At 33.5% G+C, this 60,162-nt stretch overlaps 1 protein-coding gene across 4 annotated transcripts; it reads left to right on the forward strand.

Moving 5' to 3' along the window:
• Nucleotides 1-752: 752 nt before the first annotated feature.
• LOC108687314 (solute carrier family 22 member 21-like) lies at nucleotides 753-18,898 on the forward strand. 4 transcript variants are annotated; one of them, XM_018193029.1, is made up of 11 exons: nucleotides 753-815; nucleotides 10,993-11,078; nucleotides 12,316-12,463; nucleotides 12,670-12,889; nucleotides 12,994-13,100; nucleotides 13,801-13,955; nucleotides 14,773-14,962; nucleotides 15,551-15,683; nucleotides 15,908-16,220; nucleotides 17,196-17,380; nucleotides 18,076-18,898. In XM_018193029.1, exons 1-11 carry the CDS (start codon nucleotides 802-804, stop codon nucleotides 18,274-18,276), a joined length of 1,752 nt encoding a protein of 583 aa, XP_018048518.1. In that variant the 5' UTR covers nucleotides 753-801; the 3' UTR covers nucleotides 18,277-18,898. The 4 variants fall into 4 exon arrangements, with proteins under 4 accessions (XP_018048518.1, XP_018048502.1, XP_018048510.1 ...); XM_018193013.1 differs by lacking the exon at nucleotides 753-815 and adding an exon at nucleotides 7,858-8,081; XM_018193021.1 differs by lacking the exon at nucleotides 753-815 and adding an exon at nucleotides 8,478-8,603.
• The last annotated feature ends 41,264 nt before the right edge of the window (nucleotides 18,899-60,162 follow it).

Here is a 60,162-nt window from a genome sequence, read left to right on the forward strand (position 1 = left end):
CGATAATTCATTGATGACAATTTAGTCATGTGACCTTCGCTAAAAAAAAATGAGCAATGAGCATTCATTTACGAGACATGACCATAGTTGTCACCTTTCGATTGTTCCATTAAAGAATCAATGGAATTCCCACTATTTTGCCAGAGATCAAAATTTGTGTTGTTTTCTAATATGTTTATAAAAAAAAGGATTATCTAAAAACCGATTTTTCTAAAAAGATTTTTTTAAAAACCGGAGGAAAATCGACACGTGCATTTAAAAAAAAAGATCACTAAAATTTTGAGCGGTTGGTTGGAGATTTTTCAAAAAACTCAAAAATTTCGAAAACCGGAGAGATGGCAACTATGGACACATGTATGTACCAAAGAGTGCGTAAGGCGGCCTATTTGTGATCAATCTGATGCAGACAGCACGGCTGCATCTTGCATGAGCGGTTTGTTGACCCAGCTTTCAGATAGTAAGGCAGATAAGGGAGATGGCGAGAAAAATGTCCCACTGCTGAAGATGGCTTTGACGCCTCTTTCGTCATCATCGTCATCGTCCATCGCCTACATCATCCGTCTCCTACTTCAGCTCATCCCCTACGGCATAGACTCTTCTGTCGTGTGATTAAGTACGATTGACGAGAAGTTTCCGAGTGTTTGAGCGTCTGTGACACGCGAATGTAGAACAAAGTCGTGACGAGACAATTTTTTTTTCCTTTCTTTTTCGTAGAATTTTTCCTCTCGCAAATTTCTCTGGTTTTCACGCGGATTAGTGAGAGATTGCAATCCAGTGTTTACGTCGCAGTACAGTGCCATCATGGGCTTGGAAAGGTGAGTGAGATCGTTTGTTTTTTGGATCTTTGTGAAGTTTTCATTAAAGAATTTCATCTGATCGCTCGTTTGGACTTTGGATATCATTTCTTTTTTTCAGACATGTATTAAAATAAAGAATTTATAAAATAAAACTACTCTGAAATAAAATTTATTAAATTTTAATACATATTTCTCTGAAACAACAATTAAATAATTTGCTTATACTAACTAAATATTTACTTAATAAAAAATGATGAATTAAAAATTAAATTAATGGTTTATATAAAATAAATATATGTTTACATTTAGTAAATATTTAGAACTATTCAAATAAATATTTATTAAATTTTAGTATTTTTTGAATGTGCAATCTATATATTTGATGAACATGATTGATATCTATTATATCTATAATTACTGTTTATCTAAGATTGCTTTGTTCTTTTATTTTACTTGATAAGTTAATTGCTGTCAGTTCAGACGATAAACATAATATTCGCTTTGATATTCTATCATATCAATATTGTTATTGCAATTAAATATGTGTCAGTTTGTAAAAACGAAGAAGCTTATGTAAAATATATCAGTTTTGTTTTAACATATTTGAAAAATAATTTATGAAAAAAGTGATTCACTGAACTGATCAAATTATATCATTATTATAAATTTCTTTCAAAAATCTGTGATCGAAAATATATAGGATTTCAGATATTTATTTATATGTTGATATTGAAATTTTTGGAGTTTTCATCGATTGCTTTCCTAAAATTAGGTACGAATAACTATTATATGGGACATTTAATCGATTTCATGAATCATTATAGACACATTCAACAGAAGTCAGTACTTATTTTTAGTAAGCACTTTGCATCGATTGAATTATGGATATATTTGGATCTAGAGGAATAGAATCCTATAATAGCAAGAAAAACTTTCAACAGGCTCAAAATAATTATTCTGCTGAACATGGTTATTGTATAACCGAAGTGTTGATGATGTGTAATGTTTTTGTCTATACATGTTAAATTCAATTTAAATATCGTGAATATTTTTAATACATATAATACAATATAGTGTGTATGTGAAAAGTGGAGTGCCAATTTCTAAATTTAACGTATTTAACGGGATTGTAACTTTATGCGAGCATACAAACAAATACGGAACAGTGCATTACTGCATAAAAATATCAAAGAAGGGTATTGAACTGCATGCGTTAAAACGTAAATGAATAAACATATCATTAAATTGACCGGTTGCGCGCCAATTATTATGTTGGCGTTATTTTCCCGGCATAATTTTACAAAGTTAAAAGTATCAAACCAATTTTGTCAAACATGGGAAAAACACTCCTGTTAACGCTCTATAATGCTGTATTATTATGACATAACGAGACGACAATTATAAATTTGAAATTCGCTTCCTCGTATACAAAGCGACTAACAATCTCATTCTTATTAATATAATTCACAAATTCGTCATATGTATATAGACACAATCATCAACGTCTCTCTCGATGTTTATTATTTTTGCTATATTATTTTATAAAATACAAGTTAAATATTCAAATGCGAAGAGCAGCAAGTACACGCCGAACTAAGTTTAGGAATTGAGTTGCACGAGTTAAATGTCTGGGTCAATACTTATATGTATTAATGTATGCAAAATGTATATAGAGTTATACAGAATATCGCGCAAGCGTCAGATATTGGCGTGTGAAACTTTACTGATAAAATTTTCTGAACAGTTTGGACATTGCAAGAAATTTTAAATTTCTGTTTTCTTGAAAATATCTAAAACCATCTAAAAACTATTTTTATTAAGCTTAATAAATAAATAAAAACAGAAGGAAAACAAATAATTATAGATTTATTTTTTATTTAATTTCAAGTTGACTTTAATGAAATAAACCAAGTTTACTTCATTAATTTGCATATTTGAAAAATAATTTTAGATGGATACTGACAATGGAAAATTTATGATGAATGATGATCTTCTGAGACTTTCAATTGTTGAAGAAAAGAATTTCATTACGAAATGTGCAGTTTGATTGTGATAATCATTAATTATAATCCAGCATAATAGAATACGTGATATTTCAGTATTCATTCAACATTTTATTTTGCCTTTTCATCAAACACATTACGTATATTTCTCTTATAGTTTATTGTTACGATACATACATCTATGTCAATTAAGGTTCAGTAACTATCAAATCTTGCATAATGAATACTAATGTTGATTCGTACAAGACTGATTCGCAGAAATCATACTTAAATCTTCGTTTTATTTGATTTTCACCACATTTTTATTATCAATGCACGTATTGCAATTGCTCTTTCACATTCATACAACTCTAGATCAAAAAGATATTCGTAATTGCGAATGAATTCTATTATTCTTTTATACACGAAAAACAAAATACGTTTATGAAAACATTATTTAAGTGAGCAATTTACATAATCTAATTCTTTTGTGTTATTTTAGTTTATGTAATCTAATTTTTTTAAGTTCTATTATCTCAAAAATTCGCTAAATTACTACTAATTTTTACTAATTATTATACTACTAATTTTTTTTGTATAATTAATTAGTCATAGTAACAATTTAATCAATGATATTTAATTAGTATCAGTTTGATACATAATTGTTGAGTTAATCGGCAAAACTTTACTTGTCTAGAATAAGAATGAATAAGAATGTCTAGAATAATGAATTTTTGCTTTAAAAAAAATAAATTGATGCAGTCTAAGTATAAAAAAATTATCTTTTCAGTGAGTCTTATAAAGAAATAGTTTTTTAGCGTTGCTTCTAAATCGTCCTCAAACATCGTCTCTCACATAATAAATGTTTCTTTTCAATTTTTCCTCGTTTGCATGTGATCATAAGCACATGTCACAGTGTAACGATATTTCATAGCAACATTTGTGCAAAGGCACAATATGAGATTAGTCCTTCAGCAAAAAGGTATCTTGTTTGTCATTGAATAATGACACCCATGCGTCGAATTTGATCAATCGATCGCTTTTACCCAATATTACATGTAACTGTTTTCGTTATCTAAAAATAAATCTGTAAATATTAGGAAAAATTTTACAAATAATCATGATGAAGCAATTGAATATGATTCATTTTATCTTGATTTGAGGACAATGTTTCATATGTAAATGACTAATTTGTCACCATAAGTAAAAATTTTCCATTATTCAAAAGATAAGGAAACAATATATAAAAAAAGAAGTGTAATTCTGGCGCAATAGTATAAAAAAGCACATATATGAAACTGAAACAGAAATATAAAAAATTGTTTATAAATAATGGCACGAGTTTTAAGTGCAATCTAGTTTTGAGATATTTTAATCTCAAGTTGGACGAATAAACTTTATACAAATATAGTTAATATAGTTAAATAATATAGTTAATATGTGTAATAGTGATAATGAGTAATAATAAGTGATATGACTATTTGAAAGATATATGAATATATGAAAGAAATAATATCTTTATAATCTTAAATACTAATTAAATGATTGAGATTTTTATCAATATGTAAATGATAACTAAATTAATTATAAGTCATAATTAATTATTGATCATTAATGATAATTTAATTGATAATTATCTAAATTATAATTAAATTATCAATTAATAATAAGATTATGACATACATATCAATACAATCAATATAATCGCGTTGTAATTTGACTTTGTTAAAGCTTATCATTTCAGTATAGTATTAAATCTTACTTCCATATTTTCAATTATTAACATCATATATAACATCATATTAAATGCGGTGATAAATGCGGTGAATGAAAAATGCCTACATTTTTCCCATAATTTATAAAGGTCATGTACTCTCTTAAAATTAATGAAAATTTTACTGATTAAATCGACTGATAATTAGAGAGTATTTCACTTATTTTAAATTCGAACATTCACACTTTGCTCTTCCGCCTTGTATCTTATTGATTGTGATTGTAGAACCAAGATTTTATTTAATATTTTATAAAAATATTAAATAGCTGCAAAATGTAACCTTCAAAGCTTTCTAAATTTTTGATTGCTATTTCTTGGTAAAAGCCCTCATATCTATGGAAATGAAATTTGCATTCAACTAGTATTCATATAGATTCATAGAATTATATATTCCACTTTTTTTGCTTCTAAATTTGTTATTCACATCACTGTTTTCAGCGATCTAATATCATTGATTGGAATAATTTATTACTAACGCTTATTTCTATCAATATAGATTAACTTTAATCTTATAATTGCTTCATCTTTCTCTAGTTCTAAGAATTAGAAAATGATAAAGAATTAGTTGAACTGAGATTAAAGTTAATCTACATTGGTGAAAACAGGCATAACTGATTCTTTCCAGTGAGATCTCATTAATTGCAGTGATACATTTTTAACTATAACTATTTATATATCTTCATTGCTTTTCAATGATAAGATATTGATTTCATTTAAAAGAATGTTTTCATTTTGATATTGCTAAAAATTTAATTCGAATTAAAAATGGAATTTTTGCAAATTTGCACAATATTTTAATAAATTGAAATCTTTTTTACAATTAAAATAATTTGAAATAATTGATATCATTTTAATGATCATAAATTGCTTTTAATCGACTCGAGAATCGACCATATTACTTTAATATTATTTATTTATAATGAAAATGTGCATATAATAGATACATATCAAAGATTGGAAGAATAATTTAAGGAAAAATTGTCTTTCCTCTGAAATCTTTCCTCTGAAATGTGAACGTCTACGATTATATCTCAATAAATGTTACTCTCGTATTATTGAACGTATCTATATATCTGTGTGCGAAATCTCTTGTAAAAATCTCTATCAGATATATATAAAACACCATAATTGGATTGATCAAATTAAAAACAATTTCAAATATACATTGTGATAAATATTATCTAAGTAGGTTAATCTGTTCATCTTGTGTTCAATGCCGTTATTTCTATAGGAATGAATTTAATTTGATTTAACAAATGAGATGTCTCTCTCTCTCTTTCTCTTTCTCCGTAAAAGAAAGTTGCTGATTCAATTCTTTTTAACGGAGCGTAGATGCTAAGAATAGGAAATGCGCATTCTGTACTTATTACATTTACGAATTTTACATACACAACATTATCCAGTTGTTAAAATAATGCTTAAAAGAACAAGTCGGGAATTAGTTACAATATATAAATAAATTCATGAAAAGTCATGACTACAAATTATATTTGTTAATTAGTTTTGATTTCTTTTTACACTTGTTTTCACAATATAACAAAACTGTAGCTCATATAGCATACACGAGAGAAGCAATGCAAGCTGGAATCGGCTAGTTGAAACCAGTTACATATGTATGATATTTCTTCAGAGCCTTTCAATACATAGGGTAACGTTAAAAATATCCTTTCCGCGATTTTTAATATTAATGGATCTTTATTCTCTCTCTCTCCGTTAATTACGCACGAGTATTGAACACGGAAAATATGTATGTATTATACAGCGTATGTATCAAAATACCATTAAAATTGACTGCAGTACGAATTATTGAATACGAAATATATTTCGTGCATCACATAGGAATACACATTAAATTGCTAACACATTGAGTAACAGGATTGCTGATTAAACGTGCGATGGAGTTACGGTTGCTTCCAATATTTATAAAATGTGCATATGTTGATGATATTATAATTTATGTCATTCTATGAATGAAAAAAATACACATACATTGATAACAATTTTGAATATTCATCCAAGCGAATATTCGCCGTTTCTTAATTTAGAAATCTTGAACACCTTCCAGCATGTAAAAGATGCTTTATAAAAAATGAAAATGCTGTACTTGGAGCTGCTGCTAACATTTCTCAGATATAGATCTTGATTTTCTCATACATTAATATTAATATATTTACGATAGACATTAATATTAATGTGCACGCAGACTTTTTTTTTATTACTAGGTGATCTAATACTGTTCGGAAATAAGATTTTTTTTGAACACTGGAATAAGATTAGTCATGTTTTAGTTTTTGAAAAATTTGCAATTTGCAATTTAATTAGTTAAAAATAATTATTTTTATGTATTTTATAACGATGTATAACGTATTAGAAAAGTTTTAATATAATCAAAATTAAGTATGTTGCTATTAAATATGTTATATGACTTTCGGTCTTCAAGAGAATTTTTTAGTGTCGACTAATAAAAGAATCATAATTAAATATAGAGTCTATTACAAAGAAACTATATATAGTCATTGATAATTTAATGAAATAGTTTTTGACTATATTTATTTAAATTTAAAAGTTTGTTAGGTCATTGTATATAAGTCAATATAAAAATTAATAAATTCAAAATAGTGGATTCAACATAGCGGATGTCAAAACTTGAAAAATCCGGATTGTTATAAAACGTTAGATGTCTTTCATAATTTTGAATTTATCAATTTTGACATCAGATTCTTATAAAAAAACCTTTATTATATATTTAAATATATAAATATAATTGAAAACTATTTGGTAAATCGTTAATAATTTAATTCACTTTTTCACAATCCACCTTAAACCATTGAATATTTTATTAAGCCGACATTAACAAATTTTTTTGAGGATTGAAAATAACATGCTTAATTTTTATAGCATAAAACTTTTCATATCGTAGTAATAATATGACAAAATATACAAAAATTGCCCTTTTTTGCAACTTTAAACATAAATTTTTCAAAATTATGACGTGATAGAACACTTGGAAGTTTCATATACAACGTAAAAAATTTACGGAAACTGACTAGTCTCGTTCTATTTTTTTTTTCGAAATGTAATCACACACCTCGAAAATGCTCTCCGAAGAGTTTTCGAACGTAGGGATCGTCCATTCGAATGGACGACATATCCATCAATAATTTTCACGCCCGTTTCTTCATAAGTTTAAGATAAAACGTTATTCCCCCACCGATTGTTTAACCGTTCCCCACTTGCGCAAACATTGTGTAGCTACCATCGCGAAATGCTATTACTTACAAAGAGACAGTAGGTACTTGCTGCTTTTGCGAGTTGGAAGCAGGCAGGTGCACGTAAGGTCCAGCGGTGTCCGGCGGTGATGGCAGCGGCAATTTATTAATTCACTTATCAGCGATCGTCCGTGTGGATGAGCAAAAAAGTGCAGTATGCGGCTCGTGGCTCACACGCGCGAAATCGGATTTTACGACGTTTAAAAGATCGCACGCTCGTATTCGTGACAGACGTCAGGCTTGAGCGCTCTGATTTAAGGTAATAGAATATATGTAGATACTGTCCAAAAGGATATGCGCGTGGAAAACGTTTTCTCGCTCCAAGAGTGTAATAAAAGCAAAAATCGTAAACGTCGCCCTTGTAAATCGTTTCCCGAAATGCGAGTGCACACGATATACGAAGAGAAGAAAAAAAAACAATTATGGAAAGTATATACAGTCATCGATTATCAGCTAGATATACACTAAAGTATATATTTTGCATATGAATATATCGAAATGCTAATACATTGTGATAACTGTACATGTGCGTGTTAGAAAATTGACCTCTAGAAGTACAAGACATGGAATTAAGTATATTATCTGACTTTTGATAATTTTCACGATGATTATTATTATGCTTATCAATACTTTTGATAATGTTCATGATGATTATTGTTATGCTTATTAATGCTTTCACAACAAATAAAATATTTCTAAATACAAATACTTTTAAAAACATAATGAGATTAATGAAGACAAGTCAAGTTGATGGCAGTTCCATTTTTATGGTTTATTACGTGTAAGTTCCATTTTTATCATATGTATATTCGAGTGTGTGTGTGTGTGTGTGTGTGTGTGTGTGTGTGTGTGTCGTTTAAAAAATTAATTTCATAATAAATTTAATTTTTTAAATATTGAAAACTGTTTAATATGTATGCTTCACAATAAAAAAATAAAAAACACTCAAAATTACACAATTTTCATCATAATTCGATAAAAAATTATTGCATAAAAGTGCATGTCATTTTTTATTTATAAAGTAGTTTTTTAATAAAGATTTAAGGTATAACCAATTCCAAATGTTAATTAAAAGGTCACGTATATCACACTATAATAGTATGATAATATGTGTATAGTAATAATGTTTTATTTAGTGTTGGTGATTACGAAATGTGTGTGACGTATCATTTCTAATACCATTCCACAACACACGAATAAATAATTTTTTAACTAATGTTAGATTAATTATATGACTTAAATATTTTATTATTTATTATATTTTAAATAACTTAAATATTTTATTATTTATCTTATATTACTTATATTTAACATGATTTTATGAGAAAGAACATGGCATGTACTTTTATTACTTCATTTTTCACGAATTTTCGTTGAAATCTTATTATAAAATTTTGAGATATTTTGTGTGTGTGTGTGTGTGTGTGTGTAATTATAGTAATAATTTCGATATTACATAATTGTTAATATTATTTGCTAATAAGATGCAATATATATCTTTGTATGAATTACCTCATCATTCGAGTATTCGCATCTCCTAATATTCCATTGTGATATCGTATTTAGAATCTGTGAGAAATCGCGTGACAGCTCGACTATCACGTGGGAGATCCTCCGTTCGCAAATTAAAAGGATATAAAGAGAAAAAGAATCGTAGAACTAATGGCTCATTCTGTAGTTCCATTCGTGCGCTGTGCATTCTAAAGGCAAAGTACGTAAATCTCCTCAACGTCCTCGAGATTAACTTGGACTATTTGGTTCACGGTAACTTCTCGAGTCACCTCGCGCGAGTAATGATCAGAATATCAAAACACTCTCCATTAATTTATTAACATTGTTTAGTTTCTCGTAAACCTCGTTTTCACGGAAACAATGCCTGTCTCGCGTAAATCGCGAGAATGGATAAACTTCACTGAAGACTTTCGCGAGCGGCGTGCGTTTAATGCAACATCAGAATGGTATCGTAAAACCGAATACGTGCTGGTAGTTACTCCCTTTGTGCATTTCACCGCTCAACATGGTTAAAACAGTATCTCGTGACGCAATGGGATAAACTGCACAATTGTTTCAGCTATCTGGCACAATTGGAAGATTACTTTATATAGTTCGGCGTTCCGATTTTCTTTTCGGTTTTTCTCTTTCGAGCGCAGCGGTTTTCCGGTTTCCGGTACCGTTGGGAAATCAATAGCAACGTGCCATAGAAGTTAACCGCGTGCTTGCGAGAGGTCAGCACGCAACCTTCGGGGAAGTACTGGAATTTCTCTTGGTATTTTTCAAACATTTTACAATTATCTGTTTATTAAACACGATATTTCGCATATTTTTGTAAAAAAATGCGGCTTTGCGAAAATATAGTCGAAAACGCGAGTTGTTCCTCTGTGAATTTCCATATTAAAACATACAGTTAAATTATCTGATGACAGAAATCTCTGTAAAATAAAGATTTATTACGTATTCAATATACACACAGTGTATGCAAAAATACTTTTTTTTTATGATAACATTCTCATGCAGGTTCACGTTGTAATCGTACAGGTAATCGTTTGCATATGATTTAACACTATAAATCAAAAAGTCGAGAACGGATCGACGAAACTTCAATACAAAGCGATTATCCAATCCGTGCCTTATCATTCCGTGTTGTACGCGTAATACTTCATATTCCGCACAGCTTTACACTTACTTTTTCGATTCTTCAATAATTATTACGCTCTGATAATCCTGTTTCTAATATGTCATACTTTTTGCATTATTTGCCGCTGGGCCGTTAACTTCCAGCACCTGCAACATCGTCGTTATATGCATGCGTTGTTTATATACCGCCGGGATAACTCTGGTGGAGAAGTCGTTTCCGAGGGCAGTTCTTCTCTCTTTCATTCTCTTCTTTCTTCCCCACCTCTCTCTTTCTCTCTCTCTCTCTCTTTCTCTCTCTCTCTCTTTTTCTCCCGGTACTTTTTATGGGAAAAAGCTTTCTGTAGCCGCCTTCGCGCGGCGAACTGATCTCGTTTCTTTATGTAATGCCCGCCCAAGTCCGACGCGCGCGACTGGCATCATTTTTCATTCGCGATGTTCCCAGGAAACTTGAAACATAAAGCGCCAGGTTGAACTTTCGATCGGCCGCCGCGGCGGCGATTCCCGGCAAGTAGTATAAATTCCGAATATGATTGCAGCTTACGAGACGTAAAAGAGGAAAGCATGCAGCTGTGTTGCTCAAGGAAGGACGAGGCTGACTCGCTGCGGTCGGGTCTGGAAAATGGTACGAACGATACGTTGACGTAATCATAAAATGGAAATGCAACGCGATCTCTACGTCGGAAAAATAATCTTAAACGTAAACTGAGAAAAATTCCATAAAAGTAATAAATGTGCACTACAATAAGACGTGTACGAGAAATACAAAAGTATTAGAAATGTCTTAAATATATCTTTCAATTTATAATAATTAAAAAAAAACAGAAACAAAACGAAAGCGAGTTTAGTTTATATATTTACAATAGTTTGTATATTAGTATAATATTATATTAATTTATACATATGTATATAAAATATCTTGAAAGTTTTATTTTTTTTAACTAATATATTCGACGGTATGTATTTAAGATATTTCTAATTATAAATAGACATAATTGTAGTTGTAGTTGTAGTTTATACGATACTTACAAAATTTTATTTTCAAAATTATTTCTTTCTATATAACTTAATGATAAAATGTATTAATTTATATAGAATTAACATTTTCTCGCGAATTTTGACTAATACAAAAATCTTACTTTTTTATTGTTAAATGTCAAAGGAATTTGCATGAATTAGTAATAAATGTTGCCTGGTTTTATCTTACATAACACAGGCAAATTGTATGAAGTCTTATGCACACAGCCAGTCGTTTGAAGACGATTAAGATGGGCTTATATTTCCAGCCGGATTATTCTTCCAGTTAGCGTTGTTTAAGTATCACTGCTTAACAGTAGTATTAAATTACTAAGTATACATGTATAATGGACGCTAGCTTGTTAAATAGATGTTGGAGATTACGCTGTAATTGTGCGTCGACTCTAGATATCCGATTATTCAATATTACATAACTGATTAGATGCCGTGTAATTATTTATTTATGTTATGTGTAGTAAGGAGAGTACAATGGAAGATATAATTGAAAAATCTGTTTTTCGCGTCTTTTCATCAAGCCTTTTATAATATGTAAATATGTTTTTTAGTTGATTTATTAATACTTTAAAGTTAAATAGTGATCTATATAAGTTAACATAATAATATAACATGATTCTTCTTGTTATGATCCCTTAATCAAGAAGCGCAGATTATGCGATCGAAAATTTTTGCTTATTTGTTTTCAATAAGCCTCGTATGATAAATATATTTTTTTATTAATTGAATATTTCGAAATAATAACATTCAATGACACGTGACTTTTCTTCTTATAATATCTTAATCGAGAAGCACAGATTATACAATCGAGTTTTTATTAATTTTTATAGGAGATACGAAAGATCCATTAGCGGAGAATGATATAGAAAAATTTGGATTTTACCAGATAGTAATGTTCACATTTCTCAGTATACCGTTGATACTATCGGCAGGATTTACGCTTTCTTATGTATTTACTGCAGGCGAGATTAAATACAGGTATGCGTATGTATATCTTTGCTAATTATTTAAACTTTCACGTATGTATGTGCAGTTAAACATAATTCAACATATTTGCAAAACATGTCGGATTTTAATGACTTTAAAACATATAAATTTTAAAGTTTTAAATTTATTAAAATACAATGTTGAATTTTAAATTGTGTGGGAAAATTAAGGAAAGAAAAACAATGGTTTAAATGCAGATGTTTAGTGCCAGAATGCGAGCATTCAGGGAACACGACGTTTGAACCGCCATGGGTCAATGCTTCTGCACCGAAAATTGACGGGGTCATTTCCGGTTGCGCGCGTTACACGGTGCGAGATGATCGCCCGGGAATATGCACGGAAACATCGTTCACCAACGTCACTTGCGATTGCGATTCTTGGATTTATGATCCGGAGGAGCATACGATACTCAACGAGGTAATGTAATGCCCTCAGTAATCAGCGCGTATTTTTCACTCGTCGAAATTTAGACCTGACAGATTAATTTCCTTTTTCCTTTTCCTTCGCTTATTTCGACGCAGTGGGGCTTTACCTGCGACACTAATCGATGGAAACTTACAATGGTGGGCACAATGCAGAATATCGGTCAGTTCGTTGGCTTGATGTTCGCTGGATATATATCTGACAGGTGAGGGATCAGCACAATATCCCCGAGGCTTTAATTAATTAACTACGTACAAAATATTGCGCAACATTCGTCGCGGATGTCGGCGAGGTCGTTTTCATTTTATTTATATCTTCATATTGCCAAAAAAAGAAAAAATATATTATATAATTACATTACATACAAAATACATAATTACATACAAAAACATAATTCTATTCATAAATTTCATTATATTATATGACGGCTAATTTAATTAGCTATTACGTAATAATATTTAAGATTTTATGTATATTAAATTAGCTACTCGTATGACATTGTAACTTGTAAAGGATGACATACATCATAAATTCAAGTTGCACTATTTTTCCTCTAGTTCTAAAAATACATTATTTTTCTACAGTTTTTTCCTTGTGAGTTAGATAATCGCTCATATAGATAATCAGCTGTATTATGAACTTCTTTTGTTATGTATTTCTTTGTATAGTCAGCAATCAATCATGATTGATTGCGAGATTAAATTCTTATAGTTAAAAGGATATATTTAATTTTACGTAATGCGAGGTAGTACAAATAGTCTGTAACAATGTTTCTACAATTCTTTGATTTCACAGATTCTGGATAAGAAAGCATGGTGTATCACGAGGAATTTCGCATTGCGGCATGGCAGAAATGCGCTTTGCTGGGACAATGTGCACATCCACGTTTATTCTTTTATTTTCAGATATGGGAGACGAACCTTTTTGACGGTGGCGACGTCTCTGTCTGGAGTCAGTGGCTTGATACATTCCTTCTCCGTGAATTATTGGATGTTTCTCGCATTCGAATTCCTCGATGCCAGCATGGCAGCTGGAATTTACAGCGCGGGATTTATTTTAGGTGCGTTAATAACGGGACAATAAATATGCTTGGGGAGAGCAAAAAGTATATGCGACACCTGTAAGCGTTATATCGTTCCTGCTCTATTACGAGTGTTCGCGAGCAACGAAGCAAATTCTCGATGCAATGCTCTTTACTCGCGTTTGGAATGCAAATACGCGACACGCATAACGCAGATATTTTCGAGTTATTTATTCTGGATTTATCACGTATTTATTTAGTCGTTTATTAAAATTGTAGCTTTATGCGACGTGCATTTAGATTCCTATGAAAATATATTCAGTGACAAAACATTCTCGGGAAATATAATACTAACAAGCCATATGAAAGATAATGAGTTTTTATTAAAAAATTGTTCGAGGTTATACTTGTGGAAAATGAAAAGACAGAAAAGAAATATTGCACTTTTTTTAATGTACGTGCGGAAATACCTACGTGACTTGAAAATACCTACGTTTTTTCTTTAAAACTAGCGATTAATATATATTTCGATAATATTTATCGTTATTTATGAGATTTTTTTATTAAACCGTCGATTAAATTTATCGATTGATTATATCAAGAAATTTGAAATTTTTTTAATATCTTGTATATCGCAGAATTTTTAAATCACCGACGTACTTGTGTCGATCACACGAATACATTTTTTTACGTCCGCTGTCGTATTAGTTATTATCAATAAATTGCATATTACATAAGAATCCCGTATTGTAAGATATGTATAATTAATTCCACATTTCTCTTCACACAGTGTAATGTCTTTTCAACTTACGCGTTACTACATTCGCTAATAATTTATACACTTGTTCGCTCTCAGGATTGGAGACGGCTGGAAAGAAAAACAGAGTCTTTGGAAGTACTATAATCTGCTGCATGTTCGCCATGGGTGAGATTTTGCTAGGATTGATCGCAAGTTGGCTAAGATCTTGGCGAACGCTTCTTAGGGTAATATACGGGCCGGGACTGTTAGCTGTCTTCCTGCCTCTGCTCATTCCAGAATCGATTAGGTAATTCTTTTTAATTTTATTGTCAACACTCGCGTGAGATTGATAGTCAACTATCGGTGAGACTTTTTCAATCGATTAGCAAAATTTAAAATCGTCGAACATTATATATCTACAATTTACTGAAGTATGTGCGTGATTGATTCTCCTTCATGGATGTCTATTAGGAATTTAATTAAAAATGATAATAATTCATTGTATTAAAATGAATAAAAGATTGAAAGATTTATAGCTAAAATAATTTATTATCTTAATCTATCATCTTATCTGCAACTTTTTATAGTAAACAATTAAAAAAATGGAATTGATTAAGGAATCTTTACGGTAAAATTTTTTACATTGTTTTATCTGCGAAATATATGTACATAATGTCAAGATTAATCAAGATTAATAAAGACTAATGTTTTTTTTAAGAATAAAATATATTGTGTTTCTTCTTAAATATATTTTTAATGCTTCAAATGCTTTAAACAGTACTATAAAAAAACATATTTAAAACATATTAAAAACATCGATTAAGCATTAAGTTTTAAACTGTTTAAAACATTTGAAATATGTTTTTTATCAACCCTGCATAAAGCCATTTTCAAGGTGGCTGCTGACGAAGGATGAACATGAGAAAGTGGGAAAAATATACCGTAAAATGGCCCAGATGAACGGTCTGCCAGTAACGGACGAGGCCATCAATACGTTTAAAGAAATAAATGTAGATAAGGAGGAAACGGTATGTCACCTTATCTTTTTTCTTTTCCTTACAAATACACATGTTTAATTATAGCATTGAAAAAATTTTATCTGCAAGTCTACTATTTTCTAACATATAGCTATCATAATTTTCAGTATAGTCAGTAACTTTTATATTATTCCATAAACATCAATGTAAAAACGATGACATACATATGATCCTAATAGCTTCATGATCATTTCATGATTGATACGATCTTTTAGAAAAGCAAACTGGTGACATCGGACGAAAGGAAACCAATTGTGCAAGTTGTACATAGTTCAGTGATACTCATTCGACTGCTGATTTGCTCGTTCTGCTGGCTCACGAACACGTTTGTTTATTATGGACTATCGTTGAATTCCGTGGCGTTCGCTGGAGATAAGTACATCAATTTCGTGCTCGTCGCGGTGGTCGAGATACCGGCGTATTGCCTTGCTTGGGTGCTGACCGATCACATTGGCCGTAAACCAACGCTCTCTGGCTCATTCCTGCTGAGCGGAGCGTTCTGCCTTGCAATCCAGTTCATACCGGCAGGTAAAGAGATAAAAAAATGGAGGTTCCGCAGACAAGGATGGATCCTTGTTTCGTGGGTCGCGTTATAAAAAGCCGTTGAATCGCGTTTACGTCAGAGAAATTTTTGCGAGAAAAGAATTTCGGAAATATTTTTTGAAACATTAATGTCAACGATGTGCACCTCGCTGTGCCACATATTCCTTTCATCATCAAGCTATTTTAAGTGCTTATCCCATTCATTTTTTAACACAAGAAAATAGACGTAACACGAAAATGAGGAAAAAGTCCTTTCGAAACTATTCGCTATTTCTTTCATGTATACATTCTCGTATTATACCATGAATGAATACATAAATGAATACGTAAATGTTAGACCGGTGTTCCTAGTCAGTTCTTATATTCAAGATCGCTTAAGAATAATCTTGAGATATCAGAAACCAATTACAGAACTGTATCAGCGTTTTAAGATGTTACTTAAGACTGCCTTGAAATAAGAATAGACTATGAATGACTGATCTTAGTGTCACGTTTCAAAGAACCTCGTTGATACTTTTATTATGTTTTTATTCCCCTTTCTTGTTTCTAAGATTATATTATATATATGTTTTATCGTTTAAGAAGAAGAAAAAGCGTGCATTTGAAGCTGTTACTTGAAAAAACTACGAGATCTTTTTCACTGTTTTTTTTTCCCCTCTTCTCCGTGATCCCTGTATTCGCACGTGTCCGTGCTGAAATCACCAAGTTTAATCGCAAGAGCGCGCACGAGCGCACGAGGAGCTATAATCGCGCGAAAATATAAGCTGTAAATGTGTGATACGCCGCGTTGCATATTACGTGTGTAATCCACATCCGAGGGCAAAAAGCGCGTTGAGACGATGCTACGTGCCGTCGTCGTTCGGCTTAGTCGCGACCGTGTTGTTCATGTAATTATGTCGGTTATAATGGCCACTATGCCATGGCATGCGATCCCGGTGATTTATCGTTGCTCTGTTCCAGGATCCTGGAGTTACGGGCCTTTACTTTTATACATGGCTGGAAAGCTGTGTATCACCATGGCGTTCGCTACCGTTTACGTCTTCACGGCGGAATTGTTCCCGACGACGCTTAGACACTCCTTGCTCGGAATTTGCAGTATGACAGGCCGTGTTGGATCAATCTTATCGCCGCAAACGCCTCTTTTAGTGAGTCAATAGACCCATTATGACAATAAACAGATGTTTTCTCAACAAGTATTTCCCGAATTGCTCTTTGATAACACCATGCTATCGCAAACATTTTTCAGATCTGCAAATCTATCAACATTCCTCTGTAATTTCAGATCTGACATTTTAGAAAACTGTCACTCTTTACAGATAATATTTTATTTAAAAATATCATTTATGTATCTTTTCATTTTTAAATGATAAATATGATTTTTATATTATATAAATAGGGTTAATATTTAGTATTTTATATTTCACACGAAAGAGCTATGCAGTTTATTTCCGTGTTTTAATACATTGTTAAACGCCAATGTTTACCGTGGACACTGTAGTTTACTTCAGCAGGGCGAGAAATAATCTGATACAATATCAGATTGCTCCTTGCTCTGATGAAGTGAACGGCAATGTTCACAAGACATTGGCATTTAACGATGTATCAAGATACGGAGAATAACTTACAAACCGCGTAACTTGAAGGAAACTATACTTTAGGAAACTTTAAAAATATTATTAAATATATTTTACTTCCAATACAAAAATATTCTGCAATGATATACTTGGAATTTTTCTTACATAAAGTTTTCAATTACTTTTGACACATTGAAAAATTCATTGTACAAACTACATTTGTCTCAAACGTTTCATTAATTACGTATCTTTTTATTTATGTTCAGGCGCATATAATGCCGTCACTGCCACTCATCCTGTTCGGGTCTATGGGCATGATCGCGGGCGTCCTGTCTCTGATTTTCCCGGAAACTTTAGGGACGAAACTTCCAGATACTGTGTGGGAGGCAGAGAGGATCGGCAAGTCAAACGAGATTCGCGAAATTCCGAATAGCACGCCACGCCAGAGAAGCAGCGCAGAACGCTAAGACGCGTTAAGTCTCTCTCTCTCTCTCTCTCTCTCTCTCTCTCTCTCTCTCTCTCTCTCTCTCTCTCTTTTTCTGTCTCTATACCAAGAGAACAGTGATAGCTTTTAAAAGTTTACTGACAGCAACGGCCCGCCAGATAGAGATAAGGGGGTGGTCTTCAGGAGACTCGACATCTAAAATACGCGGAGCGCACAATTGATGTGGGGAGAGAAACGCAGAGATCTCATCGTACTCGCCGCAACAACGAGCGCAATGCACGCTCGCAGATTTTATCTGTCGGCGATTTGAATAAGCACGGCATATTCCACCCCGTAACTGTTTACCCTCCGCTACCGCCGCCATTGCCGCCGCACCCGTCGTCATTTGTCTTACTCCCTCGCGTTTATCCGCTCGCGCGCGCGCGAAAGAGAAGGATTATAATATCTTCCGGTGAAGTCTCAGTGTTCTCACGGTATCTCGAAATCTTTCGAAATCTCCCCCGACGTGCATGAGCATGCAATTCGCGAGGTGTTAAGTGGAAATAGATCAGATCTCTGCCGCATCTCTGGTTCGTCGCATTCATATGATATATTTGTATATCTTCATCACGCATTACTTTTTGCTTCACGAATTACAATACACGCACTGCATTAATAATTAAAATACCATTCTTAATTTGGGAACAGCTCTGGAGTGTTTTTATACCCCAGCCTTTTCCTTAGGATAAAGAACTGATTAGTATTCCAATAAACTAATTACCTTTATCAATAATTGATGATACTACATTAGTAACTGATATCATCAGTTATTGTAATAATTGTATAATTAAACAATTTATTGGAATTAATCAGTTCTTTTTCTTAAGAGTCATGTTAAATTTAACATTATTTAATGTTCGTAAGTAAATGAGATAGTAGTCTAAATTAATTTTTAAGATGTTGTTTTTTTATTTTGAGAAGATAAATAAGCTTGAATATTAGATTTTCGCTGGGACATAATTAAATGCAAATTTTATCAATTTTTCTACATTAACATTAATGAATAAATATAGACGCCGTGATCTTTAATGAAAAATATTGTAGAGTATTGTGAATACAAATTTAAAATTATTTTAAGAAGTCCCTAGAGTTATCTGCAAAGCTGAGAAGAAATGTTCGATAAACATTCACGAGAACAGGATCAACGCAAGAGTAGTGCTAGGAGAATGTATTCATGAAAAGAAACTTCGAATCTGATAATATCTCGATACATTTAGAATTTTCTATGTATATGAATTCAAGTTATTTAGTTTATCTTTATGGATCCCAATAGACCTGCAGAAACCAAATTTTCTGTGAAATATAGGAAAGGGACATTTTACCGTCATATTCAAATAGTCAGTTGTCTTTATTTAAATAATTTTTTTCATTTTAAAAACTATCTTAATCAAGTATATTTATATTAAATTTAAATTAATTAATTAAATCGTTTATATCATTGATTTAAATAATTAAAAAAAAAATAAAAAATAAAAACTTACAAAAAAAATAAAACTCACATTATCACCTTTTCCTCTAAAAAGTGAAAAAACATTCGACAATATACAATACGTTGTTAATAATATCAATTTTTAATTGGAGTCTAAAAACATTTCAGATGATCATTTACATGAAAAAAATAAAAACTATTTTCGGGTTAAAAATGGATCGCGGCTCATTTCATCCAATTGTAGAAAGATTGCACGTAGAACGAATATAAAGATGTGTGAAGAGAAATGCAAATTTCATCATCCCGTATGTTTTACGCCGAGATTTGCTTCACGTAGAGATGTGCGGACGATTTGCTCGCACGTGGATCGTCATCACACACCTGTCAACATAAAACATTCGCAAAACACCAAATGTCTACCGTGTATTTTATATAGCGTAGTTTGACCATTCAGTATATGACACAAGTTTTATTTTTACTCTGAACTCATGATATTTTTATTCTGTAATTCACTGATGACATGACATAAATTATATATCCATTGCTGATTCGTTGTGGTAATTTAGTTTTAATTATTCTGATGAGGTGAGTGTGTGTATGTGTGTGTGTGTTAAACGTATCTAATGTATGTATTTTAATTATTTTAATATTATTGCGATTTCATATCCGCACATACATATGCAAATAATAGCATATATCAGTGATGTGCAATCCAAATTGATTTTCTGCCGGTATCTCGTAGCCAAAATTATATAATTACACTAAAAAAAAATCTGCCGACTCGTCACCAGAGGTCCAACGTGCTCGCTCAGATTCTCGTGAACACCACAATTCACACGAATTCACTTTAAATAAGACATTGACCCAAATTCACTCCAGGCGTCTAAGAGATAGGCAGGTCCCCATTACATCGCCTTACTGATGAGTCTAGTAATGTGGGACTGGGACGAAATGGCGGTCGATCAAAGTTTCGTCAGGCCTCCTCAGTGGACTTGAATATCATTTGTTCAGATAATCCACAATATTAAACAAAAACTTAATAAATGTTTGTTGGAATTGTTCTAAGTAAATTTACTAAATGTAAATATATATGTATCTGTTTAATATAAAAATCATTAATTTGATTTAACTATTATTTTTTTATTGAGTAAATATTTACATACTATTAGTAAATGCTAACTTAGAAATTTAAAGAAATATGTATTAAGATGTAGTAAACTTTTTTCAATGTACATTTTTTATTTTATGTAAATTATCAAAATAATTGTTACGCGTAACAGTTCCATTTGAGATACATTTAAAAAATCTTTGAGAATTTATATTGGAAAGTGTAGCTTCCATAAACAAATGACATGTTTGTAAAGTATTTAATTTTTATAAACGATCTTTCCCAAATAGCACAGACCTTCAGGGAATGTCCTGAGGACATCTAAAAGACATCCTTTAAACATCTCAAGGATATCCTCAGGATGTATCCCGGATAAAGTATGTTATTAGAGTTATTATTATGTACAGTCGTGTAAAATAAAAACGATTAATAAATAGAGAATAAATAGATACAAGATATTATCTTAATGTCAATAAAGAAATTATAGATACTTACATTTGTAATTTCTTTATTGATATTATGATAAATATAATTATGATATACATATTATACGCTATCAAAATAAATATTATGCGGCCCAAAAAATTTTATTTATCCTTGAAAATAATCCTCAGTTTAAAAAAGATTGCACATCTCTGGCATATGCAATGAGAATGAAATTAAATATTACAAATCAGAGCAAGTTCCTTAATAAATAAAACTTTTGTTTCTTTTTTACTAATAAAAAGAGAATAAGCAGTATCAAAGTATTATACATCAATAAGTATTACGGATTTTAAAAGGATCTTGATATCGCATAATGTGAGCGTGAAAAATGATGTTTTATGCAATAAAATCATTATATGCATAATGATTTTATTGCATAAAATTTATGTAAAATGTTGTTAGAAAAAATGAATATTCACTGAATGAGTTACCGAATCATTTTACTGAATAATGTGATGTATGTATAAATGTCAAAGATACAAATAGATTATTCTTTATGCGAAAATGTAGCATTTTTATTCCCTTATGTAGTTTAAAATAGACCTTACGTTTTGACTATTTTAATCTATAAGAATATACAATTTTAAATCGAATCTACAAATTTTCTTTATATCTGGTAAGTTCAACATTTTTAAATAGACAGATTTTCGGGCTTGACACTATTTTAAATCTTTTTCAAAAAGCATATAATCGAATAAGTAGAGTCCCTTTTTCTTCTCTTTTCTTTTTTACACGTTACATACAAATATAAAATGTTTCGACAAAATTATCTCACGGATTTATTTGATAATTAGATATCTGATATCTAATGATCTATTATATGATAATTTTTCTGTATGTCAAAAATTCATGAAAAATTCATTAAAAAATATGCAATTATCTGTAATTATTGGGTACGTATGTAATAACGCAATTCTCATATTACAAACACATTACGTTCTATCCAAACAACAACAGTGTTAGTGGTTACGTTTGCTTATTCCATCACAATTACTGGAGATCACACCAGATTCGATCAGTTCACTTTGCATTCCACTGGCTTGAGAAATCGGTCATGATTTGCCGACTCACAGAGCCGAGCTCCTCGATTCAACTATAGATCCAGGGATACACATCTCTGTGTCGGATGAATCTTTAGCGCCACGTATCATGCATGTGCACTTATGTACAAACCTTTATCCTAGATTAACTACACCATGCTCAGTTCGGTTCGATCCCGTGCATGTAGATACATGCTTTACCAAGCGCACTTCCTATTTCGCTACGCGAAAAAGGTGTCGTTATACACTATAGAGATGTTATCAAATAACACCTGCAATGGTATAAAAAAAAAAAAGAAAGGAACATATCGATAATTTTTTTGCAGTCGGTGATATTTTACGTAAATCGACAAGAGCATAATCCCTGTCGGTTGACGTTATTAGCAAACTTCCGTTGCAAATTCCTCTTTGCATCTTCATGCATTTTCATCGTTAAGCATTTGCATTTGACCGACATAATCGCGCCGTTCTTAATTTATAAGTGAAAATCGTGTAATTAATGCCTGTTTTGAAGGCAGCAATTGAGAATTTCTTCTTCTGATATGTTTTCTTTCAAGAATAGATATTTTCGAGAGACAGAAAGCATTTTACATTCGTCTTGTTAATTTCATTTTTTTTTGTTTTTTTATAGCAGATAATCTGTGGTAAAGAACAAAAGGTAAGTGCGCGTTAACACGCGCAACCGAAATAGCGCGCAACAATTTTGTGGCTCGCACCTAACGCGATCCACTTTTTTCCGAGAGAGATCTCACAAGTGCGCATTGTTACGTTGTTAATATCAGGTGACCAGCTGGTGGAAAAGCGCAATTTTTGTTCAGTGAGTAGCCGTGTTTAATGGAAACGGCACCAAATTTTTTTTCACCGAACCTTTAACGACAAACAATTGCGCCGTCACCTGTCAAACACATACTACGCATTGCAAGTGTGAATGATTGAATCGATATTACTTAAGAGTTGTATGCATTAACAAAAAAGAATTGCCGCACAATATATTGTTTCATTAACTTTACTAAGATTTTAATGCAACAATATATATCGCATCAATTTTTCTTATATTTAATGTGTACATAAATAAATGTCTAATATAATATCATATTATAAAATATAATTAATATTAAGTTTAATTAAAATAATTAATTCAATTTTGTATAATTTAATATAACAAAAATAATATTCTATTTATTTTTACAATCTGTAAATATTAAGATTATAATGCTAAGATCATAATATTTCAGATACGTGCAATGTATTTTTCAATATTGTATATTTGTATATTTTTTAAAAGATTATAGTCAACATGATTGTAATTCTATATGTAACTTTGTACGTGCACAGCTAATAAAATAGCTTCTGTCTCACTTTTTAATACTCGTATTAATAAATTTACGTAAGTAATATTAATTGATTTAATATATAAATTGTCAAAACATATATAGCTGCTCACATTTTTTACAGGCGCTGATACAAATTTGAGAGAAATGTGTTAAGGTTATCTTTCTCCTTTTAAAAAAAAAATTTAGAAAAATAAATAATATAATGGTACATATATGTATCTTTTGCATAAATGGATTTAATAATTTAACAAAAAACTGATCTCAGAGAAAGCTTTGAATTATTATTCACATTTCAAAACATTACGAGATGTCATGAAAAGATTTGAGCGAGCTATAAACGAAAGAGGATGCTTGATAATGTGAACAGCATGTTGTATTAAATGCTACATAGATAAAACAATATAGCAGTTTTTCTCCGACTGGTAATGCATATAGATGACAGCTGCGCGTTGTCCGAACGACACTTTGATAAAAATGCCTTCGTAGCCGATGCTTCATTCGGAATAGATTGTGAAATACAAACTGGGCCGTAAAAGAATCCCGATCGAATGCATCTACCTACATATCGATCGAATCGTCAGAGCTTGCGGAGTGGATTAGAACTGTCGGGTTGAAATCGAAGCTGTCACTGCACACACGTACCATACAAAGCTATCGATGCATTTTTATTCAAAATCGACGGTAATCCTGTCGCTGTATGCATATTGATTATCGTTCCCTGAATGAAATGGTGCAAGCAACACAATTAATCTCTTTTTCTATATCACGTAATTAAAGATAGAATCTATTGAAAGATTAATATATTAATAACTCTTTGCATCTGCTCTTATATAATGCTATTAATACGCTCGACTGAATCTCACAAGGCCACAAATTGTAAATAAAAAAAATCCGAATAAAAATTGCGAGATTAGTGCATATTGAAGAAAAAAAGAAGAGAGAGAGAGAGAGATGTCGCGACGACTTTTCAGACTAAAAAAAATTTCAAGGAAATCGAAAGCGTTACTGCAAATAATAAAAGAAATATTGGGATGTTGTGATAGGTTGCATGAGGTTGCGATTTTCCGTACTGACGAACGAGAATTTTTACATGTGACCGATAATTATACTGTAACGGTAATTTATCATTGGCGGCATTCGATCACGTTGCCGTGACATGATCTCCCGGCGGATCCGGTCGGCCGCCGGTTGCGCGATTATATCGCGCAGTTGCAATCCGCACACAGAGAGGAAGAATTCCGGTCGAGCGGGCGCACTAAGGGAGCACGACGCTCTCGACGTTGCTCTCTGGGGTATGCCCGAGTAAATCAGCTACTGTCAGGATGGATGTGGAATGGATATGATGGTGCCGGGCGAAATGATTGGCGTACCGGCCCGCGGGGGACCAATCGTAACCGCAGTAATGGATCATCGATTTTTCCGTGACCTCCGGGATAAACGGTCCCGATGGGGGTGACTTCGCGGCCTCGTCCCTGAAATTACGATTTTCCAAGCAAGCGACGGCGTGGCGGCGTCTTGACCGCCTTCACCGATTTGCCGAACGGTACGGGCCAACAAATAAATTAGTCAAAGCGGGGATTTAAGGCGTCCTCGGTTTCCATTAGACAAGCTTCTCGACGAGGAGAGAACGAAGGAGTATGGTACTGGGACGCCTGTCCGACCTCCTCGCTGTCGCTATTTGTCTGGGAGGGAAGCCAAGTTGAAAGAAGCTAATTTCGAGTCTCAAGCTGGTACCGCAGAAAACGCGGTCTCCTTCTGTTTTTCGTGCCTCTTCTATAAGAGAAAAACTGTTTAATAACTATTTGTAACTATGACTATATATTACTATAATTATAATTATGACTACTATAGTATTAGTAAAAATAACTATATGTATAGTTTTGTCAATTAATACATGTATGTAGTTGGCAATCGAAAATGACTATAATTATAATCAAATAATTATAATTATAGTTATTTTCAGGAAGGGACAATCATATTAATATGAGATATAGTATATGCTTAAGATATTATTAAGATATTATATAATATAGTTGTTCTTATTATAAAATATCAAATAGTTTTTCTCTCAATGCTAGAATACATATCGCTGTCCGAGGCACGTAAGTGGTTCTTCGAGTCAAGTTTGTCAGTGGATTACGATTACGTTTATAAACGAGCAACATTCTTGGACTAATCGACATTGTAAAATCGCGAAACGTCGATTTATATGTAAACTTCTTATGATATAAACGTTATCTTTACGAAAATCTATATGTGATTCAATACAACAAGGAAAATTGCAAGCATAAATAAGAGCACAGTTGGTCTTGATATAGCAGCGTGTTGCGTTTGGCGCAATTGCATAAAATGAACTCGATAACAAACATATAAACATAAATAACGTGCGAACATGTTTAATCATGAATGAATTATTATTATTCATTTTCTTGTTACTTGCATATAAAAGCCATCTTTTTCTCTTAGTTAATCGATTTATTTGCCTTCAGACTGATTCTGATTAAATTTGCTGCGAGATACAGAAGAGAGAAAAAAAGGAAAAAGAAACTGCGTAGTGAAGTAGTAATTATTTTATTTAATGTATCGCTTATTACTTTATTTATCATTTATAACGTATTATAAAGATTTTACCTCCTAATTTTTTGGATATAGTGGAATATATCTAAAATTTCTATCGATTTTCTAAATTCAATAATTTTAATGCTGTTAGAGAAAATAAAACGCTATTATTATTTTTAGTGTAATACATTATGGGGAATACATTAAACATATGTAATTATCTCGAATACTCTCTAAATTCTTTGGAGAGGAATTTCACACTAAAGAGAGAAAATTCTGTCAATCTTGAAAAAGAATAATAGAATTTTCAATCCTTTTTTAAGAATAAGATTTCACTCTTTACAGTGACATTTCACCCCAACGAATTTAAAGAATAAAAGAATTGCACTAATCTTTTACTATCCGCTTCCAAATATATGCGAAAGTCTACAAAAGAATCGAAGAAACACATCTATGATATTACGCAAATGTCTAACTTTCTTGGATTGTTTTTCCGTGTTAGCCGTGCAAGTAGATCTCGTAAATTTCATCATTTATCGCGCGTACTCACAGTTGACAAGGTCGCGCGCGATTACATTTGACTTTTCGCGTGCAATCAGTATCTATTTTCGCTTCGCGTCAGTACGCTCTCTCGGACGTTACTAGACATATTCGCCGTTCTCCATTGCAGCACGTGTAAGCTAAATAATTTAGTAGCTTGTTCCGCTACAATTAGCGCAGACATCGGAACGGTGCTTTATCGCATCAGCGGATCGATAAATTGGATAAGGCAACGGCAGGGGTGCTTAATTACGCAACTCTGTTGCCGTGGTGGTAAAAAAGCATTGCAATTTTTCACACATACATTACGCGATATGTATTACTTCCAGCGGCTTAGCATTACTTCGTTTATAATAAACGACAGTATCGTAATCGTGACGAAAATGAATTTCGTGATTTCGTGACGTAGATACAGGTACGCTTTGCCATCCCTCTCGAATCCAACTCGATTCAATTAGCAATTAAATTTGCACCGCGATAGAATTTTACCGTAATTGTGATTCAAATAGTAATCGTTTTAATATGAGCTACTACATTTAATATGAGCTACTTCTCTTTTAATCAAATGCAAGTTCTGATTAAATATTAAGATCAATCTTGAGCTTTTATATCATGAAATAAATTTATATTTTTTGTCAATCCATGTCGATGAAATTTTCAATTAAATATACATACAAATGAGATTTGAATGTTTAACATTGATTAAAATAGCTTAATTAAAATTAGACTTTATAATTTTACAAATTTTACAAATTATTTGTAAAATATCTATTTATAATTATTTTTGCTAAATATTGTGTATATAAAATATATTCAATTTCTTTTCTTTATAATTCAAGCTTAGGTGATATATTTGAGAGAGGAATATATTATATAATTATTCTCAAAATAGATAATTTCAATCAAACGAGATTAGTATTAATTCTTATAGAGAACTTTGATATGTAACAATTGCATTAATGATATGACCGGATCTCCACGATTATGTGAAAATCACAATGTGACAGTATAATTGGATAATTCTGTTAATAACATGATTACCTATTATTCAGGTTAACAAGCGCATATATTGACTTGATTCGTATTTTGGAATCACACTTAAGTCTAATCTTATCTAATTCAGTGTCCCTTTCTTTTTTTCAATTTTCATTTTGCAAAAATACATCATATTTTATATCTATATTTAGCAACCATGCACAGGATCTCATAATAATAATGTAAGTTATTAAAATGTATGGCATATTTCATAAAGCTACAGGATTAAATAATTTAAATGTAAATTTAAAGAAAATAAAATATTTGATACTAGTAAAAAGATCATTTAATGATACTTCTGGATGCTAATTTTGTCAAAAGATATAGCTCTGATGAAATGATGAGGAAATTTTTTTTCTATACAATTACGTTATTAAATTTATAAAATTGTTAAATTTATAAAATTATTTATAAAATTGTTTAGAAAGGCAATATTTGCTAATCATACTATGGTAATATGATTAACGTTTTTAATATTTCAGATTTTTCACCGTAATATAAGATGAAATCGTTAAATGAGAAATAATCTCAGATAATCTCATATTTATAAATATTATCGAGTATAAGAATCACAAGAAATAATAAATGCTAATATGTTAAGATATTTTATTATGTGGTATTATACATAGTATTACGTAACACAATCTTTTTTGAGAAATCGGGTAAATGAAAGTACGCAGTAGTTGGAACGTGATCAAATAATAATGTCAATCAGTGCAGAAAATTGATTGCATGTGTTTCATTAAAAACAAATGTTCTTCGACTCTCTTTAGAAGTCATCATCAGCGTTACAGTTCTTCAAAAATATGAGACATCATGCATCAATAGCAGTCACTTAAGAATTGAAAGATCCTAAGTGAAGTACATGAATCTTGCAATCTTATACAATTCATTTTATTTGATGCTGAGAGATGTGATTAACGGAACAAATAATTATAAGAATAAAGTCCAAGAATTCGTGCAATAACCATTATAAAAGATATATATAGTCAGAGTATAAGATAATACTAATTAATCAAGGTACGGTAGAGTAACAACTTTTTTTTATTATTTCAGTGATTTGTTGAATTTTTTTTTTAATTGTGAAACGGTAACAGCAACACAGATAATCGAGAGTCTGCAGAAACTATTATATGTTAATATTAAGAAAACTGTCCTTCTTGCGGGACACGAAACCCAATAACGCAATAGTCTCGGGATGTCATTTATCAAGCTTAGCGGTTAGCTGCGTTCAAGGGGGTGTTCGAACGAACGAGCGAATGTAATAAAAAGCTCGGGTGCATAAGCCTGTTTACAAAGTCTGGCTACGTTCTGCGGTGGTATAGCGGGTTGCGTACAGAGCGCTCTAGAGCACATTTATCGTCACTACGGACCGCCCACATTAGACGAAGGACATAAATCCCTGAAAGTAATCCAGGACGATGCGTGGAGACTCGCGCGAACGCATTCACCCCCATATTCGGGGTGATACGTCGACTTGAATTTGATTATAGAAGCCACAGAAAGAGAGAGAAAGAGAGAGCCGGAGGGTGTACGTCGGTTGGTGGATGTGTAGGACATGAAGCATACGCGGGGGACAGGGGGAACATAAAAAGGGACGTGTTTTATTTAAAACCGACGGTCGGCACTCCGCTAAAGCCGTATGTAGCGATGTACATTGTGCGCGCGCACGCCACCGTTATAGCGGGGAATATACCTTATGCATTATTCAACGTGATATCGATATTACTAATTCAATTGCAATTCCACTTTTGTGAAACGCGGATCCGGTCGGGAATCCCCGGGCATACTTGCTGCCTAATTAATACAGTGACGTTGAAAATTATTCTGGCCAAAACGAGATACGTTTTGATTGCCGTCGCGACCTATCAAGTCGCTCATGTATAACGTGTGACCCTTTCGAAAACGTTTATCTTTTACTTACACGCAGCTCTATAATCTCTTTTCAAAAATTGTAAGAGAATGTAAGAGAGTGCTTATTAAAGCCGCGCTCCTCATCGTTGCATACGAGCATAACGAAGATATTTCTCTCTACACGGCCAAAGACGGCCCTGACGTAATGGATGCATTTACCTTGGTAGCACATAAGTGCTTTGATAACGATAGAAATTGCGCCATGGACACGGCGTTACTAATAACTGCCAAAGAACATGTCGCTTCTCCGAATTCTCCGAATAAGTACATACCGTCAGAAGTCACGGCTCGTTACGGCCGCCTCAGTGAACGATACAACAGTTGTGTGTACTGTGTACACGTATCCGTTCTAATTCGATTATTTCGTCGATATATATAATTCAGATATCAGTGCATTAGAAGGGCTCAAGCTAATTATCTGTAGGTAGACAAGCCCCTCTTAACACGTTGAAGGACGACGGGGACAAAGTTTCCGAGTTACCTTTCGGCTTTCATGTGGTTCACGTCTTCTGCTGTTAGACTGTTACAAGTAAATTGGTAATTGGGTCATTGCGATGGTAACGTCGTATCACTGTACATTAAAATCACAAGTTCTACATACGCTAAGTAGATGTCAATACTGAAAATCCAAGTATGAAGTACTTTCATATATATATATATATAAAATGTATGTATATATGTATGATTTCCGTGTAAAAATAATATACTGTACCGCATACAAAAAATGAATTCACATATTTAACTCTTTGATGTCACATTATGCGAACGATACACTTACAGCGAATTCGGATGAATGCATTGGTACACATTGATGCACATTAAAGCCGTTACACACTGATTTAATCTAAGCGTGAAAGTGAAATGCAAATGTTTCGAATTATAAAATAAATATTTTACTTTGCATAATAAAATATATTAAAGATTTCACGATTTAACCCGTTTCTATATTTCTATTAAACACATTTTTACTGCAATTTGTGTACAGCTTTAATATGCACCAATGCATTGAGTGCGTATATTCAATCGAATTCGCTTATTAATTATAGATATTGTACACTCAATCCAATTCGATTGTTTTTAACTTTTGTAAAAATGAAAATTTTGTTTAATCAAAATGCAAGATAAAGAAACGTAACAATATCAAGTAAATGTATCTTTATTAATTTAGTATAATTAAATATTAATTATTATTATTTAATTATAATTAAATATTAAATATTAACTTAATAATTAAATAATAAATAAATTTAGTAATTAAATAAATTAGAAAAGTTATAAACAATGAAAAAAGGATTGGAAAAGCATTAGAAAAAGAAAAACCTGGTATGCTATATCAAAAATGGCATCGAAGAATTAAACGTGTAGAATATCATTTCTTTTTTATGGAAAAATCACATACATATCACATACAACTAAATCACATACATGTAGGAAAAAACATTTATTATACATGGATTAGTAATGGATAATTTCTCTTACGCCTCGAATTTTTATTGGACTGTGAATACTCTGAATAATTTGAATTGTTGACTCTAATCTGTAACAGTTAAACTCGCGAGCAGATTAATGTATACATCGTAAAACAATATTCTGAATTTTAATAAATCATTTGTTTAAATAATAATATTTACTAAATATAAAGATATGTTTAGTACAAGAGCCACATTAATTTGATTAAATTGACTAAATATTTATTTACTGTAAATAATTGGCATTTTTCCAATAAATATTTATTAAAATTAAATACATTTTTTTCACTGTATCTCACAAACAAATTGAGAGATCCCTATTAGATTCACAAGTTTTCTATAAATATATAAAATAAAGTTACGTTGATATTACCATTTCATTAACTTTGATTTCCAATTTTCTTCTAGATTTGTTCGACGATTACTGAGAATAAGGAAAAATATCTAGTTCACGATCTCTCAGAATTACTTAAACAATTAAACCATTACTTTGCGCAATTTCCAACTTTCTCGTATTATTCTGAAGGATCAAATTCGATAAAGAGTGAAATGATTTCACATTATCATTTGCTATTATATATTAAATAAGAGCGCATAAATTGTTGTCTGTACACCCGTGTTATTTTGTTTTTCCCAATTGCATCATTATCCATCGTATCGGCTATGATAATTTTACTAATCGAGTAATGAGCGGTTTGCATAAATGAACAGCGGTATCTCTGATTTTCTACCATCCGACGATCTACATGGGGAGCTAAATGTGATCGCGTCGAGATCTGGTATGAATACGAATACACAGAATTTACTATAGAAGAGAAATCCATTTTATATGACATTTTATCAAATGCTATAAATTCAAAACAATCTCACCCTACATGTAGATGTAAATATAACTTCCAGAGTAATTTTTACTTAACTATTATTGCATTCACGCCATTTCAGAAATTTTTAATTTAGAAAACATCAAGAACGACAGACAAATTAATATTGTACGAAACACATTAGATAATTAATTTTCTTCATTTAAGTGAGTTCCATCACTTCATGTTTACTTGACAACTAATTCTTAAATTTGCTACATTCAATGTTATAATTTCAAGAAAACTTATAATTTCATAAAAATGAGATTTGTCAAACGAAATTTTAATAAAAGAAACATTTTTCCCGTTTTTTGTTAAGAAATCCCTTCGGTACAGTTCGTTATCAAGTACACCCCCACATTATTGCGATAAGATTACATCTCATCAGAAGTTGTATAACGGAACTTTCAAAAAAGGATCGTTTTGTATTTAAAAGATTGGCGATTTATTCACCCAACCGAGTATTCGTGTACTGAGGGTCGCAGGGGTAAAGCGACCCTGAATCAGTCGTAAATTCTTCAGTCGCATTGGGTTTTGCAAACCTAACTGTGAAAAGGAATCCTCGTGAGGAAGCCGTCGATCGTGTAGGTCGAGTGAGGGGACGAAGGGAGAGGACAACCTGCTGGTTTCGAAGGAGCGATTCGACGATTTCGAAGGTCGGGGCGTATCGAATCGGCGGGATCGTCCGGCGGGACGGAATGGAACGGCCGGGGGTTGACGAGGCGGGATAGGGGTCGCAGTCCCTTCGCAAGCACGACGTAAAAGTATATTACTACACGTGACGGAGAAGAGCCTCACCGTGTGCAGAAAGGGAGAGACTTACGCCGAAGTGTGCGTAAGTTTGCCGTCGCTTTTGAGGGTGCACGTTTATATACACACACATACTTACAAGCACATCGTGTACGAGGTTGCGTGTGTACGCGGGACGTGTAATTTGTTCGTGTTACGTTACGTGGAAGATCGAGACCGTCCTCCGTCGGGTGCCTTACCCTCCTCTACGTCTTTCCCGCCTGCGTTCTAATAAAAAAGTGCAATCTTTCTCCTCCAGCGTTACATTACGCCCGGCATCCCCCGTCCGTTCTCCCTCGCACTGTAGCACATAGCGTTACTGTCGTCGTCGCCACTACGAGAGATTCGTATTCCTAACGCGACACGGTGGATTACGGGATTTATCGCGGATCGTACGTCCCTACGTATCTCTTTGCTCAGTAACAGACCTTCAAATGGAATGAATCTCTCACTGGTGGACGGCAGTGGCGTCGGCGGCGATTTGATGCGCCGCATCGTTACCGTCAGAATCCTTTTCTCTCACTCTGCCTGCAAATAGAGCGTAAATACACAGTGCGTGGATGGTTCCGGGTTTTACGCGAGCTCGCGAATGTGCGTGCCCGCTCTGTCGGGGATAATTAAATGGCAGTCTTAACGTCGCTTTTTACGTTTCGCTCGCCTGGCTGTTAATAATTTTGCGCACGCAATGTTGAAGGACCACGTCGGACAAGCACGACAGAAAAAAAGAGAAAAAAATTGTTTTACTCTGAATTCGCGCGCTCGCATTTCAAGCTTTCGAGAGAAGCGTACACGGTTCTTTTCACTCTTCGTTCCGACCTCTGTCTGTTAGATGAAAACGATCTACCTTTAGCTTTTCTGTTGCGACACAACTTTTTAATGCAGTATAATTTTATACAGTGTGATTCTATTTACTATTTAATTATTCAGTGGTGCACAGCAATGTTAAGTTAAAATAAAGTAATCGTTGAATTATTATATAAAATAGAAATCATATAATTTATAAATACTCATTTAAGTAATATAATAATTTATATATTTTTTAATGCAATTTAAAATTTTATATATTTTTTATTGCAATGTAAAAATCTATTATTTATATTTCTCTCTATTATTTATATTTGACTTGTATTGTGAAAGAAAAAAAAATTATAGAATATAATAACAAAATATTATTAGAAATATTCAAATTAAAAGCGATAGTATATTGGAGCGAGAAACTAATAATTTTTGGGAATTTTTTAGCAGGAGAGAACGTAATACTATGATTAAATATAAGAAAATATTAAAAAGAGGGTTGTTCCCCTTTTATACTCTCCTAAAGGTCGATAGACATTATTTGTGGACGAATTTATTCTGCGGGTTTCTCGACAGTTGGCGGACTGTAATTTTATTAGTTTTGATACAGAAATCTATCAGAATAATTTTAATGTTGGAAAAAAGCGCGACGTTCTTTAGAATAATTCAATTGAATGTTATTGCAATTAAGATTGTCGCCTTATTAAATAAGCCATCAATTTAATAATTATTATTAGTTTTGTCACTGAAAGATATTCTTGTGACACTTTTGTCCTCAAGTCACAATTACCCTGATTGACCCTAGACCCGCCTCTGGTTTAGGTCATTGGCCTAAAACTGGGGGGATGCATTTTCCCTGGCAGGGTACGATGACATACGAGGAATATAATTTATTAGCTTAAGAGTTAATTTAGAAGTAAGTCACATAGGAACCTAAAATTTTCAGTTTAATTTCTATTAAAGGAGATAAAAATGTTTAAATGTAATAAGATGTGAAAATAAAATATTAAAAAATTTCTAATATTTTAGCATAAATTTAAGCTTACTATTTGAACATACAAAATGCATTCAATTTCGTAAAATCTGTAAAATAGTTCTTCAATTAAAAAATTATCCGTTTGAAGAATCAAAATACAATCGTGATCATCAAGATGCGAATTTCATAATGATTCACGCATGATTTTGTTATACGCGGTTAATTTATCCGATAGGAACGCGTTAGTCATTTATGCCAGTCGCTTAATTATGCATGGCACTTTAGGTGAACTAATTTACGATAGCTATCGAGAGCCTATTGTACGTTCAGCCACGATCATTACTGCCGTTACTACGCCGTTACAATAAGCGTTATATTAATTTTCTCGACGATAGATATCGATTCGTCTGCTTTGCTTCGAATACGCTTTGTCAATTTCTGACAAGCAGATTTTGCGGTATTACCGCTTTTCTCGGTAGACTCTTTCCTCTCATACTTCGGTTACCTTCTCTTCCTGAATTTCTATTCTATCGCGAAGGCGAATGCGCTTCTAATGTATCGAAGTTTCTCACGAATGTCTCACACACACGTCGCGCGTTGAAATGACAAAAATTATACGTCCAATATCTTTGTAAAACGTACTTTGTAAAATTCACATTGTCTTGTATTGCGGTACTCGGCACGATTCGAACAACTTCGAAGTCGCGATTTAACAACTGTTTTAATTGTTTTATTTGGGGAAAAAAGATAACGAAAAATTTAAATTGCTTGAATTTCTAGAGTTTTGATATTTCAATTCAAACAATGAAAAGCTTCCTAGACTTTCAGGAAGTGAGAAAATGCTATAAAAAAAAATCATAAAACTTATTATAGAAATAATTGATTTAATTAATGAAATATAGTTTTAGATAAAATTTTAAATGATTCTTCAATTGCACCTAGAGATATATTTCTAAAATTATCAACTAAATACTTACAATAATTCAGTAAAGAAAACATTTAAATTTTCTATTATCATTATCAAATACAACGTCCTTAAATCTCGATTAAATTTTTAGTTTAAATTTCAATTAATTAAAAGCTCAACAAAGAGAAATTGGAGAAACAAACAGCAAATAACAATTTCTCCCTTGAATCATATGCCTGTAATAAATTTGTTCAAATAAACAAGCTATATATTAACAACAACAAAAATTATAAAATTAGATAATAATAAAGATAATAATACCAAGATAATTTCATTATTTGCCTGCCGCATTTGACGGTGATGCGAAACATATTAACTGCGACTTTAATCTTATTTTCAACGTTCAAAGAATGGGAAACTTTTTTTTAGGAAGGCACTCTCGTGACAGCCGAAGTTATTGAAATTGCCCTCGGATACTCAAACGTAATACCAGAAATTTCCGTATGAATGTGAGATGCATTCTCGGGATCACGCTGATGATTTCGGCTCCCCGCGAACATTTCCCATGATTGACATGGCTAGTCAGGCTTGCTACGTTATAGCTCGTGCGAAAATTGGAAAACAGGGGGAGGACTCAATTCGTCCGGCAGCTGCGCGGCAGTTGCGTTAAGTGAGAACGCAATTACCGTCTCTACCCCTCGTCGATCTGGGGCCCGCTGCGGATCCGGAGGCGTGTATACGCGGGGGGGGGGGGAAGGGGGGGAAACTCGCCTGCCGTGTAACATACTGCCCCCATACGTTCCTCGCGAAAGGGGCGGCGAGATTTCGTTAAGTTCTAACGATCGTCAAGTGTAACATCGCGTTCTCCATTCCTCGCGTTAACGATCGTTAAAACGAATCGTCGCGCGCTCTCGCGCAATTCCGCCCGGGTGGATTCGGTGCTCCTCGCATTCGAGCTCGCATTGTCAGTAGTCGCGGCATTGTCAGTGGTCGACGCATTCGGCCGGTTGTTCGAGCGATAAATGAGTCTCTCTCTCTCTCTCTCTCTCTCTCTCTCTCTCTCTCTCTCTCTCTCTCTCTCTCTCTCTCCTTTTTTCTTTCCGCCTTTTTTCTCGAATGCGTTTCCCGGATGCGAATGTCGTATCTTTTATCTCTCTACGTTTGTCGCTGTTCTGCAATTTCATTTTAGCTGAATTATTACGGTTTTCGACGTTTAATCAATTTCTTTTTTTTTTATGAAACGCTGTTTTTAATAATAGGTATCAAAGATATAGGCACAAGATGTATGCTATTATTTCTATGAGACCTGTCCTCTCTTCTTGTTGAATATTTCAAAAAGCGCCTTAACAAAAACTATGTAAGGAACCATAGTAATAATTATACTAATTATAGGATATGCAAATTTGGATAATTTTATCAGTTTATTCGCATTATATAAAGAGTACCTTTTAAAAACAGGAAAATAATGGCGCTGCCACTCACGAGCGCTCAACGTTACTTTACTTCACTATGTACTTTTTAAATGGTTATTTCTGCATTAATGTTAATCGCTCGCGACCGCGTGGCGTTTGTTTTATATACTTTATGCTCGTGCGAATTAATTTTCTATCTTGTATAAATATTGAAAAATCGTGAGATAATAATCATGTCAAATTTTTCAATGCATAAACTTTCTTTCTAACAGTTTTATTTTTGTCGAGAGACACATTCTTTCTTCAGATTTTTTACTGCACGTAGTCGTTAATAATATAAAATATTTCAATATAATATACACATATTTTAATTTGCGACCAATTTCATTTAGACAAAACTCTCGAAAAAAGCAATTATTTCTAGCCAACTTCTTAATATATCTATTAATCGCGATACTTATATTATTTTAAATTAAAATTCTGAGAAAATAAGATAAACAGAAATTTAAGTGAGCAATACAAGGTTCTTTCATTTAATTATCTTAAAAAAGTTAGTTAGTTCAAAAGAAATTCATTATTTTCAGTAATTTACAATTAAAAAGATCAATCCAAATTAGTCTAAGAATTCATCATCTTCGTCGATATATTTATATACATATATATTTATATATATATATGTAGGTAGCTTGTGTTCTCACATGAAAATGTATTTATCTAATATAAAAGTTGATGGATGTGACGATGAAAGAATTTTAAATATTTGCCGCGATGAATTTATGGAGATTTAAATATGCCACAAGCTGAATTTATGCTCTAAAAATAATTTTATAGAGCCGTTATGTAATCACCGGGTTACGTGCTATACGTATGCGTTTACGCCTTGCGCGTACTGATTAGCGCGCGCGTCCTTGGTAATATGTACGCAATTATTTATGCAAACCAATCCGGTTATCGTCGGATCCGTTTTGTATCGCATTGCGGGGTATAGAGGGAGAGAGGCGGGGACATTAGTTAGCATCAAATGAAGGGGGTGTTTCGAAATCGATTGGATCGTCGGGAGATGATGAGCCAACACCGAGGGGAACAACCATCGGCTGTTGCTGCCGCTGTCTGTCCGAAAAGTAAGGGTAGATCAAAGCAGTGCAAATGAGGAGGTTAACGGCCTAAGCTGGTTCTATTTGTCTTTATTATTGGCGTGCATAGTCGTATATACATTTGGGATTCGTATTAATGTTAAGCTTCGAATTAACAAAGATCACGACAATGAGTTTATAACAACGAAATAATGATTATCCGAACAATTTAATGTAATTTTTGTGTGCTTTATATGTGTAAAAGAATATATAAAATAAACGAGTGTATTATATTTAAAGATTGAGACATTGTACGTGTGTTTTCTTTTGATGATTCCTCTTTCTCCTCGCTACCTTACATTCATTTTTTACCTTACTTCATTTCTGTGGTTTCACTTTTTAGAATACCCCATTTTCAACAGTGAACATTCATGCGGAACATCATTAATGGATGTTATTTTATTTTCTTTAATAAAGTTTTATTTTCCGTGATTTAACATTTATTATTTTACAGAATTTTCATCTAATATTATCATAAATTACTGTAAAAGAAAAATCGCAAGCTTACTGTACACATTATTTATTAATCTCTCTTTTATTAACCTCTCTCCATTAGCCTAATTGGACTTTAAAAGTGTATTTGATTGTAAATTTAGGTAGATAAATTTAAATATGCAAAAAAAAGTAAAATACACACACACAATCCGATTTCTATAATAATCTCATTGTTAAAGCTTTCACATGCAAGAATGTTTTCAGATTTTTATATAGTTCGAAACAATATAAAAATCTACACTAAAGTTTAAAGATCCAGGTTATTAATAGAAAAAGCAAAATTGGTTGACGGAGAATTAAGTCTGTCCTAAATATTTATTTCTCTCTGACATTTGACTGACATAAGCAGGTTATAAATCAGATTACTAAAAGGAATGAGAAAATTACTAAAATAAATTTTTTATTAAAGAGATCGTTACAAAAGTACGTATTTCGGGATTGGAAGTTTCATTTTCAAGTGTTTCATTGAAAGTGGAGAATAAGATTGTGCATTACACGAAACTCAAATAATAAATCCGAATGCGGTCGCCCTAATGAAATCTCTGAATACAGGATTCGTGATTTCGTGGACCAGAAGACTGACGACTATGTCGTGGGTGGCATTAAGAAAATAAACTTCCTCGAGCTGGGCCTCGGAATGTCCTCTCGTTAGTTCTCCTGATGCCAAAGCCGCGAGATATATACCTACTCCGAGAGGGTCTGAATGCAACCCTCCTCGACGGAACTCCTGTCTCGCGGGCTCTACTCCCGTTTCTTCTTTCAACGTCGCAAAAAGGGAGCCGTTTACCGTCCACAGGCTCAGGGCGATACTGCGGAATATTGCGATCTAGTATCTTCTTCACGGGGAAACGCGCAAACGGCGGACAAAGAACGTAAAACCGTCTTGAAAAATATTACTTGCGCGCTATCATGCCACGACCAAGTTCCTTAATTCCTCCCGATGAATTTTTAATGAATCTCGTCGGGCATATTGGTTTCTTTATTAACAGTGTGCAGAGAATATTTAAGTTAATGATTACGGTATCTCTGTAATAGGGTGGAATTTTTTAAATATAAAGGGCCACTACGGGCTCCTTTTATCTTCTTTTTAATCTTCTCGTAAGGAGGGATGAAATTTTCTCTGAAGTGGACGAAATCGCCGAATATTAAACATAAACGCACTCGGGTCAACCGTCCCTCTCGTTTAAAGGTAAGGCTTTTATATCTCAAGCGAAACATGATGAAGTAATGTAATTTCCCTGAAGCAATTATGTAAAGAATGCGAATACGAAAAAGAGAGTACGCTTTAATATAAAATGGATAATAATTATATAGTATAATAAAGACATATATGTTATAAATATTCTATTTTATTCCCTCTTTCATCAAGCTTTATATTACTTTTATATTTGATTATATCTAATTCTATCTAATTTAATTTTAATTATTTGGCAAATAAATTTCGTTTTGGTATAATTATGCTGTTCTAATTTCAGTATCTACAAACGAATAATTTACAGCTAAATAGTCATTTTCATTTAATTAAAGAGCTCAGGTGCGGTAGAATAAAACGACGGAAATCCTTAAGAAAACGTCGTTGTTTGTCGAGCAGAGAAAGTTAAACATCTATAGACGACGAGGAGGAAATTAATAGTCCGCCCGCCTGTTTCGATGTTAAGATGTCTACTTGCTAATTAAAATTTCTGCTCCTGGAAGCGGGTTAGAAGCCGCCGACAAATAACAGGACGCTCCGCACCCCAAAGTGATTATCCTACAAAGAGGAAAGGCTCTACTCTCGGTAGACGGCTAATCATCACGATGCACCGTTTAATTGCTTGAAATAGCGTGTATTCATAGTCTCATGAAAGCTTATACATCCGACACACTGGTTGTATTGTTTATCAAACAATGTTGCATTATTTTACAGTAAAGCAGCTTCTCCTCATGATGCAGAACACGTAGCAATTTCGTTTTCGATATCTTATTGCACGCTGGCCTTATTCAAGATTGATTCGACATTTCAGTCAATTGATATCAGTTCTTTCTTTTCGTAAGAGAGATGAATTAAAATACGAAGATGTTTAACGCGACTTAAATTGGTTGAGTAAAAGCACAGCGGGGAACGGGTCGCCGGTTGACCCTTGTCTTATTTGAATCCTTGTTTTATTTGACATCGAGGCAAGCGTTGACAAATTCCATTCCGTTAAGTGGAGACGCGTCTGACGTGTCGGGTTTCGCTAGCTCGTTCCGCAGACGCGTTCCATTCGGCAAGGAGAAGCTGACGACGTGGTGAGATATACCGAAGTTCTTCATCGCTCGACGACAATCCGGCTACGTCTCTCTCGTTGCCTCTTGCTCTCTCTCTCTCTCTCTCTCTCTCTCTCTCTCTCTCTCTCTCTCTCTCTCTCTCTCTCTCTCTCCTTACATACTTCGCTTACCCGCGTAACCCCTTTACACTCTTTCCTCCTCCACAAACTCCGTCTTACGGGGAAAGCTACTGAGAGAAGCATCCCTTTTCTGGCTCCCATACTTCACCGATTCCGATTCATCCACCCTACCTCTCCCGCTATCTGCCATTCTATCCCTTTTCGTCCCTTTCACCTTATACCCATCATTCTATCGTCTCCCTCTTTTCCTTCCTCCACAGTCTCTCGTTACACTTCGCCCCCTCGGTGTTCACCCCAATACGTTACGCTTAGTTTGATTCAGCACGTGGTACCAGTCAGCCAGCTCTATATTCTCTCACTTTTATTTCACAATCCCTCCCCCTCCCTCTCTCTCACGGAGAATATTTTCTGTGTTTGCTGGTACGAATTTTCACTAATTTTGACTTGCGCGTTACGAGGTGACACTCTCGGCTGAATTTCATTGATCGTCTAATTTCAAAGTACACTCTTTTTCTCGCGTGACATTTTCTCGTGTCAATCGATTTCGATCGCTGTTAATTTTATATATTAAAAAAATTTCTGGTTAAAAATGAATAAACTAAAAGATTCTGATCATATCATTCAGAATGCTGATATTATTGGAATTATAATAGATTACAATAGATTCAATCAAAAAATTCTGATTCGTCCATTTTCAATCAGAAAATTTCAATTAATGTAATTATACCTTTTTCCAATTTATTAATAATAATTATTTCCTATAATTGTGTTTTAAGTGAGAAATAATTGTATATTCAGCTTTTAATTGATGTGTCAGTGAAAAATGTACAAAATCTGGATTGAAACATTAGAGAAAAGAATTAAACATATTATTTACGTGTTTTCAATCCTGCAGAATTGTTATTTATCGAAAGATATTTATTTTTACAAATTATTCCTGTTTGGTTATAAACAATTTCAAAATGTTTGCTTGCGCCTCATACTATTTTATTTATTAAATTATTTCGACATTTTCGTTTGCGTTATTTATTTATCAAATGGATTACTTTATGATCTATATAGACTTTTTAATTTATGGATTATAATGAATATTGCAGAAAATAAATTGATGAAAGCATATCAATTATTGCCATCAAACCAAGTAATAGCAACGATTTACAATTTTTTTATTATTATTATTCTGCTAGAAATATGTAATATTTAACGTTATATAATTTTTGACATAAATACACTAAAAAAACGTACTAAATTTTAATAAATATTTATTTGAATAGTACTAACTTAACTATACTTTACATATAAATATTTACTAAATAAAGAATAGTTGGTCCAATTAATAGTTCTCGTATCAAAAATAAATATGTTTACATATAGTAAATCTTCAGCTATAGTATTATTAACAAATTAATTTATTAAAAATTAATATTCAATGTATTTATTAATAATTTTCAGTGTATTTATTATCTAACATATTTTCATGGTACACTCCCTTATAAAAATGAATGATTTCACATCCAGATATTTGCATAAAATGAGAAGAAAGTACATTCGTCATAATAGAGACTAGGTGGCAAAAGGATTAAAGCGCAATCTCCGTTCCGGAATAACTTGTCAGGAAAGTATATTTATTATTCTTTAGTAGACGTAAGTAATATGCAAGAGTTATGTCAGAGCGCGGTAGGGGGTCTCGGGAAAGTTTGAAGTATAAGTAAGATGTAAACGTAGATCTCGCGACGACAGAGAATTCCTGGGATTCGCGGCTGCGGCTGCTTTACATATTAACTAATTCCACCATTCGGTGGAAGTTTGAATTAGACCATTCCCCGGTTAGTAATATCGCGTAATGCGATGTACGCGGTGCGCGGTTCGAGACTGATTGTAAAGGGTGTCGGAATGTATCGGTAATCTGCGTTACTAACTAGCAAAAAGCCATTGCAGCAGGATTAAAATATTCTCTTCCAAAACATACCTTTTCCAGAGAACCGTTTTCCTCGCTCATTTACTTTTTTAATTGACAAATGTGCCTAAATAACAAACTTAGTAATAAGGTATGCGTTGAACCTAACATTAGAGAAATGTCAAAGACTTAAAAATATTGCGTTATTATCATCGTAAAGAAGAAATCATTTCAACGTTTCTTAAGAGACATGTTTAGAAGTTTGTCTAAATGAGTCAAATCATAAACAAATATTATACTAAAGCTATTATAAAAGCAAATCTATAATTATAGCTTAAGCTGTAAATATAAACAAGCAACTCAATTTTATTGTATTTTCTTAAGAAATTTTAAATGTTTATAACGCGATAAATAGTTACGACTTAAAGCTTAACAAATAAAAATAAAGCTTAAAGTCTGTATTTGAGAAACAATTTTTTTAATGCTGATTAAGTAGGATTAATTTTTCAATGTGAATGATAGAGTGAAGACTTGCAAAATTGATAAATAGAAAGTCCAATTTCCGGAGTTGCATTGATTAAAAAAGTAGTTGATGTAGTTCAATGGCATAAAAAGCGCATAAAAGTTTGAGCCTCTTCCTCTTCAAAATGCGCTTTTACGGAGGAACTTGATACGATAATTTTTTGCTGAATTATGTCAATGTCGAGAAAAATATAGCCTTAGCTATAAGTATAAAGTATTTTCAATGTATATTTTTTTAGAAAAGACGGCAATAAAATCTAAAGGAAAATTAACAAAATATTAAAATTATTATAAAAATAAATATTGTTTTTAAATTTATTTTTCAAATTTATTAGATGTTTACATCAATTTGTGAGAATGCTTTATACTTTTGGCCAAAGTTATAATTTAAAATATTTATTAGAATATATTTATCTAGTATCAAATATTACAAAGAAAGCAAACCCCACCAAATAAAAAGATTCGCGTTTACTTTTTCATAAGCAATACAACATAATTCCGATCTTTGTTTCTACCTAATATCTCGCATATTTATTCGCTGCACCTGCGCGTTTTCGACTAACAGTCTCAAAGTCGCGATATTTCGGTGGTTAACTAGATCGAGCGGTATCACGCTGTTCTCCAAACGTGCACAGTCACGTTGCGAGAGAAGGAGCAAAGGAGCTGCCACCGGATGGCAAAAGGGATGTAAGAGGAAGGAGGAAAGCGAAGGGCGAATGAGCAGCGCGGGACGCAGGTAAGCGGTAAGTTTCTAACGAGAAGCATTAGCGGAGTGGACGAGGCGACATCAAATATGTAGATAGCGCTTCGGGGAATTTCTCCGGAGAACAAAGTTGCTACGACGAGGGCTGTGACGGAAGAGCGGAGGAATCGCGGGGGTGTGCGATAGAGACGGCGAGAATGACGAGGAGGTGAGAGAGGAGAACAGAATGAGGAAGGAGATGCTCGGTGGACGGGGGCTACGTCTCATCCTTGGAAGATTCCTTGCGGCACCAGACTCCCCTGTGGTACGCGTCTACCCTCCGTATATGCCGGATAATAATGGGAAAGTCAGCCTAGAGAGAGAATGTGAGAGAGAGAGAGAGAGAGAGAGGGAGAGGACAAGAGAAAGAGGAAGAATGACCTCGCGCCCCGCTGCACCCGGGGCACGAATTAAGTCTGCGGAAACACCGTCGCGACTGGAATTGATTAACCTTCGCGCGCGATGCCGGAACCGTCCGTCGCCTCGGTTACATCCGCCGTGTTTTCCGGCGACACGATCACGAGGAGCGGCGAGAGAGCCATGCAGACAGGACTCACTTTGATCCTGTACTTTAACTTGTCTGTGAAGTCTACCAAACCTATGTATACGAAGATCCTACCAAGAGAAAGAGAGAGAAAAAGAGAGAGAAAGAGAAGACACTTAAATCATTATATCAAGCAAAATTAGTCATGAATATCGCTTTCCATCTTTCAGTAGGCAGAGAAAGGGAAAGTGCTGAAGATGCCGTTAATAATCTCAATCCGGGATTAAACAAACTTCAATTTAGTCGATCTCGATTTTCACCACGGAAGGATAATGAACTAAAATGGCTGAATTTATCACGATGAACAATTGCGATGGATGGAAAACAACTTGGGAAACTACAAGACTTAATTACAAGATCAAGCTGATTTCGTTGAGTCACAGAGAAGCAAATAAATATGCCAAAAAACTTGGCGATGGTTAAATTTAGTTGGTCTTAAGGCATACGGTGCTTAATTCGTGCACCATCCAAGGCTATGTTGACTTGATGGATCGCTTCTTTTGCGTGCTCAGAGCTGACGTTTCAATGTCCGAGTCACGCAATTCTTCAATGTGTCAAATGTTGCAATTAATCATTTTTGTAAGAATGTAAGTAAGATTACTGGAGAATGTTCTGGTATTCAACCGAAATGTAATTCTCTGTCACGATATTTCATCATCAGTTATTGTGAAAAAGTGATTTGGCGCGTTATAGAATGAAGCGCGAGATGACCGATTAAGAAAAATGGAGTAAAATTTTTCTGTACCTATTCTTCATACCGATACTTCACTTTGATATAATTTATATTATGGAAATGACAGTAAAAATGAGTGTGAATAGCAAAAACACACCGCTTTTATACGCCGTAGTCTGGTTGAGATTTTAGATAAGTGAGGCCGCTTAAATATAGACGTCGTAAACTCGCGAGAAACCGGTGCCGGAGATACCGCGGAATAATATTTTGGCAGCTTAACCGACTTTCTCTGTTTGCTGCATTTGTCGTCACACGGTTGGGCTAATAAATCTTCGCATAAGAAACGCGGATCTCGACGAATCGCCCTGAATGGCGGTGAGTCGACGGTAATAATAGTTCTCGAGCCAAAACTTAGTTGTAATTTGTGCAAATGTTACTTCATTTGTATTTCAAAATTCTTATATATAAGAATGTACGATAATCAAGCCTAATGTGAATTTAAGTGCGTATATTATAGATTGTTGATTATACAGAAACTCTGTGAATTCAGTGAAATATTATGTCTTAATAAAATATAAAAATAGAAATCAAGTATCATTATTTATCAAATTTTCCAAATCATATTTAAATAATTAAGAAAAGTCATCTGTATTTATATTTCAATATATACATTCTTATATTGTTATTATATTCGAAATCAAGTGATTTAATCGTTTCTTAATTTCGTAAAATACGTTCCAGATTTATACTTTGCTTGCAAAATTTATATCTCGTATATAATAGTCACGAGCAATAAAAGCTTACAGATTGATATATAGTAGGGAGAATTCGACGTCTCACGCCAAGAATCAGCAGCCGAATAAACGAATCAAAATGAATTGCAGATGAATACCGATTTTTTTCCTGATGACGGTGTCAATATCCGATAAATTCAATTAATCGAGCCACTCGTTAGAACAGCGACGATATCTAAGGTGAGGTCATGACAAAAACTCGTGGGAGAATCACGAAGTGCATTCGTGCCCTCTCGGGTAGCCAGAAAATATCGCCCCGAATATCGTTGGAATCCCCGGTGGTGGGAAACGAACGGTTCTCCATCGCATGCATACAAGATTTAAGTTCGCGAATATGTCGTTACGAGCGGAATTGATTAAAATGCGAGCGATGTATGCGCGCGACTGCACCAGCCGGAGGTGCCCCATTCGTCAGACGTGCACACCACTGTGCATGCAGTGGATAGCGGGACAAGGTGATAACGGCGCCTATGGAATGCGTCTGAAAAATGTTTCCGGTTCGTCGAATGCTAGTGCACACCATGCGTGGATGATGCATTCTCCCCTTAAAGGGGCGAAATCGTTAAATCGGGGGATGAATGTCCAATTCTTTTCTTTTGCGCTTTCGTCGAAATTCTTTGCCTATCCAGAGATCCTCTTCGCAACTCAGGTTCGTATTATTTTACCGATGCTATTTCTTAATGTTATTCAGCTGGATAATTTGGGAAAACGTTACAAGTAAGATGCTAAAATTATTCCGGAAAGAGAAAATAGACGCAAGAGATATTTAATGGTCTAAATTAACTGATGGAATTTTAATGGTTCTATTACTTTGAAGAAACAAAAGAGTTGAAGGTATAATTTATTGGATAGATCGATAGTGACCCAAAATGTCGGGAAAAATTATCTCTTGGAAGTTAAATTGTTCTACTATGCAAAAAAATCCCACATTTACCGTTATCATAATTTATCTATGAATTTTACGACTAGTGTAAAAAGCTGAACTTCTTTTAGCAAAAATTCAGTCAGATATTAGTTATTTAGTAATTTAAAATCGTTTCCACATAAATAATAATATTAAAATTAATAATATAAAAAAATATTAGCAGTAAGAAAATCAGCCAGGTTGTAATATAATTAAAAAAATATGTAATAATTTACTCCAAGTATACGTAAGAGCTTTTAATATCAACTGCTATTTCTTTAGCTAGCACGTTTTATTATAATGACAACGTATATCATAATACTAATTCTATACGATATCTTAAAGTTTTATACGTATAACTACTTGCGTGTTTTCGCTATCATAAGTCAGAAACGAATCTCCGTAGAGTCCTAAATATCTTAACAACTTTAATACTTTGGCTAGCGTGGTAATTTTAGCAAAGATGGCCCGAGGGACATGAATTATTTCCAGCTGCTGCGCTGGTTACTTCAAGGTAAGTACATTTCGCGTGCATCTCGTACACATTTTATTGCATACGTATTGATGCAAAGAAAGTGGCTCAAACGAATTTAAATTCTAATAAATTATTTTATTGCGATATTAATAAAAAGATTGTATTTTTCTTTCACAATAACAATCTTTTGTTTAGTGTGCATGTATATTAAATAAACACATAAACAAAAATAAAATAAATTAAAAAAGAAATTGGATAAATAATACAAAGAAGCAAAATGATAGATTATTTAAACAGTTTAACATAATTAATATTTTAATATATTGTATTATTTAATATTAAAAAAAAATTCATTTTTCATTTATTTGTTAAAATGTTCAGTATAAAGAAATATATTATTATGCAATTAAATATAATTTTAAAAAAATTTTTTGTTAATTAATTGTATTATATTTATAGAGTGAATTTACTTAATACTTACTGCTATTTAAAACTTAATACTATTTTATGCGGATCTTCTGGATTGCAATAATGCAAATAATAATAGTATAATTCGGTTTTGAATATTTGTAACTTGAACAATATCATGATAAGAAAGAGATCATTATTTATACGAATTTTATGATTTACGTAGTTATAAATCTCAGTGTGCTCAACTCGATTTCCTTTTGCGCCATTAATTTTTGTTCGTATATCACACATTAAACCCGTGCCGTGATGCATCGCTTTTAACGGATTAGGAACATATCGATCACGATATTAAGTAGCTTTCACAGTAGAACGACCATTAGATTTGGACACATGTGCGTAGCGAATCGTCGCAGTTTAGTGATGCGAATCAGTGACATTAGAATGGGGAAGACACTTGTAGGGACATCGATAAAAGTTATGGAAGGGTATCATTCTTCATACGTTAACGAGATACACGGTCTCTTCCTGATTTATTCATTCCAGTCATCTAATATAACAGTAATGTGACAAAGTACATGTCAAAAAATTATCATATTGAGGAAGAATGTTTGCGTATAAACAGCGCAAAGATCATTTACGAGGATGACTTCTGATAGTCACGATATATATGATATGCGATAAAGCGTAGATTTTGCAACAGTTTGACATAATGGCGTGCACAGCATAACGATATAGTCTATTCATCTCATTGCGCAATTAGCAGGCGGTATTCATTAGTTAGTTTACGTTTGATATTACAGATGCTCATGCAGCGTTTGAGGTTGCGCACAATCCGCATCACGGTATGCCGTTAACAAAGGATTTATGGTACTATGCTTATACCGGCTAAGGGCGCTGCACTTGGCATAATACCATGACCTGTCTAGATTTACTCAGACTAGAGTAAATACGCGCGCGGATTCGTGGGCATGCGAAATGAAATCGGCAGCGAGAATGATTTCTCCCAGTAATGCCTGTGGCATAATTCATTACGAGTGCGCAGTTAAATGCGCTCCAGCATTCCTCAATTATAATAATAATAATTCATGAAGTCATGCAAAAGTGTAAAGAAAGAAAAAATATGCGCGCGTGTACGTGCAAACACATCGCGTCACAATAATTCGATAAAGTTGAAACGACGAATTTATTACGCGTCCCGGCAAAATAGGCGGTTAATGAAGACTAATTAAGCGTACGCATGAAAAAACGTTGGGGAACGAAATGTCCTTTCCGTTTCGTACATTTGCGGAATTATGTACTGCGTGCATATGTGATGTTGCTTTAATAGATTTTTGAATTATTAAAGAGACAGCCCTTTTGAGGCCCGTAAAAATAGGGGAAGTGTACAGGACGAGAGTAAAAAGAGCCAAAAATTGAATGTTAATTTCTGAAAATAATTCTCTAGAAATTATTATTAATAATAATAATTTTTTTATTATTAATAATTTTGCGTTCTCTTCCAATATACACTAATAACATTTGTTTGTCACATTAAGCCTCTACAATTCTAGATTAAAGTTTTGAAATTAACAAGTAAAAAAAATAAGCTCCGCTATTTTTATATATTAATTTGTTATGATTATATTTGTCAATCTATTTATTTAAGGAACATTCTATAAAATAAATTCTATAGTTATTATTTCAATACTTTGCATTCTTCTTCTGATATTATTTAAAAATAAAAAGAGATCATTACAACTACTCCGCAAATTAAAATCTACCGGAAAGAAACACTAACAATAGAGGCACAAAAATGGAAAATGGAACAATGCATAATGTAATAAGTAAAAACAAATGAAAATAATAGCAAATGAAACACTGTACAATGTAATAAATAACGTAATAAGTACAAATAAGGAATAATTTCCATACTTAATGAAAATATTCAAATTCCAATAATCCTTGATTACTCAATTAATTTAAAAATGAGAATCATTTAAATATTATAAAAACGTGCGAAATTGTTATACAAATACCGATATTTGATTTTATAAAATTGCTTAAAGTATTTTTCAATATTTGATGTACTTTCTATGTATCTTCAAGAACGCGAAAACGCCTTTTTGGACATCAATTTAATAACATCAATTTAAGATCTAACTGGATAAGTCATATTACATTATATAATAATATTAATAATATAAATATATTATGCGTAATAAGCGGAGTTATTATTTATATTTATTATTCATAATTAAGTCTCGTGATCGAATCAATGGTTTATCATCGCGATATAACATATGCGTGTATTTCTCGTTATTAAATCCGCATTATGAGAAATGGACCTTCGCACTACGATTATGATTTAAACATTCAAACATTATTCAGTGCTTTAATTGATCGATACTCAGTTGCCCAGACATGCTGTAATTCATGAAGTAACTACGTATCAATACAGCTCGATACATTAATCTGTTTAAAATGCGTAAAATAAAATATGCATAAATAATAAAACTATGGCTTCGTATTTAATGTCGGAAAAGAATTAAAACAAAATAATAAGTAAATGTATACGTCTAATAAGAACATATATGTTGATGATATAAAATGCATGATAGAGAAAAAAGATGTATTCATTTTATTAGATATATAGAAGAAAAGATAATAATGTGAGCTTTCATTTTATTTTTTGAGTGATTTTTTTATTTGTTCAGTCACATTTAAGTCAATTATATCGATAATTTATTAAAAAATATATTTCAAATGATTAAAATGATTCACAAAATGGAAAAAATTATTTTAACAGACTAATATTATGATGTGACTATCTAAATGTGATGGTAAAGTATCTTGCCCCATATTTTTACAGAATTTGGATTCTTAAAGGTCTATTTAAAAACTTTCCAAAAATCAAGCTTGAATTCAAAGAAAATTCTGAATGTATTGAGGTATTATCAGATTCAGAAGTTTCTTTTCATGAATCGTTCTCTTAGCAATACGCGTTGATTAACTTCTACCATAAGCACTTCTCTTTCCCATTTCGCGGATATCTCTAGGGACTTCTTAAAATCATTTTTAAGAGGATAACCACAAAGATTTTTAACAAAAAAACAATACAATATTTTTCATAAAAAATCTTAGGACTCAATATAGAAACATTGAAAATTTACATTTAATTATGTCCAAGCAAAAATATAGTTACTTACTTACGTTCTTAAAATAAAAGAACAACAAAGAAGAATCTTAAGAATTAATTTAAGATATAAATTTATTATTAATGAATCATATTAAACTTAATAAAAATCATACGGAAAAATCGTTTGAAAAAAACTTTGATATATCTTGTAATAAATAAACATCAATTATCAATCAAAGTGATGCCAGTCATGGTGACAATGTTGTCCATAACTTCAATACCTATCTCTTTAAGAACAAGTTAAAAATTTTTTGCAAGAGATGTTAATTATAACAGAATTTTAAGTGGGGCCCATGTTGTCTTCTATAATTGCTCTTACAAAATCTGTGTATTTTATCTTTATGATTAATGTATAATGATTCCAATACTTGCATTTTTTTCTCGAGGAAGAAACAGTAATAAAGAATAGTCAATTTATATATTTTAATCGCCAAATGGACACGACTGTCACGATGACCACGTGTCGGTCCCAACGGCGCTGTACGCAAGTGGTTCCGCTTAATTAAGCCGATCCTTCGGAAAGCGTGAATCATTTGGTCTGTAAACGCGCCGATGTATTCGATGTAACGTTTAACCATCTGTGGCCACTTAACCGATCGGCATACGTACACGAGGGGTAACCAACCGATTCGCATTATTATACCTGTAGCGACGCGCCATTTTGCTGGCAGGGGTCAAAACTGTCGTGCTTACGAGCCATTGTGCGTGTTCACCGGACCTTTCTTTCAGCAGGTTGGCTTCCGTTTAGTCCCGAGCCACTCGCGGCTGCCATGCTTTATGGCTTTTTATTATACGTCCCCCGATGGCGATGGCTAATAATCCAGAACCGATGACGACAGACGCGAAAAACTTGGTTTTTTCTCGCTCGAAGGTTTACTTTTATTTCCGTCTCGCATTTTCACTTCCGTTTCACTTCCGTATCGTCTTCATGACTCTCTTCCGTGTCACGTTCGCAGCGGATGTGCAACGTTCGCATTCTATCATTGATGGCTCAATTTCTTTCCGGTGTTCGGAAGCAACATGCGTCACCAGAATTATTCATAAAAATTCGTTTAAAATTCTTTATATACCGTATTTGTTTTAAAATTATGCGTAAAATTGAGGATGTCTATATGACATGATTTCTTTATGTAGATTAATGCAATTATATTTGTTATTTTAAATATGAACAATTTATAAATTATTACATATCTTTTTTATATGCCTAGAAAAGAGCTATGAGTTTACACACGAGAGATATACGTGTACAAAATATTAAATTGATAAATGCAATTATAAGACGCAAACAGTTACGAAATTAAATCATTTTTTATAGAAAGTTATTATCAAACTATAAAGTCTAATCTTTCATTAATAAACTAAACACTTCTATATTGCACTATATTGCAGAATTAAATTACATTTAAAAGCAAGATATCTCTACTGTTTAAAAAAATGACGTTATAATGTTTAAAAAAATATTAGCTATGCATGTTCGAATCTACTTATGGAGAGACAGGCAGGAAAATCGCGACGAGGGCGTGGGATGTCGGAGAAGATAAGTATGTGCTGACATAGATATTTGAATAAAATTTTTGGACTTGAACCCGCGCACCGAATGCGCCACCAGTTCGCAAGTACTTTTTAAATTCGTTCTACGATCGTCATTCCTTTCTCTCGTTTTCTATATGATCGTACCACCTGGGATGTGTGCACGCGACGGAAACTACCTCGATGTCCTCGGCAGTCCGGCTTTTTCACACACTTTTATCGCGGAAATTTATCGTGATGTTCGAACGGAGAAAACGAGACGAGATACTTCACCGTTGCATTTTATATATATAATATATATATAATTATGTCATTCTGCACAAAAGTCACGATACCGGAAATATTGAAAATTCAATGCCGTGCTTTTCATTTGTGTTTCTCGCGATTTCTTTCCTCGTTGCATTATTCCCATCACACACCGACGATTGCGTTTTTATTTACGTTTTCGATCGTAATAGAAAACGTTTGCAGTTTGCAGCACGGTGGTCTTTTATGGTTACCGCATAGTTACATCGTTTGCGGTAATTCCGGTGGTAACGAGCGTTAACCGTTAACCACCGTGGCATCAGCTTCCGATTTCCTCTTTCCCTCTTTCTCTCTCACGAGAAGAAAGTCTTAAGATGTCACAGGAGAATGAGAGTACGGTAACATTCGCGCGTTCTTCTCACCTCGTATGCTCAATCTCATGGCAAATATGGTTAGCCACATCAAACGAGTGGCTCGTACTAACAAACCCTTCCGGATAGCATCAAAGTACTCAGACGAGGTAAGCTCCTCTTCTCGTCGTGCGAGATATATATGCTCTCTCACTACCTCCCATTGGGGTACACGGGGACTACGGGCGACGTGTGTGGAGTCCCATTGAGGCGACCACATCAAAAGCGCGCACTCGAGCTTTAGCGGCAATGTCGACCATTACCGAAGCTCGTTTTACGCAACTTTCTACCGGGGTAATCTTCGTGTTTCGGCTCCCGCCTTTTCCCGCCAACCAACGCGAAAATTGTCACCGTAGATCGTCGCTCTCTGCACGTGGAAAAGTCACGTGCTGTCTGGTAACTGTTCACGAAGTTCTTTAGATACTACGACTATGGCAACGACGACGACAACGACAATGATCTTGCGGCGCCTTTTCGTTCGGTCTGTTAAAGAAAAATACCGCTCGTTTCCCGACTAGATTTTTCTCCACAATCGAGAGCTTGAAAAGTATTTACTTTTCTTTTTATTTACTCGAATTGCTATTATTTCTGTAGCATTGTACAAAGCAAAAGATAAAACTCTCTACCTGTCGTTTCTTAAATGTTATTAATATTACAACAATATTAATAATTAAACAATGGAATTTTATTTAAAACAAATATCAAAATAATAATAAAAAAAAAACTTATTACACGGTGATTACGATATTAATCCTAACTTCGCAGATTTAGTGGTCGAACATTTTTTTAATTATGTTGTGAAAAATTGTTTATAATAATATATTTTTCACAATCTTATATTTTAAATTATATAATTTTATTCCTCGGAATTTGATTGAAAATGAAAAAATCGTTCAATTATTTCAAGCAAATATACATTAATTTAAAGTACACTAAACTCGTAAAAATTAAGGAATTTTCAGAATATCAATTAGGGTTAATGTAAAAACATACTACGTGTCCTTTGAAAACGTGTATCTATAAATATGTTTGCTGATGTGACATAGAGTTTGAGTTATCGAGAGACTTCGAAAAGTCCCTTTTCGGAGTCCCTCAATAATTGCGTCCGATGTTACGCAACGTTGCAATCTGAAGCAGAAATATTGAAACAGAATTAATTGGATGGCGGCAGACCAATTAAAATTCTATACGTGCGCTCAATGTATGTATGTTTGCCGTCGAGTCTTTGAGCGATGGCACATAAATAAAGTATTTAACTGAAAATACACAAAATGCCACTTTTGAATTATAAAATAATTGTTACGTAAAGCGTCATATATAAAGTACGCTGACAACTTTTTATGAATGCACTTTGCTCCTGCATGCGACACAGATTTTTAAATGCAGAGCCGTCGCACCGACGGCAATGCCGTCAGTCTTTACATTTTTTTACGTATTTCACAATAAAATATTTAAAAATTTTGAATATCCGAAATATTCAAACAGTTAAATATTTCATTGAAATATTTCTACTGCTTCTGGACTCTGTTAAACGTCTAAACAAAGGATCTATTTTTAAATTACTTTACACCTCTTATGCTTTTGTATAATAACAGGAATTTTATTGTTAAAGATAAATCTTTGATATCAAAAATATATAAAATTGTTGCGATTGTTTACGTATCCAAATATCTACGATACATTTCGCGAAAGAACAGAGGAAATGAAATTGTGAAAAAATAAAAGTAAAAACTAGGGCTGCACCGGATATTATTATCCGGAAAGTATTCGGCACATTTTTACCATCCAACAGGATAGCTCGATATCATTATTATCCGGTTGAAATTTGATATCATTAAATTGTTGATTTTTTTCTTATACGAATGTTCTAGAAATAAGTATGCATATTCATAATGCTATAATATTTTATACGTTGTTGCGAAATTACAATCTTTTTCCCTATAGATCTTTTTAGAAGACATTTTCTCAGAATCAGATACCGGATATCCGATGTGTCCGCCCGGATATATGATATCCGGTAATTTTACGATCCGGCATCTCTAGTAAAAACAAAGAAAATCGGACCGATTTATCAAATCTTATTTGCGATGTGTCGATTCTTCTTAACTATAAATTATTAAACAATTATCGATTTATTAGCCGTCGTCCGAGTGATTTGTAGACGAGCGTGTACGCGCAATGCGAATTCGGCAAACATCAGAGCGTGCGAATGATTAACTAAGCTCGGCGAGGTGATGGTGGCGGTCGCGGCGACGGTGCGGGGGTGTCATGCAAATAGGCATTATGTATTCCTAGTTCATTGGGGACCGATCATTAATATTTGCATCCTCGTATCCCCCTCTCGCAAACGCGGCTTTCGCAAGCACGTATGTTAGAGCTGCGATGCGCGCGCGCGCGTGTGTGTGTGTGTGTTGCGTGTGTAAGCGGTGGATACACGCGCGCATACGTATATGCTAGACAAACCTGTCCGAGAGAACCGATGTAGATAATGGCTGTGAGCACGAAAACCCAACCGAACTTCCGTATTCCTACGAAGCCGCAGTACGTGTGTTCATTTGCGAATATTTTCGGACCAGGCGAGAGCCAGCAACCAGCGCCCAGTTTCAGGGATAGCGGGGGTCACGAACGTCCGTTCGGTCCTGTCTGCATGTGCTTTCATCCGTAGGACACTGTGCACGATTTCGAACACGATATTGGCATTTTCCACCCTCCATTCCTCCCTCCATTGCGAAAGATTCTAGCCAGATTCGATTGGACGACTATAGAAAGATAGCTGTTCGTGCGTCGACTCGAACCGCTAGAAAATTTGCCCTATTCGCGACGACAAATCGGGATCTTATCCCTCGCCTGCGATAATAAATTTCAAAAAATTTCCGGATTCTGTCCGCGTGGAAATTCTGAATTTTCTTCTATCGAGAAGTTTCAAGTTCCATCCTTTCAGGAAATAGACGGCGGTGAAAACATTGTTAAAATAAACAGCGCTCGTTTACTTTAGTTTGGTTGTTGGTTTTTGCAATTGTTATTTTTCGAATAATTTGGCCCGCCGTTTCGCAACGAACGCTTGGTGTCTATCGGCACCGTTTAAAATCGTTGGTTTTTCCAGCCGCAAGTTACAGATCGTCCGATGTTCGCTGGACCGTATGACTCTCCGTTCGACTGCATCGACGATATTGGCTTTATCTTTCTTCTCTTCCACTCGAAGTCAATAATTGTCAGCGAAGCACCGATAGATAGCCTCAATCGTACGACAAATGCATTTTATTTCGACTTTTCTTTCTAGTAAACGAGAGCGTTTTCTATTATTACAATCGTTCCACACTCGTTGCAGCTATAATGGATTTTGATTGTAAATTGAAAACTCGACGATGCGAAAGATTATCACGCTGTTTCATTCATAGGCATGAGGTACATACGGTATTGTCCATTACAAAAATGGCAATCAGTTGTATTTTCATTTTGATTTGAGAGGTATGATATGCGCATACGTTATTGGCATTGAGATAAACAAGAGTGATAAATAGATAAATAGACAGAGATAGAGACAGAGAAACAGAGAGAGAGAGAGAGAGAGAGAAAGAGAGAGACTTTTCTAAATTAACGTTATATGCATAGTAATGGAATATCATGTAATTTGCGGCGCTCACAGCGTGTGGGAGTTCCGTGTGCAACTGCAAATGTTTGGACTAATCCGCATATTATACAAAGTATTGTAAATCCGATTACGCACGACGTAATGTTGCTGGTCGGCGTCACACATAACGAGAACGTCAGTTGCATTGGCAACGACCTCATTTCCAGATCTAATTCGGCATTTGCGACCACATGCATCATTCGCAAATCGGTTCGCATGCCTTTCAACGTGATCGAAAGCAAACGACAAACACTGCTGTCATTAAATCACTGTTGATAGCTTAGGTACATCTAGTCCCGTGTATTGTAACGAACACGAAGATTTTTATGAATAATATAGACCGGAGCACGAAGAACATGCAACTAGAACTAAAATAAAAGTAGAAGCTATTAAAAAATAAAATAATTATATGAGATAAAATAGAAATAATTATAATTATTTATTATTGAAGATAGATATTAAAATTGTATTGTAATAAAATCCCATTATAAAATATTCAATTCCAACATATTTTTTAAATTAGTAGTTTTATCATTGCATTGATGTTTTACTTTTCACCATATCTATTAATCCATTGTCCTCATTTTCTTACAGGTACGTTTACTGTCTATCGCACATCTATCATTAAATTCGTACGATATGGATAGATACAGCCTTCAACAAAATTCTCGAACTCGTTCATTGATTACAGGGGAGGAGACGTTATATCGTGCTTCGTCATCGAGCAATTAACGTGCTCACGCTTTTATTCGTGTTTATAACAAAAGCGGTGGGGCGCGCATTTTTCAGACGCCGCCGTTGAAATCGTTAGCTGATCATTATCCGGCATTGGTATCGATTTCATTAATACTTGAACCAGAGAGTATCCGTAGCCACGCTTCGAAACAACCGGCTGTCTCATTAAGCCCGCCGCCCCTTTTAATCTTTCCACTTTCATCCTATTTCCGCTCTCGAGGGGAGGTGAGACCGGTGCCGTGAATGCTATTGGCAAGAACGACGCGTCTATCCGAGTTACACACAGTGGTTCACGACGGCTTTAATCTCATCCGGCGCGAGCTCATTGCGGGGATGTGATTGTGAAACGCCGCGCTGCGTAGACTCCACTTTTTATCAGCCTTTTTACTCGGGATACTTGAATGACACGTTATGACCGTCGTGCGTTTTTCATAGTCGCGCAGGTATATTGCGTAGCGGCCTTTGAAAAAGAAAGTCCATAATACGTGACATATCGCACATGCACCGTATACATTTTAAATTACGCGTAACAGCGTTAATTTCAGTTCAAGCTATGTATTTTGCTTGTGCAAAGCGTTCTTTGATGAACGTTTTCGATATTGTTATTAATGCCACACGTAGAATAGGCGGATTATAATAAAATCGAAAAAAAAATACAGATGCAGAATATTACGATGCGCAATAAAATATAAGCGTTTGAATTTTATTTGCAGAGAGTAAATTACATCAGAATTAACAGGATATATTATTTCCGTAAAATATTCTCTGCAATGAGTTATATATCTGTCTCTAGATTCTCATAATCTTTTATAATTAAATTCTATTTTTAAATTGAAGTCGGGATAAATCTAAATATCTATCTAAAATATCTATCACTAGAACGATTTTGGTGAAATCTAAAAATTTATCTAGATACAGGTAATTAAAATAATTTTGTTGATTCATAAAAACATAATCATGTAGAAATCTGTAGTCTGATGAGCAATGCTGAAAGAAGTTTTGACATTAATAATCAGTCCCATATAATTATTTTGACAACCCGACAAAATTATGTTTAGATCTGTATTTAATTCTTTTTTAACAGTTTTTTTTTTAAACCATCTTTTTCGCATAGTAATCCAAAGAGGTACATTAAACGCAATTATTTATTTTATTTTTGGTACTGACATGCAATGATTTTCCCGTTCATCAACGGTGCTAATCAATGTCTCTTTGACATCCACCTTCGATCCACCTTCTGTGACACAGCGACCGATTCGCAGAGGTACCCATTTCGGCGGCATGTAAAACCAAGTGATTTCCTACCGTGTTCAAGTCGTTCCGGCGTTCCTAATGTATCCACTAAGTACACTGTTAATATTTAAGCGCGCGCTCGAGCTCTGTAACCAACATCTCAACCTATCTCTCCGACCGCTCCCTTCGGCTTGCCGAAATCCTTGAAGTTCCCTACTGTTGACAGACGCTGTCTCGTCGCGGCAGGTGGCTCGAGGCGCGCAAACTACATCCGACGAGGCGTTCTCGGATATTTCGATACATTCGCGATTAATTAATGACGCCACCAGGTACCCGTATCGCCTCAAGTCGAACATCGAGTAACATTGCAGCGCGGTTGTTAACCGTGAATTAGCCTTACGGTCGCACATTGCGGTGCTCTGAACCGATGACTTGCAGTATATGTATAGAAACAGCGGCAAACTGCCTCTGTCTCGTGCAAGCGTAAATGTTCACAAATTAGTGCGCATAATTTAAAAATAATATCAGAAGAGTTTACTTAATGTACAATTAATCATCTTTGTTTTATGAGTCTTTAAATTCCTCAGAGGTAAAAGTCAGCGAAAAGGGAATAATTGAAAATTATTGGAAAGAGAATTATAATGCAGAAAAAGACCAATAAAATCAGTTGCTTTCTATATCTGTCATAAGCTTTCGATTTTGTGCACAATCGTATATTTATTAGAAAATATTTTTTTTCAATTATAGTCAATTTTAATTTTCGAAATGTTTATTATTCTAATTATTTATAAAATGTCTTATTATAAAAATTAATTTATAAATTAAGAATATTAAACAAATTGTTTTTAATGTTATAAATTAAGAATTTTTAGAAGTGTTTATTTTTTGTAAAGTACTTCTCAAGTTATTGTGATTAGCACTTTTGATAAACTCAACCTACTGAACCTATATGGCAATGTCTTATGCATTATAACAAACCATTAAAAAGAAAAATAATTTTTGAATTGATACCTTTTTCTCTTTCCTATGCAGGAAATATAGCATCTCTGCAATAATATTTACTTTAATGCTTAATATACAAAAAACATGCATTATTCTCAAATTTTAGATATTAAATATTATTTTAACTTAAATATAAATTAATACCATATATTCGAAATAATATTTACATATTAGTTAAATTATATTACAGTAAAAAGTATATCAAATACTGTAAAAAAAATCAATTTTAATGATTATTTAAATTTTTCTATGTTATTCAATAAATTAATATCATTTTCAGTTTAAATAAAATACAAAA

Source organism: Atta colombica, unplaced genomic scaffold, assembly GCF_001594045.1.
Source record: "Atta colombica isolate Treedump-2 unplaced genomic scaffold, Acol1.0 scaffold102, whole genome shotgun sequence".
In the NCBI taxonomy this organism is placed as follows: domain Eukaryota; kingdom Metazoa; phylum Arthropoda; class Insecta; order Hymenoptera; family Formicidae; genus Atta; species Atta colombica.

Bases quoted from the DNA above. Each gene is read 5' to 3' on its own strand.
- LOC108687314 (XM_018193013.1), top strand. From the start codon at position 7,960: ATGAGCAAAAAAGTGCAGTATGCGGCTCGTGGCTCACACGCGCGAAAT. The intron at 12,890-12,993 runs GTAATGTAATGC...ATTTCGACGCAG, and splicing joins AGCATACGATACTCAACGAG to TGGGGCTTTACCTGCGACAC. The intron at 15,684-15,907 runs GTATGTCACCTT...ACGATCTTTTAG, and splicing joins ATGTAGATAAGGAGGAAACG to AAAAGCAAACTGGTGACATC.